Raw genomic sequence first — 72,089 nt, 5'->3', positions numbered from 1 at the left:
AGTTTGAGGAAGGGAAAGTAAGATCTCTGAAGTAGGAGGGTATCTGGGAAGCCCTAGATTGGAAAGCCTAACCCTGAGAGCAGATGTGGCAGAGGCGGAGCATGGGATTACATTTTTGCAGGAGGGTGGGTGAGAGGATGTATAGTCAAGGTAATCGTGGGAGTCAGTGTTTTTGAAATGGATGTCAGTGGTGATTTGGTTACTAGTGATGGAGACAGAGAGGTGCAGGAAGGGGGCAGAGGTGTCAGAAATTGTTCAGATGAATTTGAGGGTAGAAGGTGTTGGCAAAGTTGATGAACTGTTCACAGAGATTACAGCTCAGTGGCCTGAATATTGACTTCACCAGCTTCAAAATCTCTCCTCCCCTAACCTGTCCATCTTCTGACTCACCTGTCAGCTCACACTTCCCACTGACTAAAACCATAATAACCCCCTACCTGCATCCACATATCTCTTTCTCACCTACCCTCCTCCCAGACCCCATACCCCTTCCTCTATTTATTTCCCCTCCCCTGCCCAGTCCTGAAGAGTTTTGGCTCAAAATGTAGACTTTCCTGCTCCTTGGATGATGTCTAAATGGCTATGCTTTTCCAGATCCACATTTATTAACCCTCAACCACCACTCTCTGTCTCCTACTGTCAAGCCAACTTTGTATTCACTTGGCTATCTCTCACTGGATCCAATGTGATCTAACTCTAATAACCTTACTATCATTTGATACTTTGACAAAGGCCTTGCTAACATCCACAAGGACAACATCTGTCATACTACCCTCATTTACCTTCTTGGTCACGTCTACAAAAAAATCAATCAAATTTGTGAGATACAATTACCCATGCACAAATCCATGTTGACTATTCCTAAACAGTCTTTGCCTTTCCAAATGCATGTGGATCATATCTCTCAGAATCCCCTCTAACAACTTACCCAACACAGATGTTAGGCTCACTGGTCTGCAGTTCTGTGGCTGTTCCTTACAGCCTTTCTTAGATAATGGCACCACATTAACAGCCCTCCAGTTTTCTGGCCAGCCTCGCCCTTCACAGTAGCAGGAAAACTTGGGCCTGAACTCTTGATATCTCACTTTTGAAAGCTTCCCACTTACCAGGCATCTCTTTAACTGCAAACAGCTTCCACAAATCATCTTTTGAAAGTTCCTATCTAATGCCATCAAAATTGGCCCTGCAACATCTCCTTTTACCTAATTATTTGAAAACTAATTGAATGGTCACTTGTCCCAAAATGCTCCCCCATTGACACCTCCATCACTTGCCCTGCCTTATTTCCCAAGTGGAGACCATCTACATGTTCACTGAGAAATCTTTCCTGAACACATTTCACAAACGCTTTGCCATCCAAGCCCTTAAAACTATTGCAGTCACTGTCTATGTTTGGAAAGTTAAAATTCCATGCTCTTACAACCGTGTTAATCTTACAATTTATAAATTTATTAGGCAGTTTATAAATCTGAGATTTTGCCTAAATAACATCCAAAAACATCAACAATTGGCAATTATTCCAAGCTACATAAGGAGATATTTTAACACAGTCATACTGTACTGAGTTGTACACCAAGCAAACAAACCCTTCCGTCCAACTAGATCTCACCAGCACGTTCTCAAACTAAACTAGCCTCATCTGCTTACAGAGATAATGGGAACTGCAGATGCTGGAGAATCCAAGATAATAAAATGTGAGGCTGAATGAACACAGCAGGCCAAGCAGCATCTCAGGAGCACAAAAGCTGACGTTTCGGGCCTTCATCTGCTTACATTTGGTCCATCTTCCTCCACATCTTTTCTATTCACGTACTTATCCAAATTTCTTTTAATGTTTTAACTGTACCTGTATCCGTCACTTTCTCTAGCAGTTTATTCCACCCACGAATCACTCTCTGTTTAAAAAGGTTACCCCTCATGTCCTTTTTAAATCTTTCTTTTTTAACCTTAAAAATATGCTCTCTGGTTTTGAATTCGGGAAACGAGTCTTGTTATTCACCTTATCTATGCCCCTCATGATTTTATGAATCCTTATAAGGTCACTCCTCAATTTCAATTTCCTACACTCCAGCCTATGTTCATATCTCAAACAGTCCATTTCCCACAACATCGTTGTAAGTCCTTTCTGAACCCTCTCCAGTTTAATAATATCCTTCCTCTAATGTGGTGATCAGAACTGGACACAGTATTTCAGAAGAATCCTCACCAACATCCTGTACGACCTCAACGTGATATCCCAATTCCAATATTCAAAGGACTGAGTAATGAAGGCAAGCACACTAAATGCCTTCTTAACCATCCTGTCTACCTGCGATGCAAATTTCAAAGAATTATGTACCTGAACTGTCAGGTATCTCTGTTCTACAATACTACCCTGGACCTTATCATTAATTATACAAGCCCTGCCTTTTGTTTGTTTTATCAAAATGCAACACCTCGTGTTTATCCAAATGAAACTTTGTATCCAAGTGGCAAGCTTTCCTTGAGCCTCATGTGAGCTAATTACTAATTAATCTACCATGTGGAACTTTATCAGAGGCTTTACTAAAGTCCAAATAAACATCATCTACTGTTCTGCCTTCATCAGTTTTCTTGGTTACTTCCCCAAAATTTCAATTATGTTTGTGAGGCATGATTTCCCTCACACAAAACATTGTTGTCTACCTCTAATTAGCCCTTGCCTCTCCAAATGCATGTAAATCCTATCTTTCAGAATCATCTCCAACGACTTAGTCACCACCGATGTCAGACTCACAAGTCTATAGATCCCAGACTTCTCCTTTCACCCTTTCTTAACCGAAGGTACAGCATTAGCCAGCCTCCAATCCTCCAGGATCTCATCCATGGTTATAGGTGATATAAATATTTCTGCTAGGGGTCCCGAAACTTGCTCCCTAACATTTTACAATGACTTGGGTTACACTTGATCAGGTGCCGGACATTTATCCACCTTTATATTTTCTAAGATCTCCAGGTCTTCATCGTTTGTAATTTGACCTGTTTTGAAAACATCAGTACTTATTTCCCTGAATCCTCTAACCTCTATTTCTTTTACCACCGTAAAAACTAATGTGAAATATTCATTTAATATGCCTCCCACCTCCTGAGGGCCAATACAAAGATGACGTTGTTGATCTTTAAGGGACCCTACTCTCTCTCTACATGATCTTTTGCTCTTAAAGTCCTTGTAGAATTTCTCTTGATTATCCTTAACCTTATCTGCCAATGTTATCTCATATCCCCCTCTTTGCCTTCCTGATTTTTACTAGGATGTTGCCTGGTATGGAGGGAAGGTCTGATGAGGAATGCCTGAGGGACTTGAGGTTGTTTTCATTAGAGAGAAAAAGGTTGAGAGGTGACTTAATTGAAACATATAAGATAATCAGAGGGTTAGATAGGGTGGATAGGGAGAGCCTTTTTCCTAGGATGGTGACGGCGAGCACGAGGGGGCATAGCTTTAAATTGAGGGGTGAAAGATACAGGACAGATGTCAGAGGTATTTTCTTTACTTAGAGAGTAGTAAGGGAATGGAATGCTTTGCCTGCAACGGTAGTAGATTCGCCAACTTTAGGTACATTTAAGTCGTCATTGGATAAGCATAGGGACGTACATGGAATTGTGTAGGTTAGATGGACTTCAGATCGGTATGACAGGTCGGCACAACATTGAGGGCCGAAGGGCCTGTACTGTGCTGTAATTTTCTATGTTCTATTTCTCTCAAAGGAATGACTCAACACCTTTTATAGTTCACAAGAGATTCATTTGATCCCAGTTGTCAACATCTGATATATGATAATTTTTTATTCTTGACTAGAACCTCAATATCTTTATTCGTCCATTGATATCTAATCTTACTGGCCTTAGCCTTCACTCTAACAGGAACATAATGCCTCTGGATCTGAGTTATCAAACCTTTGAAACCTCAGTATTGTCAGTTGTCCCTTTACCTGTGAACAGTCTGCACCAATCAGCTTTTGAACGTTCTTGTCTCATGCCATTAAGTTTTGCCTTACTCCAATGAAGAAATTTAACCTTTATTGAAGGCTTATCCTTTTCCATAACTGTTTTAAAACTGATAGAATTATGATCATTAATCCCAAGGTGTTTACCACCTAACACTTCAGTCACTTGCCCTGCATTATTTCCCAATTGAAGATCAAGTTTTGCTCCTTCTCTAGTGGGAACGTTTACATATTGATAAAGAAAATTTTCTTGAGCACATTAAACAAATTCATCACCATCCAAACCTTTAACACTATGGAAGTCCCAGTCAATGGTTGGAAAATTAAAATCCCCTATTATTATGACTATTATTCTTACAGATATCTGAGATCTCTGTAGATATTTGCTCCTCAATTTCCCTCTGACAATATTTTTAAAATTTGATTTGATTTATTGCTGTCTCATGTACCTAAGTACAGTGAAAAAAAAATCGTTTGTTGTGCAGTACAGCCAGAGCATAACATACAAGGACAAATAGATCATGTGGTGATTAGCCAGAGCGAGGCATAAAAGGTTACAGCTGCATAGAAGGTGTACGAAAGCAAGATGAACATCAGATTTGAAAATAGAGCTGTCCATTCATCAGTCTAATAACAGAAGGGAAGAAACTGTTTTGAACCTGCTGGTATTTATGTTTAAGCTTCTACATCTTCTGCTTGACGGAAGAAGCCAGAAGAGAATATAACTGGGGTGGGAGAGGTCTTTGATTATGTTGGCTGTCTTTCTGCAGCAACGAGAAGTGTAGATAGTATCCATTGATGGGAGATCGGTCTGTGTGATGGCCTGGGCTGTGTTAACAACTTTCTGTCATTTCTCAGAGTCCTGGGCACTGCAGTTGCCTTGCCAAGCCATGATGCAGAAAGAACGTTTTCTGGATCTACAATACACTCCTATCAAGATGATCATCCCTTCCCTTATTTCTAATTTCAAGCCACATATTTTCACTGAATGATCCCTCAGAAATATCTTCTCTAATTAATGTTTTCCTTAATCAAAAACACCACTTCCCCTCCTCTCTTGCCTCCCTTTCTATCTATCCTATAGCATCTGCCACCTGGAACATTGAAATTCCAATCCTGTCCTTCCCACTCCCATGCTTCTGTAATAGCTATGATGTCCCAGACCCATGTTCCAATACATGCCCTGAGTTCATCAGCATTATTTGTAAGACCCCTTGCATTGAAGTAAATGCGCAGTTTAATTCTTCAGAGTCACCTCATTTTCTGACTTGCTGTTGACTTCTCAAGGCAAAACCCTTGTCAAAAAAAATTGTAAGTTGTTTTTTAAGAAGTGCCTGAAAGGAAGAGAGCCAGATGAGGGGAAGTGGTTTAGGGGAGAATTCCAGACTCGGGATCAAGGCAATTGAAGGCAGCTGAAGTATAAAACATAAACGTTGGAAAGCTTGAACAGAGAGGTTAGTTGTATAGTCATGAAATATTAGCCTCTGAGAGCAGTCAGTCCCTCAGCAGGAATGGAGTAAACTGTAGATATCTATATGTGATGACAGAATCCTCATCTGTACTTGAGGCACTCAGGCAACTTTACTGACAAACCTGATATGTTGCCTGCAGATGAGGGAATTTAAAAATTCTCATCAGCAGAGCGATTTCAAATTTCCTCCCCCATGGAGGCCCACAGATCGTGACCAAGCCTGCAGCTCAGTTTGCAAATTGCAAAATAATGAGTTGGGCAGGTCATTGCATGATTCATTCTGCTTTTCTAACAGAAATGAACTGCCTGCTAACCACTGCTAGCTTGTAATTCCTTCTGACTTATGCATGTTGTAAATTTGAACAAGAAATGTAAATGTGTATCCAAAAGAAACCAAATTTGGCTCATTTGCAATCAATTGAGGTGAGATGCAGATCCACTTCCTTTCTGAAGTGAAAGAGGTGAGAAAGTTATTTGGCTCAGTGCAAGACTGAATAAAAGCAGCCACCTTCAAAATGAGCAGGAATTTGCATTGAGTACAGCTTTGTGGATATTGTACTGTCAATTTTTTTATTTCTTTAACAGTTCAGAATTGAACAACACATTTAGCCTGTGGACTACTGAGTTCAGCTTGAGTGTGCAGTAAGAGATGGAGGGGAACTGGAGTGAATGTGTACAATCTGTGATAAGGACCAGTTATCATGGCGATAAACATCAGTCTTTTTTTTCATTCTTTCATGTGATGTAGGTCTCACTGCTAAAGCCAACCATTTGTTGCTCATCTCTAATTATCCTTCAACGAAGTGATGTATTAAACCATTTCAGAAGGCAGTTACAAGTCAAACACTTTGTTGGGTCTGCAGACACATGCAGGCCAGACCAGGTAAATGTGGCAGATTTCCTTCTCTAAGGAATATGAGTGAACCAGATGGGTTTTTAATGATAATCAATAGTAGTTTCATGGTCATCAATACTGATCATTTTGAATGTCAGAGGAGGGTCCACAAGCCATTGGGTCTCCAGTAGCTATCTCTTGTGTTCCTGTATAATGCTTCAGAATTATCTATTCTGTCACAAAGAGATTTATCGTCAGCAATTGAATGCTTCATTTTTTGTCGAAACAAATTTTTGATCGGACAGCACCATGACTGAAACTAGTTCTGTATTTCAGATCTTTATTGACTGAATTGAATTGAAATCCGAACCAGAGTTAATCTTTAGAGTCCAACTCGTAATACGGAGAGCCTTTTTCTACCTGAAGCATCACATTTCCTTCTCTCTCCACAAATGCTGCCAGGGCAGCTGAGTTGCTCCAGCACTTTATGGTTTTGGTTCAGATGTCCAGCATCCACTTTCATTTGAGCATTATCCTGAGTCTCTGCATTATAAGTTTGGTGACATTATCATGACACCATCACTCTTCCAGTCCAGTATTGAATCAATAACCTTCTCAATGGTACAAGCTGACCCTTGATCATTTTATCCATTAGTTTCATGCCACCTATTGTGAATTTGTGCAGATCCAGTACATGTTTATGTAGATAGTAATCAATATTATTACCTCAGCAGGAATGAGGGGGCTCAGAAGAGATTCTTTGCAAATGGCCCCATCAAGGCATGTGTTGAAAGGGGTTAGGGGGAATTGTATTGGTCATGCCAATGTTCAGCTGGAGAGAATTTCACTATCCATGACTTGATGCAGAAGAGATCAAAAGTATAGCAATTAGCATCGAAAGAAAGGAGTGTGCAGGAACCAATGTTTTCCACCTGACTAATTCACTGTATTCTTATTAGGTGATGCACAGCCTCAGGATAAAGGGTGAATGGGTAACACTGTGATAACAAGAAATTTCTTCACGCGGGGGTATTGAGAATATTTGGAATTCTCTGCAACTGAGGGTTGTGGGGCCTCCATAACTGATGACTTTTAAGTTTGGGACAAATAAATGGCTTGTTTCTCAGGGAATCCAAGAATATAGGGAAGCTGGCAGCGAAGAAAAGTTGAGCTCCATGATGAGCCATGATCTTGGCCAAATGTTGGAACATGCTCGACAAGCTTTGTGGTCTACCCCAGAAACTAGCTCCTGCATTCTTGTGTGATATTTTCTTTAAATAGATAGGCTAACACAAAGCTAGTTTTATGTTTTAACAAGTAAAAGCTGTGGCTTTTAGATGAACAAATTGTTGTTGAGTCAGCAAGATATTGCAGAAGGGAATACAATTTCCACGGACAAAGACAGAACACGTGAAAAAAAGGGGTAGATTCATATTTCCTTAGACTCTGCCACAATGACAGGATCATTTTCCAATTAGAAAACTGACACAGTGCAGCTCTTTCCGAGAGCAAACAAATGGTTTGCCATGTCTAGGCTCCCGAACTTAGAAACAGCCTATTAGAGAAAGCCATCTGTTAAAGAAGGGATCTCTCATTAAAGGGACCATGACATGTGTCAGAGAAGCTCACCAATACATGAAGTTTCAAAACAGAGAGAAGAACCGCAAAGTGTGCCCCCTATCTGTCCTCTAACACTTTAACTCTCTCCATTCTACAATAACATTCTCCCTCCAACCCAATCCTCTCTCTCTGTCTCTCTTACCGGAAGGTCCTGCTGAGGGGTTTGAGAGGACAGAAGGGAGAAGGCAACACTGCGGGGGGAAAGTTGCGGTCCTTGAAGAACTTGGACATCTGGGATGTGTGGGAGTGGAGTGCCTCATCCTGGGAGCAGATGTGGAGGAGGCGGAGGAATTGGGAATAGGGGATGGAATTTTTGCAGGAGGGTGGGTGGGAGGAGGTGTATTCTAGGTAGCTGTGGGAGTCGGTGGGCTTGAAGAACGCCCTTGATCGCGTCTCCCGCATTTCCCGCAACACATCCCTCACACCCCGCCCCCGCCACAACCGCCCAAAGAGGATCTCCTTCGTTCTCACACACCACCCCACCAACCTCCGGATACAACGCATCATCCTCCGACACTTCCGCCATCTACAATCCGACCCCACCACCCAAGACATTTTTCCATCCCCACCCTTGACTGCCTTCCGGAGAGACCACTCTCTCCGTGACTCCCTTGTTCGCTCCACACTGCCCTCCAACCCCACCACACCCGGCACCTTCCCCTGCAACCGCAGGAAGTGCTACACCGACCCTCACACCTCCTCCCTCACCCCTATCCCAGGCCCCAAGATGACTTTCCACATTAAGCAGAGGTACACCTGCACATCTGCCAATGTGGTATACTGTATCCATTGTACCCGGTGTGGCTTCCCCTACATTGGGGAAACCAAGCGGAGGCTTGGGGACCGCTTTGCAGAACACCTCGGCTCGGAATGCAATAAACAACTGCACCTCCCAGTCGCGAACCATTTTAACTCCCCCTCCCATTCTTCAGATGACATGTCCATCCTGGGCCTCCTGCAGTGCCACAATGATGCCATCCGAAGGTTGTAGGAACAGCAACTCATATTCCGCTTGGGAACCCTGCAGCCCAATGGTATCAATGTGGACTTCACCAGCTTCAAAATCTCCCCTTCCCCCACCGGATCCCAAAACCAGCCCAGCCTGTCTCTGCCTCCCCAACCTGTTCTTCCTCTCACCCATCCCTTCCTCCCATCTCAAGCCGCACCTCCATTTCCTACCTACTAACCTCATCCCACCTCCTTGACTTGTCCGTCTTATCTGGACTGACCTATCCCCTCCCTACCTCCCAACCTATACTCTCCTCTCCACCTATCTTCTTTTCTCTCCATCTTCGGTCCGCCTCCCCCTCTCTCCCTATTTATTCCAGAACCCTCTCCCCATCCCACTCTCTGATGAAGGGTCTAGGCCCGAAACATCAGCTTTTGTGCTCCTGAGATGCTGCTTGGCCTGCTGTGTTCATCCAGCTCCACACTTTGTTATCTCGGAACCTGAGGAGCAAGTTTTTTACACACTGGTTGATGTGCACATGGAATAAACTGCCAGCAGAAGTGGTTGAAGCAGGTACATTACCAATATTTAAAAGGCATTTGGGCAAATATGTGGATAGGAAAGGATTTGAATTATATAGTACAAGTGCAGGGAAATGGGGTTCGTGTAGAAGGACATTTTGATCAGCATAGATCAGTTTGGGCCGAAGGACCTGTCTCCATGCTGTAGAACTCAATGACACAATATCTCAATGGCTCTATACACAAACTGATAAACAGTAGTGGGGATTCTCCCATGGAAAAACTGATGAAATTTTCCATTCTGCTCCAGAAATAGAGTATGTTGAAATATGGTAGATCCCCTGATCATTGAAAGGTGTTTATTACACGGCATAATTTAGCCCTTAATGAAGGAAATACATCTGTTTCATTTCCAGAATTTTCTTTTGATCATGTTTCAAAGGTATGTTTTTGGCGATAAAATTATTTGTGATATTCTGAAGATGTGAAAAGATACCACATAAATGCTGGTATAACAAGGGGTAGAGCTGGACGTACACAGCAGGCCAAGCAGCATCACATGAACAGGAAAGCTGACGTTTCAGGTCTAGACCCTTCTTCAGAAATTCTGAAGAAGGGCCTAGACTTGAAATGTTAGCCTTCTCGCTCCTCTGATGCTGCTTGGCCTGCTGTGTTCATCCAGCTCTACAGCTTGTTATCTCAGATTCTCCAACATCAGCAGTTCATACTACTTGTGTAACATAAATGTTGGCGTTATTAACTGTTGATTTTCCTTTCCTTACAATGGCCAGTCAAGTTGCACAATCAATTGAATACCAGTAGCACTGTGTGAAGTTCGGATTGTGCAGCCTTGAGAATGAAGGAAAAAAACACAAGCAAAGGAGAAGACAAACTGATCACACTCATACATAGGCACAAAAAAGATGCTTACACTCTAAGCAGAAATCTATGGTAAACATGTTTTCTCTGCAATGAATGTGCTTTGAAGGAATGTGATCTCCTGATTGCGGGAAAGGCATTATTTCTTTAATAAAGTTCAAGAGAACATTGATCTCAAATTCAAAATGTAATAGTATTGTCGAACTATGTCTGTGTCACTTGCACGGTTATAGTGCTAGTAGTGAGAGTGGACGTCATAATCACTGAACCTTGGAATTTTTGACTGCGAGTGACTATGAGTGTTGAACAGACCACCATCCCAGTACAATATAGGCAAGCAGATGCAAATTGTTTGGTAATCATGAAGTGATATCATTATCTCCCTAACAATGGTAATCATAAGGAATGATCGTGTATAATAGCTGCATTGCTGTGGCAAGCAGGATAGCTCAGGAGTACGGAAGATCACAAAATAGCCAATCGCACACAGACCTCATGACACCCTTGTTACCGATTGGTTTGTGATCCCTCCACTTGACTGGCTTCAGTACTCAAGGCTCAATCTGTCGTCTATCAAACATCCTCTCACCTCCAATTCCGTCTTTCCTCCTTGCTGACCCATTTCCAATTTTGAACAAGACCCAGACTGGATTTGGAATGTCAATTCTCTTTCTCTCTCCACAGATGCTGCCAAAGATACTGAGTTTCTTCAGCAATTTCTATATTTGATCCAAATCCTTCCTGGCAGGATATCAACAAAAAACAATTTGAACCTTTAATTTGCGTATGTTAAGAGCAATTTGATTGCTCATGAGAAATGAAATGGAAGGTTCTGCTTTAACAATACATCTTTAGAAAACCTCCAGTTATGGTGCGCCTCATTTTAAAGACATAATTGAATTAACAGCATACAATCTTTCCCATTTAACCCACGACAATGACAGAGTAGTGAATATAGCGATCAGGACTGCTCCCACATTTATGATTGTTGCAAAATCACACCACTTTCAGGAAAGGTGAGATTGTGAACCCAGGAGCATTGAACTATACAATTGATCCATACAGTATGGAAGCAGGCCAGTCTACCCATCGAATCCGCACCAGCCGCCTGAAGAGCATCCCATCCAGACCCACCCTATCGCTAGCTAATCCACATCTCTGGAGACTATGGGCAATGTAGCATGACTGAGGTATTACTCAATCCTGCAGGCAGAATAGGAATGCAATAATGAGTTAGAAATTGCTGCAAGAGGAGACTGGTCAGAAGAGTGACTGATAACAAGTGGATGCTGATCTGGTATCAAATTCAGCCATATCTGTATTAATCTAAAAAATTGTCAGCACATACCCCTACACATGATTTAGGCAGCCATTAGGGCCACTGTAGAATCAAGCAAATGGGAAAAAGCATGATGCATGATCATCTTAGTTTTAATTAGCATCAGGGTCCCAAAACAGAGGTTCACCCCCTGGTTCTCAGACACTTAGCAAAAGTGCTTCCTTGGGGGATCAGATCTTTGCCTAAAGTTTGTTCCCCAGCACTGAATTTTGTGTCCAGAAATCGGGCATAGCGAATACTAATTTCTACCCCAATCTGTAAATTAACAATTGCTTCGCTGTATTCACTGCTCTGTCGTTGGTTGAACCAGACACCAGACAGACAGCTGTGGTAGAGGCTAGGGTGTGTGAGACTGTGGGAAGAGCACTGGAGTCAAGCCACAGCATGTGAAAAAACAGCAAAAAAAAGAGCCATTTGCAATTCATGTCACATTTAACAGAAGAATCAGTGGAGTCTGTACAATTCAACTCAGAGCAAATGTCATCCCTCCATAAGACAGGGTGCATTGTTCAGTGAGAAATTGACGGGGATTAGTTTAAACTAGTAACATATTCTGCAACTCTCCCATTTCAATAAGTTACTATTTTACTGATAGAGTCGTTAGTGTGATTAATAAGCAATTAGCATTGCTAGTTTCTCACGCCTTGATGTTCTGTCAACTGGTCTAAATTATGGAAATTGGCTGCTGCAGATCCCCAACAGGCACCCTTTATGCCCTATGTTGATTCTGCTGTGAAACACCTCTTGGTCATTTTTTAAATGTCTCCTTTACTTTGATTATTAGCTGCCCACACATAGAACATTGACCTTCAGACCTTCACAGATAATTTGAATCTGGTTGATAAAGCAGATAAATTCTTCATTCTATCCGGGTTATATGTAGGTGATGTTAAGTGATTGATTTAACATCTACAATTACCTTATGACATATTTGACTTATACTCGATTTTTGTTAAAATGTTGAACCCACTGCTTTGTATCCCATTATTGCTGACCTTCCTGTTCCGTATTCCTTCATGAAAATGTTACGTGTGTATTTGCCTACTTGCCTGTTTTATATCTTATCCATCTATCTTTTCTACATCCCATTCTGGACTCCTTAAGATTAGCAAGGGAATTGACAGAAGTTGCAAAAGTGCCTCGATATTTTGGCTATAAAAAGTTTTCACAGGAATTTTGCCAGCATCCCCACATTTCACCATTAAAACCTACAGAAGATGAGCAAGATATTGTGCTAGTCCAAGTCTCTACTGTTACTTAAGTAGGTGGGTACCTGAAAGTAGGTAGCGATGGTAGGGGGCTAACAAAGTGTGGAGCTGGATGAACACAGCAGGCCAAGCAGCATCTTAGGAGCACAAAAACTGACTTTTTGGGTTCTCTGGGCTGTTCTTCCTGCAGGGACCAGTGTCTTTGCCAAGTTGGTGCAGGCAGGGACAGATACAGTGGGCAAGAGGCAAAGAAACAAGAAGCAAAAGGGCAGGACTCGTGATCAGGAGGTTTCCAATTGTGGCTAGAGAACATGGAAAGGGAATTGGAGCTGGCGTGCAAGTGCTGGGAATCTAGCCAGACTGACTGGAAGCGCCTCTGAGCTGAAAAAGCCTTGTGGAAAGACAGAAAGTTAGACCAGTACAGCATCCAGGAGTTGGAACAAAGTTCCAGTCAGGTGGACCAGGATGGAAGTGTCAGGGCAATGAATACTGAAAACTGTAGAGACTAACAGTGAGGCTATAGACATGCTCGCCGAGCTGGTGGGTTTAGTTGCAAACGTTTCATCACCCTACTAGGTAACATCATCAGTGTACCTCTGGTTGGTATATTAGCCCTCCAGGAATTCCCTGACGTGTTCACTGTTTGGCTTGTGCAAGTATGGATGTGTTGTCCCAGTCGAATTCATGTCCCTTTTGTCTTCCTACCAAAACAAGCAAAACCAGTGTAATATACAAAATACCATGCAAGGACTGTGAGAAACACTACATAGACCAAACCGTAAGAAAACCGACAATATGGATACATGAACACCAACCAGCCACCAAGACATACGAACAATTCTCATTTGTCTCACTACACGCGGACAATGAGGGACATGAATTCAACTGGGACAACACATCCATAATTGCACAAGCCAAACAGAGGCACACGAGGGAATTCCTGGAGGCCTAAAACTCTAACCGGAACTCTATCATCAAACACATTGAATTAGACCCTGTTTATAAACCACTGAGAAACAAAACTGGAAGTAATACTAACTGCCTCAGCAAACTGAAGCATATAAATAAGAAGTGGGACAGAGCACCAATGCTTCACTGGAAGCGCACTGACAATGTTACCTAGCAGGGTGACAAAACATTTGCAACCAAACCCATCGGCTTGGCAAGCATGTCTACAACCTCATCCACAACCAGAGCAACAAGTCTTCTTGAAAACCTTTCAGACTAACAGTGATTAGAAGGTGATATTGGAGCATTCAAACACCTACAGAACAATCTGGAGAAATGAACCCTGAGTTCAGAGCACCACAAAGAGAGAAGGAGCCCCTTTGTGGCTGGTAGGAAAGGTAATCTGTATTAGGTCAAGGGACATTCGCAGTCAGAGTTTCTCCAACTGAGCTCATTAGATGAGACATCAGGAGTTAAAACCTACAATCTATTCTGACAGATCCGCAAAATTATTCATACATCCATTCTCTTTGATATACTTTCCATGAATGTTCATGAAGATTCACTGCCATTGTAATAAAGGGTCCTTGCTTTTGCTTAGACCTCCTGAAACACAGCGATTTTCCAACACATCTTCTGAGGGGCACAATCTTGGCCGTTTTCCCTCAGATCATTATGGAACAATTCAAGGATCAAGAAACCCTACACCAGCAGTTCCCACTTTTCCAATTCATTTGGACACCAGTCCAGCATTAAAGTTGGTCTTCCAGATGAAGCATGATGTACCAGCCTCCAATGAGCCATATAACAAAAAAACACACATAAGAACTGTGAATGCCGGAAATCAGAGAGAAAAAAAAAATCAGAAATTACTGGAAAAACTCAGCAGATCTGGCAACATCTGTGGAGAGAAATCACAGAAATCAAATTCTTCTTTCTGTCCATAAATGTTGCCAGACCTGTTTTTGTTTCAATTAAACCAAAGTTGGCCTCATCTGGGAGTCAGAGAACCTTGATATTTTTTACCACCCAAAATATTTCTAAAAGCAAATGAAGTTAAAATTATTCCCATTATATATGATGCTGACAACATTTGCATTGGGTAAACATAACCATTGAAAATATGCATCTCCTTCACTGAGTAAAAATAGGATGGTAAATAATCAGGTTTTCCAATTATTTAAAGAAAGAAAGGTTCCCAAGAATTTTATGCAAATTAGGCAGCCTACCACTGGCCACTTGAACACTGACACAATCAATGCTTAATAAATGTAGGCCTGGCCAACATCTGAGGTCAATGAACTTTATTTGGTAATGGACTGCAAGACGCTGTTGAGCAACAGCATGTTCAACTACTGGCCGCGGGATTTTACGAGGCTGCAATGCTAGATGAGATCCAGACATTCTGCAAAACCTATGGGGTAACAGCGTCTGCAGGTTGGCAATCAGGAGGGATGAAAATGACTCATTGCCTGCGCTTTGACTCAGTGACAGTGATCCAATTGTTGCATCCCGTCCATTTGGCCAGTTAACTCAACAAAGATCGAGCCTGAATTTGTCTGAATGCCTATATTAGGAATGGAAATCTCTGTGCATTTGGATCACAAATCCAGAAAATTGGTTTGACAGAACTAAAGGGAGAGAAAGCCCAGTTTCAGAGGCACAATGAAGACCGACTGTCAAGCACTGTAATATGATGCACCAGTTGAGAATGCAGCACATTGCTATTTCTAATTTTATTCCCCAAAATATTTGCGTTTTGCTCTATAACTTCTCCCAAGATTCAGGAACTTGATTTGCCAAATATTGCACAAGGCACAGCTGCACACAGACACATTAATACATCTACAATAGCCCTGAAATGGATACTACAACTTAATTGGGAAAACATTCCACCACTAAATGAATGCTGGACCAACTGGGAGACTTACAATGATTTAGAGATACACAAGCCCTCGTTTGCAGGGCTGAGGTATTTGGAGACAGTGCATTATACAGACCCCTGAGTGAATGCTCAAGGGCTCTTTACAAATAAACTAACTACCTTGGTTGTCATTCATAACCCAGGCAGGAGAATATTTAGTTGTTGCCAACAGACACATAAAATAATTTCTATCAGGTTGTTTTATGTTGTGGAAAAAGTGCTTTGGAAAGAGTCCTTGATTTTGTGCTCTTTGCAATCTAATGTTACTGCATAGCACCAAGAGCTGTACAACTTTGTACGTAAGCTCTTATTCAGAATCACTGTCCCACAGCAATGGTATATTTTGGATGATGAGAGAGTTATAGATGGTAATGAAATGGATTGGTGTTGGGTATAGGTCCATGGATATGCCTTAGGACAGTAGCCAAATTTTCCGCTTCTGACTGACTCGCCATGGAGTTGTACAAGTGAGAACAGGCTGTTTAGGTTTACAGTGAAAGGTCAAACATTGACGTCTGTACCAGTGGAATGCATTGTCAAGGTACTCACTGGTTGTATGAGGGAAAGGTTCTCGAACGGTTAATGTTGGTGTTTTAATTAACCTCCACTCAACCTGATTATATCATTTTGTTTTGGGGGTGGGGGTAAAGAAAGTCTAGCTCAAGATCTCAATGAAGGTCCCAAAGGAAACACATGTTTTATTGTTGCTTCCAAGTCTTTGCTAGTCTGAGCTATCATGACCAACTAGCGAATGTAACTTGTACAACTGGGTCATGCAATAACCTATACCTTGTTAAAACATGTTCCTCATTAACATTCATGAGCAGTTCAATCTTTCCCACTTTTAATCAAATACACCCTTAAACTCAGTACAGAAGAAAGATTTGAGGGGCCATGTATCACTGTGGTGGTGCCCCTACCTCTGTAACTGAAGACCTGGGTTCAGGTCCAACCTGCTCTAAAGGTAGATCACAACAAGACTGAACAGGTTGGTTAAAAATACCCAGAAAAAAAATCATTGTTTCCATTCACTGTTCATTTATTTGCTTTTGTTACAGTGTACCAAATCATCATCAAAGACCCATCGCACCCCAATAATGCTCTCCTACAGCCTCCTCTGTCAGGCAGAAGATACAGAAGCTTGAACACATGCACTAGCAGGTTCAGGAACAGCTTCTTTCCAACCATTATTAGCTGGATGAAAGGACCCTCTAACTTCACATAATGTTGATCTTGCTAATGTTGATCTCGCTTAGAGCACTTTCTGTGCGATGTAACCTGTTTGCCTCTGTCTAAGCTTTACTTTTCACCCAAATGATCCATATGTCCTTGCAAAGCTTTTCTCTTGACAATACATGGTATACATGACAATAAGAAAATCAATTTAAATGCTGTGTAACTTCTGTAATGTTTATTTTATAAGAGTAGAAAGGAAGATTGGCAGCAGTACTCTGTACTAAACATTACCATAGTGGCTAGCTGTACTGAACGTACAATACCATCCTTTTCTTCAAAGGCATGATGTGAAGGTGCCAGAGTTGGAGTGGAGTGGGCAAGGTCAGAAATCTCACAACACCAGGTTATAGTCCAACAGTTTCATTTAAAAACACAAGCTTTTGGAGCCTCACTCCTTCTTCAGGTGTTAGTGAGAGCGTTAGTATCAGACTGATGTTGGTGTTGTGAGATTCCTGACCTTTTCTTGAAAGTATCTTCTGAGGGGATGAAGTAATGAAAGGAATAAATGACTGTCAGCTTTGTATGACTTTATATTAAACCAGGAATAACTGTTGGTGATAGGAATGCCTGATGTAGTTATGTAAATTTCCCTTCTATCAACAGATGCATTAGGATTAAAACATCCATGAAAACAGCAAATAGAGCCGTGCTGTGATTTGCAGTGTGAGTTTATACACACTTATTTGTTCTCTAGAATACAATGGTGGCAGAAGGACTGAATTGAGAAGGGCTCAGGTGTTTTCCCTCATAGGCAACCATTTTGTAGTTGTTTAGGAATAGGTTTGTAATCTATTTGCTTCCCTATGCAGCCATTATGAAAGGAGAATAGTTAAACTCCCCTTAGGCTACATGACAAAGCATATGGGGCAATTCATTTTTTCCATTGATCCCTGCCCAGAATAAGACATTTGCTACTGATCAGAATACCAACTTTCCTGACAGCAGATCACAGTGCTCCATTGTTCATGTTTCAATTTCCAAGTTTAACATAGTTTTTGTATACTTGTATTATGTCCACAACAAAAAATGACTTTTACATTTGCAGACAGGTGAATTCATTTCTCCATTTTATAAGGACCAGTCCATTGGCTTTAATCTATTTCTTAACCTTCGACCTGTCTATCTCAGGCAGCAACACCAAATGTTCTACTCTGATTGGCATAACTTAATGAGCGTGCAATCCTGCCCTGCCACTTTCAAGATGTAGCCTCTGGACTCCACCAGTTCATCAACTCTGCTACTCTAAACAAAAAGAGAAGTTGCTGGAAAAGCTCAACAGGTCTGGCAGCATCTGTGAAGAAAAAAATCAGAGTGCAGTATTTCAGCGAGGATGGTAATGAGCATCTGATGAGGTTCAGCACTCATTCCTGTTCACTGTGTATACGAATAATTCAGGTCTGACCTGGATTATATGTTGACAAAATGTACAGCTGAGATCAAAGTATAAGGCATTTTTAATCTTTAAAAGACTAAAGGAAGCTGCAAGAGTACATTAGCACAATGGAAAAAGATATAAGCTGTGACAGATGAAATTCAATGTCAATAAATTTAGGTGATGCATTTTCATCTTTAAAATGTAACTGGAGTAATCAGACTCTGATTAGACTCAGTGACGAGAATGGTCTGAGTTCACAGGATGTTAGAGACAGCACCTCATGTCAATAAGATCAGAAAAAAATGAACAGAAATCTAGGTTTTCATCTTTTAAAAAGCATTCTACAAAAAAAGCTAAGAGGTAATGTTGTGCTGATATGAAAATTAATCAGACCTCAGTTTAATAGGAGTGTAGTATTAGACTCTACACTCCAGGAAAAGCATAGAGACTGCAGTCAGAGAGAGGTTTGTTTCTTTTCTTTTGTCTGGAACAATTTACAGCATCAGATTACAGTTTATACTTTGTCTCAAATGTACTTTGCCTCCAGATTTATACGCAATAACTAGGTGAGATTAACAGCATGTCTCAAATCAACTGACTCCATTCCCCAAAAACTAGCTAAATTACTGTTTCCTTGACAGCAGCATGAAAGACATTGCAGCCTGTTAAATTTCTACAGGAAATTGAAAACTAGCATACTTTCTCCTAAATTGAAGTTCTACGTTGAATTTATCAGTTTCTATTGGGCAGTAAACTGGTCTCAAGCATAATGCAAATCAGAAACCTATCTGGCCACCATCAAAACATTAACACCTATTATCTCACTCCAATATCTGCAAGTTAATTTTATATTGACCTTGCAGAGAATGGTATGAACCAAATAATATTGGCATTCATACCCAGTATATTGAGTTAAAGATTAACTAAATGCTAATCTCACTATGTCAGCAATTGTACCAGGCAATAAATAACTACTGCTTAGTACTAATGGAGAGGAGACTTGGTCCAGTTGCGATCAAGATTGTGCCTGATAATGTTGTGATATTTTTCACTTTTGCAATAGTGTTCACTCCCTTTTTTCCCCTTCACTGAAGCACTAATACGTAATTCACCTTAGAGACCTGCTATTACCTCAGCCAAGTGACTGTTTTTCATGTCAAAGCCTACACAATGTGTGACAATGAATGTCAATGGGTATTTCCAGAATACAAATTTTGGCTGATTTTGATCTGCCCTAATTCAGATTAATTAAAGAACCCGAAATGCTACTGTAGCTAAGATCAGTTGAGTCAGTATAGGCCTAGTAATGACTCTTATAAATTGGCAGTGACTGTGCCTTACATTTAATTACTTGGCTTTGAAGCACTTTGGAATGTCCCAAGACTGTAAAACACACTTGTTTCTTTTATTCTGCTATAGTTTACCGGGGAATCATTTCAGGAATTGAAAAGGTACCAATCTGCACTTCACGAATGGAAATTCCCAATCACAAGCTTTTGGGCTAAAGCACACAATGCAATTGTTAATACACAATGCACACACACAATAGCTTTCTCCAAATAAACGATCCATTCTGTGAGCTTCCACCCACAAAGGAGATATGCTCGCATGCTGACTGCAGCTGCCAGGAACTTAAAGGGCTACTGCACTCATTCAAAGTGTAACACCTATGAGACCAGGAATATGATTAGATCTCCCAAATTTGAACCAGAGGATCCCTACGGTGAGGAAGAAGGCCATTCAGCCCATTGGGGCCACACCAACCCTCCAAAGAGCATCTCACTCAGTCCCAACCCCCTCCACTCTATTCCTGTAACCTTGTGTTTCCCACGGCTAACTGATCTAGCTTGCACATACATGGACACTATGGCTAATTTAGCATGGCCAATTCACATAATTAACATATCTTTGGGCTGTGGGAGGGAGCCAAACCACTCAGACAAAACCCACAGAGACAGGAGGAAAATGTACAAGCTTCACCCAGACAGTCACCCAAGGCTGGAATCGAATCTGGGTCCCTGGCGCTGTGAGGCAGCAATGTTAACCTGTCAACAAAAGATCCTTACTGAGACATGGGCAGGTTCATCGACACTGCGTTTAACACGATGATAGAAAAACAAGATAAAAGATGCCGAGGGTCTCTAATAATCTCATTAGACCCATTAATGTTTGTACCTTGGTGCCCAGGCCATGGATCATATGCCTGAATGATCTATGGATACACTGAACTTTCAATTGAAAACTATGTTACTTGTTAGAAAGGAATACGTACAAGAAGATAACTATGAATGTATTTATATGCCAAGCCCCAGTTGAGTTTCTGATCAGTGGTAACCCCCAGGATGTTGCTTGCTGGAGAATTAGTATAGTAACACCATTGAATGTCAGGAGGCGGTGGTTAGATTGTGTCTTATTGGAGACGATCATTGCCTGCTATTTGTGTGGTGTGAATGTTACTTGCCACTTTCAGCCCAAGCTGGATGTTGTTGAGATCTTGTTGCTTTTGACTATGGATGGCTTCACCATCTGAAGAGTCATGTATGGTGCTAAACATTGTACATGCATTGGTGACCATCACCTTTCTAACCTTATGACAGAAGGAAGGTCATTGATGAAACGGCTGAAGATGATTAGTCCTGGAATACTACCTGAAGATCTCCTGCAGAGATGCCCTGGATCCAAAATGACCTATTACCAACAACTACAACCATCATAGGCATGACTCCAACTAGCAGAGAGATTTTCTCCAATTGCCATTGATTCTGGTTTTGGTTGGGCTCCTTGATGCTACTGTCAGTCAACTCTTGTTAAAAGGGGCCAGGACAAAAGAATCTTAGTCAACCTGCAAAGCCAAGGATGTCAAATTCAATTCTTCAACTACCAATGTCAATGTTGTGTTCCTTTGTGTGTTGCGTTATTGTTTTTATTTTGAGGTTAGTAACTAATAAATTCACCCTCTTATTTCTCTAGAATGCATGATTAATTGCCTCTTTTTAAAACCTTAGTTCCTCCAGTCTTGGAAAAAGGTAACCATGAGGAAAACGATCTTTTCTAAATAAACCTTGATGTAGCCAAGTAAAGTAGGATAAAGTAGTAGAGCCAGTTTATCCTCTTCATCAGAGAGCAAATTGGTTTGGTGCATTCTGTCTGAAACCACAACAACATGTGGAATCTCACCAAGGGCCTGGAAAAACAGCTGGAAGATGAATTAACAAAGTGTTGGGCTGGATGAACACAGCAGGCCAAGCAGCATCTTACGAGTACAAAAGCTGACGTTTCAGGCCTAGACCCTTCATCAGCTTTTTCTGATGAAGGGTATAGGCCTGAAACGTCAGCTTTTGTGCTCCTAAGATGCTGCTTGGCCTGCTGTGTTCATCCAGACCCACACTTTATTATCTTGGATTCTCCAGCATCTGCAGTTCCCATTATCTCTGGAAAATTAATTACTTAGCTGAGCAGAGGGAATGGAGATGACTGGAGAAGGTGTTGGCATAACAGAACAATGCATCCAACATCTCACCTGTGCATCTTTGGACTGTAAATAGGCTGGTTCCACTGATTTCCGGCATTGACTAAAAAAATTAGACATAAAAATTCAGAGCTCTGAACACCTTGCCAGCCCAGACACATTGGGTGAAACTATCTCCTTCTATGCTGCGCCATTCTGTGAATGTTGATACTGTTTCTGTGCTCAGTGATGCCCACAGGTTTCCTTAAAGCAGATAATATTGCCCTAAAGGTAAAGTAGTCAGAGTCCTACCAGACCATAGGGCAGTTCTCCCATTCGAGAGCGATGACAAAGAGTGAGGTTGAGAAGGTAACCTCAATCTCCGCAGTAACCTCAACCTGTGTGGGAATCGAACGCATGCTTTGGCATCAGTATGTGTTCTAGACTAGCCTTCCAAACTGACCAATCCCCAGTTGCAACAAGCAGGGAGCCAATGACCACCCAAACACAGCATTGCCACTGAAATGCTGGGGACAGCCCTGGTGAAATGAGAACCTTTCCACTTCAGATGGCAGAAGAAATCATTCTTGCTGAAAAAAGTGAGAATTTTTGTCCCTTGGCACCTTTAGTTTATGTCTGTCAGTTGCAATAATGACCTATTAAAACAGTCTCTAGCCTTAACTAAACAGACAATGAACAAGGAAACATGGCTAGTCAAAAAAATATCCAAGGTCAATCTTGTTGAGCAGAGCCTTATTTACTTTCAAAATCTGATTTTAAAAGGATATCAAATTGGAACAATGGAATAGGCCTGCCTTTATTTGAATCTTTCAGTCTGTCTCTCCTCTACATTATGAATTGTTAAAATTATAATTTTTAAATTATAGTAATATTAAGATAAAATTATAATGATTAGGGACAAACAAAAACTCCTGCTGTAGAAATCATGTGGGCAGGGGTTTATTTTAAGAATTCACCATTTGAACACTTGGCTTTTTGCTGATTTCATTCATGTGAAGCACTTTAGAGCAATGCTGCATGTTAAAACCAACATTAACATTTTTGCTAGATAATAAAATGAGAGGCTGGATGAACACAGCAGGCCCAGCAGCATCTCAGGAGCACAAAAGCTGACGTTTCGGGCCTAGACCCTTCATCAGAGAGGGGGATGGGGTGAGGGTTCTGGAATAAATAGGGAGAGAGGGCGAGGCGGCCCGAAGATGGAGAGAAAAGAAGATAGGTGGCGAGCAGTTTCAAGGCTGAAGAGATTACAAGAGAGTTGCAGTGGGAGAGAGATTCCCTGAGGTTGGTCCGGAGGGAGGAGGGTTCTTCTTCAGGTTAGGCATCCCTGGAAGAGGCTTCGCAGTGAGGTTAAACATTTTTGCCATTGCTGAATGCAAGGTGCTAATTTCCAAAACGGTTCACCTGCGTAAATTTTAAATTTAAGACAATGCAACTGAAAACCGGTAAAGATTCAGTTTTCTTCCTTCATACAGACTTATCTCATTCATGTAAAATAGGCTTCAAAAAGCAGACAGGCTTTCTCCTGTGGGAAAGACATTTCTTGAAGCTGAACCCTTTATTCATTTTTACTGCTGCTCGATCACAAGCTTTTCAGATTTTCCAGACATGGATGTTGTCCAGCAAGCAGCTGCAACTGAGAATGGGAATTTCTTTTACCCCAGTTTGTTACGGAGCCAGGAATGTTTCTTCCCTGCCTCAGAGGACTCCCAAGAGTCCATTCTGGCTTCCAATGTCCCTATTCTCCAACTCCACCCCTCCACTCACATACTCCTTTACCACCCCAAAGATTTATGGCAGGTGGTCATTGATCTTCATAAAGCAGGCATGATGGGTAATGGTATTTTATCGGAAAAATTTACAAGTGTGAGGTGATGCACTTTGGTAGGAGTAACCGGAAGGCAAAGTACAGGGCTGATGGTAAGATTCTTAGCAGTGTAGATGAGCAGAGAGATCTCGGTGTCCATGTACACAGATCCTTGAAAGTTGCCACCCAGGTTGACAGGGCTGTTAAGAAGGCATACAGTGTTTTAGCTTTTATTAATAGAGGGATCGAGTTACGGAACCAAGAGGTTACGGTGAAGCTGTACAAAACTCTGGTGCGGCCGCACTTGGAGTATTGTGTACAGTTCTGGTCACTGCATTATAAGAAGGATGTGGAAGCTTTGGAAAGGGTGCAGAGGAGATTTACTAGGATGTTGCCTGGTATGGAGGGAAGGTCTTACAAGGAAAGGCTGAGGGACTTGAGGCTGTTTTCATGAGAGAGAAGAAGATTGAGAGGTGACTTAATTGAAACATATAAAATAATCAGAGGGTTAGATAGGGTGGATAGGGAGAGACTTTTTCCTAGGATGGTGACGGCGAGCATGAGGGGGCACAGCTTTAAATTGAGGTGTGAAAGATATAGGACAGATGTCAGAGGTAGTTTCTTTACTCAGAGAGTAGTAAGGGAATGGAACGCTTTGCCTGCAACGGTAGTAGATTCGCCAACTTTAGGTACATTTAAGTCGTCATTGGACAAGCATATGGACGTACATGGAATAGTGTAGGTTAGATGGGCTTGAGATCGGTATGACAGTTCGGCACAACATTGAGGGCCGAAGGGCCTGTACTGTGCTGTAATGTTCTATGTTCTATATTCTATGAATGTAGGAACAGGTATAGTCCATTCAACCCACTGTTTGACCTTCAGTGCGATCGTTGCTGATCGACTATATTAATGCCTTGTCTTCACTCCATTCCTCTCCCCAGATAATCTCCCCGACATTGGCAAGGGAGGTAATGGCCGAGTGCTGTTATTGCTAGACTGTTAATCCAGAAACTTAGCTAATGCTTTGGGGGCCCAAGTTCAAATACCACAATGGCAGATAGTCGAATTTGAATTCAATAAAGAATCTGGAATTAAATGTCTAATGATGACCATGAAATCATTGTTGATTGTCAGGAAATGCCCATCCAGTTCATTAATACCTGTTAGGAAAGGGACTCTGCCATCCTTACTTGATCAGACCTATGTGTGAATCCAGACTCACTGCAATGTGGTTGATTCTTAACTGCTGTCTGAGCAATTGGGGATGGGCAATAAATGCTGGCCTAGCCAGAGATGCTCACATCGCGAGAATAAATATGAAAAAAATTTAAGAAACATGAAACTTAATGTCATGGCAACCTTGAGGATATTCATAGAACATAGAACATAGAACATTACAGCACAGTACAGGCCCTTTGGCCGCCAATGTTGTGCCGAACTGTCATACCGATCTCAAGCCCATCTAACCTACACTATTCCATGTACGTCCATATGCTTGTCCAATGACGACTTAAATGTACCTAAAGTTGGCGAATCTACTACCGTTGCAGGCAAAGCATTCCATTCCCTTACTACTCTCTGAGTAAAGAAACTACCTCTGACATCTGTCCTATACATTTCACCCCTCAATTTAAAGCTATGCCCCCGCGTGCTCGCCGTCACCATCCTAGGAAAAGGGCTCTCCCTATCCACCCTATCTAACCCTCTGATTATTTTATATATTTCAATTAAGTCACCTCTCAACATTCTTCTCTCTAATGAAAACAGCCTCAAGTCCCTCAGGCGTTCCTCATAAGACCTACTCTCCATACCAGACAACATCCTAGTAAATCTCCTCTGCACCCTTTCCAAAGCTTCCACATCCTTCTTATAATGCAGTGACCAGAACTGTACACAATACTCCAAATGCGGCCGCACCAGAGTTTTGTACAGCTTCACCATAACCTCTTGGTTCCATAACTCGATCCCTCTATTAATAAAAGCTAAAACATTGTATGCCTTCTTAACAGCCCTGTCAACCTGGGCGACAACTTTCAAGGATCTGTGTACATGGACACCGAGATCTCTCTGCTCATCTACACTGCTAAGAATCTTACCATTAGCCCTGCACTTTGCCTTCTTGTTCCTCCTACCAAAGTGCATCACCTCACACTTGTCTGCATTAAACTCCATTTGCCACCTCTCAGCCCAGCTCTGCAGCTTATCTATGTCTCTCTGCAACCTACAGCATCCTTCGTCACTATCCACAACTCCACCGACCTTAGTGTCATCTGCAAATTTTCTAACCCATCCTTCTGCACCCTCTTCCAGGTCATTTATAAAAATGACAAACAGCAGTGGACCCAACACCGATGCTTGCGGTACACCACCAGTAACTGGTCTCCAGGATGAACATTTCCCATCAACTACCACCCTCTGTCTTCTTTCAGCAAGCCAATTTCCGATCCAAACTGCTATATCTCCCACAATCCCATTCCTCCGCATTTTGTACAATAGCCTACTATGGGGAACCTTATCGAACACCTTGCTGAAATCCATATACACCACATCAACCGGTTTACTCTCATCTACCTGTTTGGTCACCTTCTCAAAGAACTCAATAAGGTTTGTGAGGCACGACCTTCCCTTCACGAAACCGTGCTGACTATCCCTAGTCAATTTATTCTTTTCTAGATGATTATAAATCCTATCCCTTATAACCTTTTCCAATGCTTTACCAACAACTGAGGTAAGGCTCACTGGTCTATAATTATTGGGTTGTCTCTACTCCCCTCCTTGAACAGGGGAACCACATTTGCTATCCTCCAGTCATCTGGCACTATTCCTCTTGACAATGGCGAGTTAAAGATCAATGCCAAAGGCTCGGCAATCTCCTCCCTGGCTTCCCAGAGGATCCGAGGATAAATCCCATCCGGCCCAGGCGACTTATCTATCTTCATCCTCTGAAGGATTTCTAATACCTCTTCCTTGTGAACCTCAATCCCACCTAGTCTAGTAGCCTGTATCTCAGTATTCTCCTCGACAACATTGTCGTTTTCAAAGCTTGAAAAGGAAGCATACTGTAAAATGATTTACAAAAGAAAACATTGGAAGTTTTAGTGATGACTGCTCCAGTGTGAGAATAAAACCTGTTCCTACATTCCTATAAACTACCATTACCCATCATGCCTGCTTTATGAAGATCAATGACCACCTGCCATAAATCTTTGGGGTGGTAAAGGAGTATGTGAGTGGAGGGGTGGAGTTGGGGAATAGGGACATTGGAAGATTTCTTCCCTTTTTGAGGAGTGCACCTACACATACAATGAAATAATATGCAAGATTAAACTGTGGTAGATTTACATCATATTTTATTACAAGTATCAGATCCAACTGATAAACCAGAACACTTTCCTCCCTGAGTTAACTACTGAAATATTGTGGTTCATAAACTAGCTGATAAGGAAAACTATAATTACTGTCACAAAGCTGTAAGTATTCCATTATATTCATAACAATCTTCAGAAGGATTCACAACTGAAGCAGACTGCTGACTCCACAGTGTGACCACATCTGAGGAAGTGAAAATATATTCGATTAGCAAGGATTTTGGTTAATCAAATCAAACCTCACACTATAATCAGAAAAGTGGAAATATTATTTCTATTACTCCAGATCCTGTATTATCAAAAGTTGGATTGTGACCAAATATTGAAATAAACTGAAAAGCATTTGTGAAAGATTAATTAAAAGTAGGAAGTGGAATAGTAATGCAATTATTCTGTAGGAGAGCTATTTTGATCACTTAGAATTCTATTAAACTATGTAATTAATTCTGTGAAATTTGTACTGTGCATTGTATGATAATTTTTTTAATTGTTCGGAGACAGGAAAATTAAAGCAAAACAGAAGTTTCTGCCAGGTTGCATCAATATTTCCATTACAGTGTTATTTATTTGCCTGTAGGATGTAAACAATGCTGGTGAAGCCAGCATTTACTGCTCATCCTGTATTGCCCTTGAGAAGGCAGCGGTGAGCTGCCCTCCTTGAATCCATGCAGTCAATGTAGTGCATGCTAAAATTTTACCCAAAATCAGACAAGCCACTCGTAACCTCATAAATAGGGCCTGAGCTATGTATTCACAACGCAAGCTCGGTGCATTAAAGCCATCCTGTGGGATAGTGGCTACCCTGATCAATCATTTCTCACTAAACATAGTGCAAACTAAGGTCACCACGTTAGACCCTGAAACATGCCCAGCCCACCTCAGATTACCCTGGAAGGGTGACGAATTTCAAAGCATGAGTAACAGGTGGAACTAACTGTTTCACGCTGCTACTATGCAGTAGCACCGCAAGTGATGGTCATTACTAACAGGCACTGCTGTCAAGCCAAAGTGGCATCTTGCCAATTACACAAATGAACATTGTGGACTATGAATTTCAATTCTGGCATAGTGCCAGTCCATGGAGTGTACACCCAAAAGACTGGTGGATCAGCACTTGCCTTCTTTTGCTCAAATAAGATTAGCAAACTACTGACTGCCCCAAATTAATCTGCATTCGCAAAACTCACATATCAGATAAAACCATAAGCCCCAGGAGCAGATGTACTGATTTACAAGCTCAGGCCATTATTACATGTAAGGTCTCAACAAAATGATAAAACATATATTTTGCACACATTTACTGCATTGCTGTGTTTCCGTGTGGGATTTTTCTTTTGACAGAGATTAGACTTCTGGTAAATTGAGGGCAATCAGACTATTTTAAAGCTCCATTTAGCATGAATGGATGGAAGGATTCACTGCGATTCAAACCATCATAATTTTAGTCGATCAAAAAATACAATACTATTCATCAACATGGAAAATTGCACTCTAAAATATGGCCCACTTGCACTGACTCAATGCAGACGTTACATTCAATAATACGTTGGTAAGTTCACTTGGAAATTTGCACAGAAAATGTGTTTTGGAAAGCTATCATAAAAATATCCACAATGAGAGATTGGCAAAATGAAAGCCTGCCTTATTTATTTGCCGGCACGGCTATATAACAGATAATGGTAACTGGGATACTGTATTGATACCAAAATCAAAAGATCTATGGATGCTGTAAATCAGGAACAAAAACAAAATTGCTGGAAAAGCTCAGCAGGTCTGGCAGCATCAGTGAAGGGAATAAAAACAGAGTTAACGTTTCAGGTCCGGTGACCCTTCCTCAGAGCTGCATCAATATGCCTGACCTGGAGAAATGGTAAAGTAATCTGAGCACAAAGTATACAGGATTGTCCATCACATTTTGTCTGGTGCTTCTAGGACTACAGAGCTGCCGGTTACTCATTTGGAGGTCCAGACAGTTATACTTAGTTCCATTCCTGGTGTTACACTTGTGTGAGCGAACACCAGGATTGCAGTAAACGCCCTCTGACATTCTAGTCAATGGCTAAGGGTGAAGAGGGCTATCCATGAAGATATGACAGAACTTAATAAAGTCTAGCCCAACGTTCCTCCACTGGAGGTTGTCTCCTAGCCTGTAGTTCACAATTGATATATTTCTCAATCAATGGAGCAGCATGATGGCCTAGTGGCTAGCACTGCTGCCTCACAGCACAAGGAACCTGGGTTTGATTCCAACTTCAGGCAACTGTATGTGTGGAATTTGCACGTTCTCTCTGTGTCTGCATGGTTTTCTGCCAGGTTCTCCAATCTCCTCCCATAGACTAAAGATGTGCAAGTTAGATGAATTGGCCATGCTAAATTGCAAACAATGTTCAGGGATGTGTAAGTTAGGTGGGTTAGCCACAGGAAATGGGTAGGGGGATGGATCTGGATGGGAAGATCTTTGGAGGGTCAGTGTGGACTTGTTGGGCTGAATAGCCTGTCTCCACGCTTGTGGGATTCTATGAACCTCCAGAGAAGACTGTCTTCTTTCTTCTAACTTACGGCCTGAACTCCCGGTCTCAGCGCAGGTTTGGACTCCTGACCTCAGAACAGACCCAGCATGGAAGGCTCCCAGCCCAGCGTGGTGGTCTTTCAGTGGTCCATGGCAGTCTTTTGGCCCAACATGACCTCAACATGAACTTCTGGCCTCAAGCTGATTTCCAAAGTGGTCCCCCAGCCTCAAGAGTCTCAAGGTGAAGCCTGGTACGATCTGGAGTTAAGGCCCAGTACAGGAAAAGACTTATCCTGAACTTTTTATTTCTCTATTTGCTCATTTATTCCTACAATTGGAAATGCTAGACATTTTATTTCTCCATTTTTCTCATTTTTTTTTCTGAGAACTGGTTCTGAAGAATCTGTGTCTAAGTACCCTGTACTTAAAATGGTGCCAAAAGTGGTGACTTGTAAACTTTTCACTGTAGCCATTTGAGTACATGTGAGAATAAAGTTAATTCAATTCCATTCATTCACACAGTGATGGTTATGGCCTGATATAAAAGTTGGAGCAGTGGCTCATCCCTCATTTACAGTTCCATGTGTGAATCAGGATCCTAGTCTCTTTAAGGAAAATCAATCAAGCTTCAGGAAGTCAGGTCAGATGCAGTACTTTAGTGGTGGAATTGGTGTTAAAATCTTTGGGAACCGATTTTACACCAATTTTTATCCGAAGTCAAGGCCTGAAATGGGCTAGAATTTAAGGGGATATCTAGCCATCTGTGTCAAATGAACACCCAAAATTGAGAAACTTCAACTGGGCACCCAGCTTCACAAGGCACAACAGAAGCATGATAAACATGTTCTCAGCAGTATCAGTTTGACAAGCTAAGCAACTATAAAGTTTGCCTTACGCTGAAGGCAGATGCATGGTAACTGCAGACGACAGCAGTATTTAACACAAATGACATGACCTCTGCAGAGACAGGTTTTATTGGGTCTCAAGGGCTACTGTCGTGTTTCCACTTATAACCAAACACATCAAATCAGATTCTCACTCTGCCTAGCTATGAGAATGCTGAGTCTTCTGTTTCTGACAGGCTTTACTTGGAGAGTTAGCTGGAAGTAAATGGGAAAAAAATGACTTACAGAAGCATGAATCTCAATGAATGATACTGCTCCTTGTGGCAAAATAAATGCACCATAGGAGGGAAGCTGGTCTTTGGTAATAAATTAAAATTACCATAAACTAATTGCAACTTAGTTTGCATCCACCAAACTTTCTTTCTTATTGACACAATTATGCCAGAACGTTATACAGTTTGTCAAACAGTTTGCAAGTTCACTCTCATTTCTATTATGCAAGTTCCTAAAATCAATTTCAGCACAATAAATGTGCACTTTCGTGTGAAATCCAACAAGTTTCACTGTAACACATCAGGTCAGATCTTCATCCTCAGTGTAAGTAACAGATATCAGGAAATTTCCCAGCTCAACCTACTTACAACATGAGAAAATGCTGATAAGGATAAGGATCTTACTTGCTGGGGGCAACAGGTTCTGAGTACTATCTAGCCCACAGACACAAATTGAAGCTCAGATGCACTCAGGCTTTGCTCCGGTTAATATGAAACAAAATCTCCCCAACCCTCACTATCAGGGTCCAACAGAGGGGTTGTACATAGTGCCAAATACATGGACCCTGTGCTGGGGCCCAATGCCCATGGACATGTCAGAGCAAGAGCATTGTATATCTGGGCTCTCAGTGAAGGTAATCGAACAAAACTTGAGAAGGACCATTTGAAAGCTTGTCTCATGTTGTCCACACACATCTGAGATGCTATGAGCCACAGCATTTTAAAATGTTGGCCTAACTCTCTGAAAATCATGGAAGAATTTACCAACAATCACTGAACACCAAGTGCTAACTTTGATTTCTCTCCACAGAGGCCGTCAGACCTGCTGAGATTCTCCACGAATTCCTGTTTTTGTTTCATATCTCTAAAAGACTCTGTCAAGATTTGGAAAGCTCAGGAATGGGGTTCAGAATCATGGAATTGACACCTGTCTGTATTTTTTAAAGGTCTCCTAGTCATTCTAGCTCAGTGAAAAATGTCTTTCTTGCTCAGATAAATGATATCTAAGTTTGATGTGACAGGACTTGTATCGCTTATATTTCTAGCTCTTCCCTCAGCTATGGCAGCACTTCCTGACATTCCGGAATTTCATTCCTGTGGTTCATACAGCCTTTGGTTATGCTCATTGGCATGTGTTATTACAAAGAGGGTATCACAACCATGAATTTGTACTGGATTACATTTTCACTTATGCCTCCATATTTTAATAAGTCCACAATACCTAGAGAGTAGAAAGCACTTTGGACAAAAATGAAAAGCTTGATGCTCATTCTACACTCTGCAATAATCACTTCAACAGGATCGAAATATTAGATAAGTTTATGATTGTGTCTAATATGACTTTGTCCAGTATATACCTTTTCTCAAGTCAAATATAACTGCCCAATCTTCACCAACTCACCAGGAACTAACAAAATCTACATGATAGCCTATTTTTTCATTGTTCACATTTCAAATCTTGAAGCTAGTTATGGTGTCAACATAGACGTTATTTGCTTCCATAATGAATAAATCACCTGGACTAAATGGACTACACTCAAGTTCTGAAGGAAATAGCTGAGAAAATTGTAGAGGCACTGATGGAGATACTTCAGAAATCACTGGAGTCAGGAGGGGTCCCAAAGGCCTGAAAAATTGTACATGTAAAACACCTGTTTAAGAAGGGAGGGAGGCAGAAAACAGTCATCTGTAGACCGGTTAGCCTGACTTTAGTTGTTGGTAAAATTTTAGAGTCCATTATTAACGATGAGATTGTGGGGAAATTGGAAGCGCATTGTAAAATAGGATAGTCAGCAAGGGGAGGTCACGTCCGACAGAACTGTTAGTATTCTTTGAAGAAGTAACAAACAAGTTACACAAAAGAGAGCCAGTGGACATGGTCTCTTTGTGTTTCGAGAAGGCCTTTGACAAGGCCCGCACAGGGTTGGCTGACTGGCAGAAGGTAGAGAGATAAAAGGGTCATTTTCAGGATAGCAGCTGGTGACTAGTTCTACAGGGATCCATTTTGGGACCACAAGTGTAAAGTGGAGATGCCAGTGTTGGACTGGGGTGGATGAAATCAGAAGTCACATGACACCAGGTTATAGTCACAACTATTCACGGTATCCATTAATATTCCAGACAAAGAAACTGAGGGCATTGTTCCTTCATTTGCAGATTACACAAAGATAGGTGAGGAAGTGAGGAGGCTGCAGAAGGTTTGAACATGCTAGGAGAGTGGGCAAAGAAGTGGCAGATAATACACAATGTGGGAAAGCGTGAGGTTATGCATTTTGATGGGAAGCATCAAGGCATTGATTATTTTCTAAACTGGAAGAGTCTTCAGAAATCTGAAAAGGAACTTAGAAGCCTGAATTCAGGTTTCTCTTAAGGTGAACATGCAGGTTCAATTAGCAGTTAGGAAGGCAAATGAAATGTTAGCATTTATTTAAAGGAGGTTAGAATACCAGGGCAGAGGTGTACTGCTGAGGCTGTGTAAGGCTCCAGTCAGACAGCTTTTAGAATATTGCAAGCAGTTTTGGGCCCAGTATCTAAGGAAGGATGTAGGGGCCTTGGAGGGGATCCAGCGGAGGTTCACAAGAATGATCCCGGGGATGAAGTGCGTTTCATAGGAGGAGCAGTTAAGGATTCTAGGTCTGTACTCAATGGAGTTTAAAACGATGGGGTGGGGGGGTGGAATCTGATAGAAACTTATCGACTAGCAAGCGGCCTGGATAGATTGAACATGGTGAAGATACTTTCACTGGTAGGAGTGACTAGGATCTGAAGGCACAGAGTCAGAGTGAAGTGGCGATCTTTAGAACTGAGATAATTTCTTCAGCCAGGAGGTGGTTAATTTGTGGAGCTCACTGCCACAAAATGTAGGGGAGGCCAAGTCATTGAGGACATTTAAGACAGAAATAGATAGGTTTTGATTGGTAAGGGGGACCAGGGTTACAAGGAGAAACGAGATGAATGAGGTTGAAAAACAAATCAGTCATAATCAAATGGCAGAGCGGGCCCGATGAACCAAATGGCCTAATTTTTTTCCTATTTCTTATAGCCTTACAGTCCAATAGTGATACATAAATCAATGTATAGAACCAGCTTAACAATGAGAGCTATCAGGCTTTAATTCAAAAATAGGCATAACAATAAGTTCATTTGCTTTCTGTCCTGATTAAGAGAAAGTTGGACATTTAGAATGTAGTATAGTTTCATCAATTGCCGGAATTGATAGAAACAACATTACAAATCAGAAAGTGAAATAACTGGAAGTACACCATCGATCCAACAACTAATGTCATTTTTATCATCAAATATTTTCTTTCACACTGAAAGGAAGCAGAAACTAGCCGATCTGCTGTGCTTTTTCACGTTCTCTTTTGATGACTATGTACATGTGATATTTTGGGGATAGTTTTAACACACTCAAAACCCGACACTTGAACAGACATGCTCAAGCCCTCTGCTCTGATAACAGCCAGAATATATGTGCAGCTTGCCCAATTTGTTCTATATGTGTTTTAGTGACAGAACTTTTCACAGATGTGTGCACATCAAAAAAATAGTCAAAGAAAGGCTTCAGCCACGCTCAGAGAAGTCGATATGCATGATTCCCTAAATTGCATCAGCTGGTAAGTATTTAGCAGAGTTATGAGTTATTTTGCTTTAGTTTGATATATTGGGACTGTAATAATGGTTGGGTTTGATTTCAGAATGGATAACTGTAATTTGGATGCAGAAAATCCCTTAAGTGATAGATGGGCTGATGTCAGATGGTTAGTTCTTATTAAAACAATGAAAATTCTTCAAGTTTGCAGGAGGAAAATGGTTGAAGATTTTATGATTAGAGATAGGACATAATTGTGTTTTCTTTTTTGAATCAAGATTAGTTGGATGTACAATAGAAATTTATGAAGTAGAAACAAATACGTGAGATAAACCATTCCAGTGCAGTTAACATTTAATTAAAGGAGAAATTATTAACATGCTTGGGCCTGAAACAGATTTTCAGCTGAAGTAGTTAAGTGTGCCTGAAGGAGCCTCTGCCAGTACATCTGTGAAATAGCTGTTTTTCTGCAAGGTGAAAGCAGAATTTCATTACCGCAGACTGTGTGCTTCTTCACACAGTCTGGCTTGCATACTGAACAAACATACGTGTGCATGCTCTTCTCGAGAAACGCTCAGCTTTTTTGCTGACAGGCAGTTCTGTCAGCATTCTCTAATTCCCAGGGAGTAATGATGCGCCATCAGAGATCTCCTACTGTACCTGACATCTCAAAATCAGTCACATGGAAGCCTCCTTCTCTAACAGGTTTCAGAAGTACTTGTGTTTTCCATGATCCTTTGAGCTTCCCAGGTACTGGGTTGTGAATATGTTATTACCCTGTAATATAACACAGTCATGACATAATTGATTTAAAAATAACTCAACAAACCATACTGAATTAATTGAAATTGAGACTCTTTATTTGACGTGGAGAATCAGTAACATTGCGCTGTATACATAATAAACAACTAAAGTAGCTATAGATGGAGCTAAACAATTGTACTAACAATGGATCAGATGAAAGCTCTACAGTCCTGCCTAATAAAGTTGTGACTGGTGGTGAACACTTAAACAAATAATGGTAAAAGGAATATCCCCATCCTCAATGATATGGAAGCCTAGCAACTGAGTGAAAATAAAATGTTGACACATGTGAGACCATCTTTACCCAGAAGTGGCGTTCTCCTGAGATGCTCACCACCTCCACAGAAGCCTGACTTTAACTAATGTGATTCATTCCACATCATACATGTAAATGCTGAGCTCACTGAATAGAGAAAGGGCTATGAGCCTGGACAAAGTCCCAGCTGCAGGAGCAAAGATATGTGCTTCAGAACTGACCATGATTCTGGCCAAGTTGTTCCATAAAGCTACAATAGTGGTACGTGCCCTATCATTGCCCCGTCCAAAGTAAGCAGGACAAATCTAGGACAACTGCCCCTAAGCAATTTGAATCCAATCATTAACAATGTAATGACAGTTGCTGCTAGCAGTATAACCAAGCAGTTTAAACAGCTCACATTAGGTTCCATTGTGCCCAAGCCTCATGGCTTTAATTCAAACATAGAGAAAGGAGTTTAATTTCAGAGGTGCAGTCAGACTTGATGTACTTGACTTTAAAATTGTACTTGACCGTCAACAAATTGAACAAAGTTGGCATCAGTTGGAAATTTAAAACTCTCCGCAGCTTGGAATCATACCAGTACTAAGGAAGATGGTTATGGCAGTTGTCAATCATTCATCTCAGGCCCAGCATGTTGTGCACAAGTCCCTCAGTGTGGTGTCCCAGGCCAAACAATCAATGATATTGCATCCAAAATGCAAGTGGTGTTGAATGCTATTGCCTGAAGAGTTTTAAGTGGAATTGATAAATGAAGTAGGGCATGCCTATATGTAACAATTAAGACCTGGATGATAAAGATGAGAGATAATGGGAACTGCAGATGCTGGAGAATCCAAGATAAATATCCAGGTTTGTGTTGTTAAATGACAAGTGACATTTAGGCAAACAAGCACAGACAATGACCTTTTCCACCCGTGAAACGTTGAGCCACTATCAAAAGTGTATCCGAGATAATAGGAACTGCAGATGCTGGAGAATCTGAGATAACAAAGTGTGGAGCTGGATGAACACTGCAGGCCAAGCAGCATCTTAGGAGCAGGGAAGCTGACATTTCGGGCCTAGACTCTTCCCAAAATGCCAGCTCTTCTGCTCCTAAGATGCTGCTTGGCCTGCTGTGTTCATCCAGCTCTACACCTTGTTATCTCGGATTCTCCAGCATCTGCAGTTCTTATTATCTCTCATAACAATGTGTAGAGCTGGATGAACACAGCAGGCCAGGCAGCATCAGAGGAGCAGGAAAGCTGACGTTTTGGGCCTGGACCCTATCTCAGACTCCAGCATTGTCTGTTCCTACTATCTCTTCGTGAACTAGATTGGCTTTTCGGACAATCAACAATGCTTTTTGTGATCTTCATTAGACTCTTAATTCCAGACATTTTATTGAATTCAAATTCCACCATCTGCCGTGGTGGGATTCAAACCCAAGTTCCCAGAAAATTATCCTAGGTCTACAGATTAAAAGTCAAGCGATAATACCATTAGGCCATTACCTCCTCTCATTTTACTAGCACCCCCTCCACCATCTTCAACATTCGTTCCTTTCATCACTGAAGTAGAGTGGTAGCAAAATGTAGTATCTACAAGGTGACAGAAGCAACATCTCAAGACTGTTTCAACAACTTTGCCAAAACTTCCAACTTCCAGCACCCATTGATCAAGGACACCAAGCATATGGCAACAACAGCACCTACGTTGTTCCTCTCCAGGCCCACACATTACCCTGACAGAGAAAGGTGAATTCTTGAAAAATCTTTCTCATGTAAATGACCAGAACAGAAGGGAAAAGAACTTTACAAGCATACCAGCATCAACTAAATATTATATAGCATTCCAGCACTGATAGTAAGCATTCTTTGCATTCATGAATATACATTTTACAGCTTTTCCCTCACCAGAATCAAAGGTTGATCAGTTTAATCTTGCTGGCCTCCTGGACTGAAACCTGTTCTTGCGTTGTAACAGAGATAATGGGAACTGCAGATGCTGGAGAATCCAAGATAATAAAGTGTGAAGCTGGATGAACACAGCAGGCCAAACAGCATCTCAGGATCACTCCTGAGATGCTGCTTGGCCTGCTGTGCTCATCCAGCTTCACACTTTATTATCTTGCGTTGTAACACTACAAGTTGAAGCCGTGTATGCTTTGTGTAAGGCACATTTTCAGAAATGAGTCAGTTGCACTGAACGTTTGCATACTTGGAAAACTATTTGTTACCACTCATATGCATTAATTCTCTGAATGCGGGCATTTCTAGTAAGGCTGCCCTCATTGCCCATGTTGTCTTGGCCTAGTGTGATTGTACAGGATTAGCCATTTCTGAGCACATGACGAGTCAATTACAGAGCCTACGTATGAAGGCACATGTAAGGCAGTCCTGCAGTTCCCTTCCATGTTTCATGTCCATTTTTAACGCAGGCAAGACTTTCTAAAATTAATTTCTGCAATCTATTGTCCCCAACATTTGCACAAAGATGTGCCATTGGTCAGAAACAGTGTTCATGCTGTTGATACAGAGCTCAGATCAAGTGCAAAAAAAACCCTTGTGTTTCTGTCAGATTTAATACGTAATTAATCCCACAAGACACACACTTAGAGTTTCCCACACACGTAGAATTCTGGTAAAATACCTGTACATTTTCACTGCTCCTCTGATGCCACAGCGAATCAAGGCGTCACTAGCATAACATTACAGACCCCACCCAAGGCTGATTGCTGATATTTACTGAGTGATCTGATTCCACCCAGAGTAGCAGATGAAGCATTACAGTTCACCTCAACGTGCTTGGGCAAGAGAGAGGAAATGTTAAACAGGGTCCTCGCTATTCAATCACTCCAGCAGGAAAATGAATTGTGTAGACATTTAAGAGAGTGAGATCAAATGTGATCCTTCCTGTCAAGCAGCCTGCAACTATTTACTGTCTAGGCCCACTTGGGTGAGGTGCCAGATCACTAGAGGCACCTTGGAAGCTTTCCACAGTAACATTCAACACCTTCAGGAGAGAAAGGGAAAAGGTTGACAAAACAGTAATTTTTAAAAAGTGAATATTTCTAAAAGGATGCTTTGCTGCAGGAAATTCTGTCTGTGAAACCTCAAGTTTGTTAAAAGAGTAAATCCAAAACAATTGTTCCTTGTGACAACTACACAAGGTTATAAGATATATTTAGGTGGGAGAAGTTGCTCCACATTTGATCACCAACGCACTTCTTAACACAAACACCAGCCTGTCAAACAGAGCCCATGAGCATTTCAGTGTCACCTTGATGAACAAGCCAGCTCAGCAGCAAATGTAAATAGGACTTTTGATATGATTTATATTAGATCATTTCTAAGAAAGTGGAGAAGTACAGACAAATAATCTTTTTCAAAGAGCTGGTAGCTTTTCAATTCAAAGTATAATGATCTAGGAATGTTATAAAGTTCCTCAGAGAGTTACAAAATGACAGCAGATGGAACATCCTGTGAATGTACTCTGACATGCATCTGCTACATTCTGTCAACACCAGTCATTAATGGATCATTTCTGGTAGTAAATTCAACTGCTCATTTAATATTGGAGTACTCTGTTAATTGGATGAATTATGGTTAAGTGTATACAGATGGGGAGCACTTATTAGATAATTACTTAAGGGACACTTATTGCTACTAGTGGTGATTATAAAATTAGGAGCTCCATATTTTTTAATGTTTCACTTTGTGACTAAATTGAAAGCTGAGTAAAGATTGACTCCTAGTCTCATCCTTTACCAACAGGCTTTTGGATATTTAACATAAAGATCACAGTCCTCTTCATCTGGTTACTCCCAAATGCATCAATAGATAAATGGAAAATCTTAATGGCTAATAAGACAGTTGCTCAATTAGAGAGAAGAGAAGGACAATGAGGAAGATGAATCTAGCAAATCAATTATCCAGAGCAATAGAGATATACAGCATGAAAATAGGCCCTTTGATCCAACTCGCCCATACCAATCAGATATCCTATATAAATCTAATCCCATTTGGCCCATATACCACTAAACCGTTCCTACTCATGTACCCATCCAGATGTCTTTTAAATGTTGTAACTGTACCAGCCTCCACCACTTCCTCTGGCAGGTCAATCCATACATACACTACCCTCTGCGTGAAAAAACTGCCCCTTAGATCCTTTTTAAATCGTTCCCCCCTCACCTTCAACCTATTCCCTCAAGTTTTGGGCTCACCTACTCTGGGTAAAACACCTTGTCCATTTACCCTATCCACACATTCCATGATTTTATAATCCTCTATAAGGTCACCCCTCAGCCTACGAATTTACAGAGAAAGTAGCTCCAGCCTATTCACCCTCTCCCTATGGCTCAAATCCTCCAACACCGTCAACATCCTGGTAAATCTTTTCTGAAGTCTTTTCAGTTTAATGACATCTTTCCTATTGCAGGAGGACTGGAATTGAATGCAGTCTTCCCAAAGTGATCTAACCAATGTTCTATACACCCACGGCCAGTCAGCCAATCTACATTGCTGTTTTATAAATTGCACTATTAAAATCTGGTATTTTTGACAAATAACCTAATTTTTTGGCTTGTTCATTTCTAGTGACAATAGGTACTATCAATGATCAAAATGTAGGGTCTTACCTACATATTCCATTCATTTACAAATCACAGATGTAGCCAAACAGGCAAGACATTGCTCCCTGGGCCTAGAATACCTTACAGCAAAATGCTGCCCCTATGATCTGCTGCTGAGAGTTCACCTTGACCATGCTGACAGCAGTCTGCATACCAGCCCACATGAATGCGAGGAATGCCCTAGGCAATGTTTACACCACCAAAATCACTCTGGAGGTGAAACTCCCCAGTGACTTATTCAGCCAAGCCAAGCTCAAGAAGGCACTGCCGAAGTGCCACATCTCCTGTTCCACTAGAGGACTGAACATCTCGGACCAATGCGACACATCCATCAAAAACACCTACTGCTCCATCCTCCACCCACTCTTCAGAAAATCAGATCACAGCGCTGTGTTTCTCCTCTCAGCTTACAAACAGAAGCTGAAACAGGAGGATCCTTCTCAAAAATAAATACAATGTTGATCCAAGACAGCAGAAGAGTGTCTCTGGGACTGCTTGGATTTGGTGGACTGGACTGTATTGAAATACTCAGCAGAAAACCTAGACAAGTACACAGCCGGCATCACAGACTTCGTCAGCAAATGAGTGGAAACACCAAAGAAGACAATCCCAGTGTTCACCAACCAGAAACCTTGGATGTACCATGAAATCCACTCCCTACTGAAGACCATGTGTGCAGCATTCAAATCGGGCGACCCAGGCTGGCACAGGAAAACCAGACCTCCATGAAACAGCAGGGATGCCAAGAGGTAGTACCAGTCCAAGTTAGAGGCCTAGACCTACCAAACAGACTCCCGCTGCCTTTGGCAAGGCCTAAACAACATTATGGAATATAAAACGAAGCACAGCAAAATAGCGAACAAAAACACATCCCTCCCTAATGCGCTCAGTGCTTCCTATGCTCAGTTTGAGCAGAATGTGAGTGGTGCATTGACACATGCCCCGACAGCACTGTGCCCACGCTCACAGCTGCAGACATAAGATCAGTTTTCCTAAGAGTGAGCCCAAGGAAAGCAGGGCATGGACGGTGTCCCTGGTCAAGGACCTAGATCCTGTGCGGACCAACTGATGGAGGTATTCACTGACATCTTCAATGTCTCCCTACCACAAGTGGAAGCCCCCACCTGCTTAAAGAAGACCACCATCATTCTGGTACCTAAGATAGCATATGCAATGTACCTTAATATCTACCGCCCAGTGGCTCTGATCTCAATAATCATGAAGCGCTCGAGAGGCTGGTCATGGCCCACATCAACTCCGGTCTCTCAGCCCGCCTCGATCTCCTACAATTAGCCTACTGATATAACACATCCATAGAGAATGCCATTTCCCTAGCCCTGCATTCATCCCTGGATTATCTGGGCAACAAGAACACCTACGTCAGACTCCTGCTCATTGCCTACAGCTCCGCCTTCAAAGCCATTATACCCTCCAGAGTGATCTCAAACTCCAAGGCCTAGGCCTTGGCTCCACCCTCTACAACTGCATCCACAGTTTTCTGACCCATAGTCCGCAATCAGCAAAGATAGGCAACTGCACCTCCTGCATGATAACATTCAACACCAGGCACCCGCAAGGATGCATTCTCAGCCCCGACTGTACGCACTTTACTCGCATAACTGTGTTGTCAAATTCTGAACAAACACCATCTACAAGTTTGCTGACAATACCATCGTAGCAGAGCAAATATTAAACAACAATGAGTTAGAATACAGAAAGGAGATAGAGGGCTTGGTGACCTGATTCCTTAGTACTTCTGTCAAATATTTGATTTGATTGATTCATCGTCACATGTACCTGAATAATGTGAAAAGTTTTGTCTATGAGCAGTACAGGCAGATTATGGTAAGCAAGAAAATATAGACCAACTGTATAGATGCAAGTATGTAGACTTAGGAAGTCCTTGCAGGAACTTGTTCAATCAATCAGTTGAGTTATAATTTTAGTGCGGGAGGCTCCTAGAGTTTCAAATGAAATTTATTATAGACAAGGTAAAGCAAAAATAAGATGAAGTCTTCTCTGAATGTGGTTGTCTCTCCACCCCATCTGACTTTCATAGGGATATCTCACTCCACGTCTCCCTTGTCTGCTCCACCTTTCTCTGCAACCACAGGAGATGCTACACCTGCCCGTACACCTTCTCCCTCACCTCCACCCAAGCCTCCAGGTAATCTTTCCAAATGTGCCAAGGATTCACCTGTAGATCCTCCAACTTGGTCTCCTGCATCCATTGCTCCTGATGTGGTCTCCTCTACAGCTGTGAGACCAAGCACAGACTCAGTGACCGATTTAGAGAGCATGTGTGCTCAGTAAGTTATAATCAACACCACCTTCTGGTTGCCAGCCATTTTAACTCCCCCTCCCCCTTCCCGTCCCTGGGCGACATGTCCATCCTGAGCCTCCTCCAGAGTCACAGTGACACCAAAGGCAAACTGGAAGAACAATACCTCATATTCCACCTCAAGAGCTTACAGCCCACTGGCCTCAACATAGAGTTCACCAGTTTCAAAATCTCCCCATCTCCATCTTCTTCCAACATCCAACCGTCCCTCTCATCCCTACCTCCTTGATCTGACTCAACCTGTCCATCTTTTCTCCCACCTATCCGCCTCACCCTACCCACTGACCAAACTCCACTACCCCCAATCTGCATCCACCTATCACCATTCTACCTATCTCCCCCCAGCCCAAACCCCCTCACTCGATTTATTTCCAAGCTCCCTTTCCCGTCTTCAGTCCTGATGAGAGGTGTAAACTAGAAACATTGGCTTTCCTGCTTCTCTGATGTTGCTTGACCTGCTGTGTTCCTCCAGCCTCTCTACTATATCAACATTAATAAGATCAGCATTATTTGAAGTTAGAGAGTCCATTCATTGGCCTAATAACGGCCAGGAAGAAGCTGTTCCTGAACCTGCTGGTGCATGTATTCAGGCTTCTATATCATCTGCATGATGGCAGAGGCTGTAGGAAAGTATTGTTGGGGGGCCATGGGTCTTTGATGATGTTCACAGCCTTTCTGTGACAAGCCATAGTGGCCTGGGCTGCGCACACAACCTGCTATAATTTCTTACGGTTCCGGGCACAGCAGTTGCCATACCAGACCGCCATGCACCCAGACAGTCTGCTTTCAATGGTGCATCCATAAAGTTGGTAAAGGTCCTTCTGGGCAAGCCAAGTTTCCTGACGTACCTGAGGAAGAAGACACATTCTAGACCGTCGCATCTACATGGGAAGTCCGGGACAGGTTGTTGATTATCATCATGCCTAGGAACTTGATGCTCCCAACAGTCTCAACCTCAGTTCTGTTCATATAAATGGGGGTGTGTTCTCCTGCCTTCTTTCTGAAGTCAATGACCAGTTCTTAGTTTTGCAGAGAGAGGTCATTTTCATTGCATCAGGTCACCAAGCCCTCTGTATCCTTTCTATATTCTGACTTATTGCTAATATATACGTCCTTCCATGGTGCCGTTGGCAAACTTGTAGATGGCGTTCATTTCAAATTTGACAACACAGTTGTGGATGTACAGTGATTACAGGACAGGGCTGAGAATGCATCCCTGGGTGGGGGTTCAATGTTGAGCATTATTGTGGAGGAGGTGCAGTTGTCTATCTTCACAGATTACAGACTGTGGGTCAGGAGGCTATGGGTCAGTTGCAGAGGGCAGAGCTGAGACTTAGTTCTCGGAGTTTTGAGATCAGCCCAGTGGGGATAATGGTATTGAAGGCGGAGCTGCATTCAATGAGCAGGAGTCTGATGTAGGTGTCCATGTTGTCCAGGTGTTCCAGGGATGGGTGCAGGGCTAGCAATATGGCATCCCCTGTGGATCTGTTACATCAGTAGGCTAATTGTAGAGGATTGAGGAGTTTTGGGAGACTGGAGTTGATGTGGGCCATGATCAGCCTCTCGAGTGCTTCATGATTGTTGAGGTCAGAGCCACTGGACTGTAATCATTAAGGCATACTTCGTGTGCTTCCTTAGGTACGGGGATAATGATGGTCTTCATAAAGCAGGTAAGGGCTTCAGCTTGTAGGAAGAAGAGAAGTCAGTGATTACCTCCATGAGTTGGTTCGCACAGTAGGCATGCGTGAATCAGGGCTGGTGGGGCAGGTGACGCCACACTGTCAGTAGAGTGGTTAACAGTGACGAAGTTGATCATAGGTTACAGGAAGATATAGATGGGATAGTCAAATTGGCAGACAAATAGCAGATGGTATTTAACCCTGTTAAGTGTGAGATAATGCACTTTGGAAGGAGAAACAAGATGAGAAAGTATTTAATGAATGGTAGGACAACTGGGTAACTTAGAAGAACAGAGCAATCTTGGGATAATTATTCACAGGTCCCTGAAGTCAGCAGAACATGTGAATAGGATGTTAAGAAGGCATTTGGGACACTTGTTTTCATCAGTTGTGGCGTAGAGTATACAAGCAAGGAGGTAATGTTGGAATTATACAGAGCTTTAGTCAGGCCACAGCTGGAGTACTGTGTGCAGTTCTGATCACCTCACTACAAGCAGGATATGATAGCACGAGAGGGGATAGAGAGGAAGTTCTGCAGGATGTTGCCTGGGATGCAGAAATTAAACTATAAAGAGAGACTGGATAGGCTTGGATTGTTTTCTTTTTTGAGCAGAGAAGAGTGACAGGAGACATGAATGAAGTGTAGACAATTGTGAAGGGATGGACAGGATTGATAGAGAGCAGTTGTTCCTCTTGTTTGAGGGGTCAATTACGGGAGGGTATAGTTTCAGGGTAAAGGGCAGGAGATTAAGCGGGGATTTGAGAAAAAAACTTTTTCTCTCACTGGTTGGTCAGAATGTGGAATATACTGCCTGGGAAAGTAGCAGAGGGTGGAAACACTACAACCTTTAAAAAATATTTGGATGAATACTTCAAATGTCATAACACTCAAGGATATGGGACTAGTGCAGGAAAATGGGATAAACACACGTTTAGTGGTAGTTATGTAGCTGCAGACACCATGAGCCAAAGAGACTTTTCTGTGTTGGATGAATCTAGGGCTTTTGCATCAAAAAAGCTCAACATTGGAACAACACCAGATCAGGTCAAAATATAACTAAGAGATCGGATTCAAACACCCAGCACTTATTCTTGAAAGCAGTCCTTAGCAAAGTTCAAAATTTTTTACACAAAAGCGGAAATTGCTTGCAAAATCCTGCAGGTCTGGGAGCATCTCTGGCAAGAAAACAGAGAAGAGATAAAATATAACATTAAGGGGAGGTGCCACAGGTGAACACATGATGTAATCTCTTCCTTCCTGCCTTTTTACTAACTTTGCTGAAAATAAATGGCCCTTCCCACTTTCCACTGCCCTGTATATTATTGGCATTGGAGGTGAGTTAAGATCCCTAAATGCTTATTAATTGGCTACCAAAGGGTCTCAATAGGCTTAAGGATTCGCAGCTCAGTGAGTGCGTAGCCAACATACCAGCCACCCTTACCATGTTATGGGATCAGGTCTTGTGCGGGTGGGATGGCAGTGTGTTACCCATACATCGGAATTTATGTTCTTAGCCCCCACCATTACCAAAAACATGCCTAACAGAGAACTATAAAGTCCATTTATAGAAACAAATGATCTGCGGATGCAAGCAATTTTGGAAGCAGAGCTTCAAATAATAGTAAATAATGATAATAGAAGGGTCCTGTCCCGAAGCATCAGCTTTCCTGTTCCTCTGATACTGCCTGGCCTACTGTGTTCCTTCAGCTCCACACATTGTTATCTTCAAATAATTGTGTTGGCTTGTTTCACAAAGCATCAGCATTTGACACAGAGATAGTAGGAACTGCCGATGCTGGAGAATCTGAAATAACAAGGTGTAGAGCTGGATGAACACAGCAGGCCTAGCAGCATCAGAGGAGCAGGAAAGCTGACATTTCAGGTCTGAACCCTTCTTTCTGAAGAAGGGTCCAGAACCAAAACGTCAGCTTTCCTGCTCCGCTGATGCTGCTAGGCCTGCTGTGTTCATTCATCTCTACACCTTGGTATCTCAGCATATGACACATGTCTCCCTTCCCCCACCAGCGCTGATCTTCTCCTCCTCCAATGAAACTCTGTCTCACTGATTGGATATGCTGCAGGTTATCCTGTCACATGAGAAAGGAGAAAGTGACGACAACATAGAAATGAAGCATACGTAAACCGCATGGATTGAAAAAAATACAAAATGCATTGGATATGGAATTAGTTAACTCTTTGCCTGACTCAAAAATAGCATAAGCAGATGCAACTCTTTAGTGGTGATGTCAAGGAGGTCTGGCCACTGATGGGAAAGATTGGCCTCCCTGTAATAGCATATATAGCAGAATGTTTTACTGAAATAGGAAGCACTGCAATGAGTGAGGACTGCCTCATATTGATCCTGCAAAAAGACTTCCAGTCTCTCATACTGATGTTTCTGATCTTAGTGAAGGCAAAAAGTTGTCCAAACATTCTTTCGTTGTGCACCAAAAAAGGAAGGCAATAAGTTTTCACCAGAAAACAAGAGGATTCATATTCCAAATATTGATCAGATTGTTTCAGAGGGGTTAAAAGAAATGTTCAGTTTCAAGAAAACTTTTCACTTAAGCTTCCTTGGCAGTAACTCCTGCAGCAATGTACACTTCTACTCAATTTTCTGATGAGGCGCGTACGGAGAGAGCTTGTGAATGTCAAATGTAACTGAAATGCAAGCTGCTATTTTAGAGCTGATACATTGGATTATTAGTGAATTTTTTTGAATAATTGCTGTTACACTCTGTGACCTGGCTCACTGTAAGCTTCTAATCTGTGGATTATTAATGACTGCTGGGATGCATACTTTGCATATTTGTCTTCTTTGTGTTTTTCTTGCTTCTAATTCTTCACCTGAGGCACTTTGTTCATGCAACGTTAGCAATCATTTTTATTTTTGCCCAGGGCACCCTAGACCTCAGCAGTACAGGAATGAGTATTTACTTGAAGTCTACAGGTGGCACTGCAACTAGAGAATAATAAGGGAGCATAGAAACACAATGGAGGAGAATCACCTTCCTTTCAGTAGTTTAAGGTAAGTATACCCATGAATTTGATCATGTGTAAGGTGTCACTGGTATTCCTATATGATAATGTTTTTCCAGTGTTGAGTATGGGCCATGTAATGATAAACCAGATGATCTTATGTGGATCCAACAACTTGACAACTGGAAATGACTCACTGACAAAAGTAACCAGCCAATTGCAGATGCTGGAAATCAGAAACGTAAACAGAAATTGCAGGAAAAGCTCAGCTCGCTAGCACTCTTCATACTCAACAAAATCCCAGAGACAGAACTATTTATATTTCTGCAATGATTTACCAAAACTGCTCTCCACAAATGTAGTAGCAGCTCTACTGGACCTCAAAGTTGTAATAAAAATAATTAGCTCACGATATTACATTCAACCTTCTCCAGCTCAATGGCCCTCCACACATGATTGTTAACAAGATCTAATTCTGAAATAGGAATCACAATAACTAAAATCAGTTAGAGGGTGCAGGTGAAAGAATCCAAATGTCTTGCCCAGACATAAATAATAACAGGATAAGAAAAAGAGGGTAGGGGCCAATTTGGAACCAAAAATAGGGTTTACCCTCAAAGCAAAGGACATGGAGAAGGTACTAGGTTAGTGCTTTATATCCTTTATTTTTACCAAAGAAAAGTATGCTATCAGGTTTCTGGGGGGAGAAAAAGATGCAGTTGAGGTATCTGAGATAACAGGAACTGCAGATGCTGGAGAATCTGCGATAACAAGGTAAAGAGGTGGATGAACACAGCAGGCCCAGCAGCATCAGAGGAGCAGGAAAGCTGATGTTTCGGGTGGAAACCCTTTTCTGAAGAAAGGTCTAGGCCTGAAATGTCAACCTTCCTGCTCCTCTGATTCTGCTTGGCCTGCTGTGTGCATCCAGCTCTACACCTTGTTACCTCAGTTGAGATATGAGATGGCCAAAGAGCAGATAATAAGGAAATAATAGAAAATCTGACTGTACTTAAAGTTGATATATCACTGGAGTGTATTGCTTGTAATGAGGCCAGCCAGCTGGACCTCAGTAAATGAGTCTCCTAATTGGGGCTGTTCATCTGGTCCAACCAGGAAGGCCAGGCTGACTGATAACAAAAGGAGTGTGTGAGATCTGATACTGTCAGTGCCGATTCTGATGAGATGGTGCCAGAGTCAGGGACTTTCCACATGGAAATAAGGGGTGACTTGGTGCTGGGAGACACGCCTCAGTAAAGTAATTTCAGTGGCAATGGCAGTGAAGTTCATTCCGAAGAAACTCATTACAACAGTTATCTTTGTGTTGGGATAAAAATCTCTTACACCCTGTCATTGTTTGGGAAGTTTGATGCTGATGTCAAAGACTGTGCCCAGTAAGTGGAAAAAAGTTGCATCTTTTTCTGGACAAATGATTTTGGGGCAGATGAAAAGCAACGAGCAATTATTGTTTTTGTTATTAAGAGCCTAACTTTCCATGAGACACCAGATGCTAAAACCTTTCAAACGTTGACGGATTTAGTTAAGGAATGTTAGGACCCAAGCATCCTCTAATTCTGAGATGCTATAGCTTTAACTCAATAATTTGAGAACGAGGAAAGCTGTGTCAGGATTTTTGACTAGGTTAGGACAACTGGCAGAGACATGTACCTTTGATTTAACCTCTAATGAAATGGTTAGAGACTGGTTGGTATGTGGGATTAATGATGTAACCATGCAAAAGCTACTACCTGAAGCCCAACTGAACTTTAAGAAGACACTACAACTGGCTTTATCATCACAAAATGTGGCAGGTGGAGTATATGAATAGTAGGGTTTTCGGATGGAAATGGACACCCTCACCAATCCAACCGAGCTTTGAGAACACCATTTCAGTGTAAACAACTGAATAGCCTCACTCAGGGCATATCCTGAACAAAGGGACTCTAGGTCAGCTCACAGCAAAACCCCAAAACAAAGCCAAGGTTAGGTCAAATGGTGTAGATTTCCTTCAGGATCACAGCCTGAAAGCCATTGAACTTGCTGCCAGTATGTGGCCTCAAGACAGCATAGGAATCCCACTAGATCTAAACTGAGCAAGAGAACTCATAGGCAGGTATCCAGGAGAGTGCACACCTTGGAATGCACATCTAAGGTTTTTTGGAATGGTTAAATTACGTAGCAGTATCCAAATCAGAACCAATCAAAATAAAGGTCTGGTTTAATGGTCATCCAGTTCTACTGGAGGTCAATGCTGACACGGCTGCATCAGTAATCGCAGAACCAGCTTTCAACAAAATTTGCCCTGGATTTCAACTGTTAAGTTTGGTTCTTATTCTAGACCTTGGCTAGAATAAGAACCTATACCAGGGAATCTTTTTAGATGAAGGTTACAACTTCAGTTCCAAACTTTTATGAAAACTGGCCAAGTCACTTACAATTGATTATAGTCAAAAGCTTGTGCCCAAACTTGATGGGGTAGCTGGCTTCCTTACTGTAAGGATTCTATGATTTTGAATAGATGATTAGATTTTTTAATAGATGAAACAATTATTCTTGACAAAAGGGTAAACAATAAAATGACACAAATTTCATTTGGTGGTAGTAACATCAAATGTAGCATGAAGGAAATATTTTTGTTTGGATTTGGAATACACTGCCATAGGTCTGGTGGATGCAAAGTCAATCATAGCTTTCAAAAGAATTTTGCACAATTTTCTGATTTAGAAAATAAATTCCAGGGCTACAGAGCAAAGGCAGGGGAGTGGGACTAGTTGAGTTGCTTTTGCAGAGAGCAATCATGGTCAAGGCGTGCCAAAGACTTCCTTCTGTACCGTACCCATTCTTTGGTTCTCTTGTCCTGTGGAAACGCTAAAGTTTATGGCATTATTCTGCTCACAAATTAGAAAGTTAATGGGAGATTTTCTACAGAATTTCAACATCAAATAGTGCTTTGATGGAGAAAAAAACTAAGGAGACGCTGTTTCCGCTGTCAGGAAGGTCAAAGCCAAAAGATGTAGCTTCAACAGAATTGTGAAAATTGGATTTGGTTCAGACATTAAATCATTATGACCTACTGCAAGCAAACTGAATGGGTGGTGAAAGTGAGGACATTACAATTTCCAGAGATTGTTGCACAATAATGTGAAGGGGTGAAAATGATTGATTTTAGAGGAAGAAAGGGGGATTATTTAGAAAGCTTGGTCAAAGAACCAATACCAGCACCAGGTTGGGCTAAATCAAGGGTGAAGGATGGGATGGAGGAAGTGTAACAAGCGACAAGGACAGAATGCCACATGGGCGAGGGGAAGTGCATGTGCCTTACTGGTGAGGAGTAAATGGCAAGCAAGGGCGAAGGCTTGAGATAGACCGAAAGGGTGGTTACAGGGAGGCATTTGAGTTGGGACAGATCTGGTTGGGACATTAGATAATAAAATGTGAGGCTGGATGAACACAGCAGGCCAAGCAGCATCTCAGGAGCACAAAAGCTGACGTTTCGGGCCTACTCTCTCCACCTATCTTCTTTTCTCTCCATCTTCGGTCCGCCTCCCCCTCTCTCCTTATTTATTCCAGTTCCCTCTCCCCATACCCCTCTCTGATGAAGGGTCTAGGCCCGAAACGTCAGCTTTTGTGCTCCTGAGATGCTGCTTGGCCTGCTGTGTTCATCCAGCCTCACATTTTATTATCTTGGAATTCTCCAGCATCTGCAGTTCCCATTATCTCTGGTTGGGACATTAGATTGATGGGTTTGCCTGAGGGGTCATCAGGCGTCCATGGTGTGTGGGGGCCATGAATCTGATCACAAGATGATATCAGGTCAAGGGAGAGTGGTTTGGGTCCAACATAGTCAAGATTTGGGTGGACTCAGGGTTGGGTCAGGATCAAAGGAAGTTTGGACTTCCTTGGGGACTCTGAAGTAATTGGGTTAGTCTTGAATCAGGGGGTGTCAGTTTAATACGTAGCCTGGTGCTGGGGCAGGCTTATAAATCCTCTAACTTTTTCTGGCTAAATATTAAAGTGTAATGGTTGAAACCATTTGAGTTCTCTCTGAATCTGAACACAGCGTTCAGAGCTGTTTCAGAGAATTCCAGACTCTGAGTAATTGCTCTCCGAAGTTTCAACTTCCTGGGAAATCCGTTTGGAGTCAACTGCATGAGACCTTCTTCACAGTTCCAGAGATCTGAGCCATTATTTTTGGATTTTGTTGCTGCTTTTTTGAGATTCAACTCTTTTCATTTGATAAGCTTGTTAACGTAGTTGTTTGAGGTTCGGGTAATCTGTTTAGACAATAGGAAGTGTTGAGGATGGAGAAGAAATGGTCCTGCTCGATTGGATGGAGCTCTGCATTAGTTATAAAACTTTACACTTTAAACTCTGATGTGTTCCTCAACTCTTGCCTGAACCACAAGGTTCCACGAGTTACGCACCACCTCACTCCTGATGACTGTCCACCATCTCCAAGGCACACATTAAGATTGTGATCGAATATTCCCCAATTGTTTTAGTGCAGTTCCAACAACATGAGAAGCTCAGCAACATTCAGCACAAAGCAATTCACTTGTACAACACAGAATCCATCACATCAAGCAATCATTTCCTCCAACACCATTCAGTGGTAACAGTACCATATGCAAGTTACAGTACAATAACTCACCAACCGTCCTTCAACAGGATCTGTTTCCTTTCCTACCCACCGTGGCTGTACCATTAGTCAATGGCTGAATCTATTCAGGAAAGTGATTCATCACCACCTTCTCAACACCAGCTAGGGATAAGCAACAAACAATGATTTTTGTCAGCAATGCCAATATCCCAGAAAAAGATATTTTTTTCTCTGTTCTCCCTGGATGGGAAGACATAAAAACATCTGATGATGTTGCTTAAAAGAAAAGCAGGATAGTTAGCCTTGATTTCCTGTGCAATATTTATCCTTCTAATAACATCACAAAGCCAGGTTATCTGGTAATTAGCATATTCCTGTTTTTGGAGTTTCTGTGATGTTCGTGATTATGTCTAACAATCAATGGTTCCTCAAGAATTGGTTAACTCAATGGGATTATTTGAAACACATGACAGGTTATGAAGCAGACATCACAGTGTATCAACTGATTTCTGTGTGTGAAGTTTGCAAATCCGTAGAAGACTAGCTGCCAAGCAAATTTGCAATGTTGTTTATAGACAGACAGCACAACAGAGACCTGAAAGGTAACAATCTGTTGTTTGCAGAAGATTTTGTAACTATTTACAATATTGTGTAAAAATATGAGTTTGTCTCATGTTTGGCAAATTGTTGAAATGTCCAGATATTGTGATGAAAACTTTGTCTGGAGGTACAGTTGCAGACCACAGTAATCAGTGGCATTCTCTGTTATTTTTGTTTATGTTGTCACTTTTTTTCTTTAATATATACAATTGCTGTTCCAGCATTGGCTTATTCTGACACACCACAGCCATATTTTATTCCAAAACAGCCACAGACTGACCTCATTTACAAAGCTTTTTGAGTGGTTCAAATATATTCTTTAATTCCTGGAGAACTTCTAGATCCTCTTGAAACTTCTGATTTTACACAACGGTTCCTTTTAAATTCTATCAATGTTTCAACTTTCTGTAGGTCCAGTGTATGTTCTCCAACAAAACCTTTGTCAGTAACTGTGCAGCTTCTCCTGTTTTAGATTAGATTATCTACAGTGCAGAAACAGGCCCTTTGACCCAACAAGTCCACACTGCCCCTTGAAGCTTCTCACCCAGACCCATCTCCCTATAACCCACACAGCCCTGAACACTACTGGCAATTTAGCATGGCCAATCCACCTGACCTGCACATCTTTGGACTGTGAGAGGAAACCAGAGCACCCGGAGGAAACCCACGCAGACACGGGGAGAATGTGCAAACTCCACACAGACAGTCACACGAGGCACGAATTGAACATGGGTCACTGGCGCTGTGTGGCTGCAGTGCTAACCACTGAGCCACCGTGCCACCCCTTTTATTGGAAGTTCAGATCTCTTTCATTTATAGGTTCAGTGAGTGTTTGGTTTCCTCTAAATCCAGGTCGAATTCTTTGTTTGAAGCATCATTACTGACATTTATTTCTAATAGAACTGCCTCATGAGTGAAACAATTTGCAACTCCTCATTGTGTATGCTATCTTTCTCAATCTATTTCTTCAGATCTGATTGTTTCTCCAGCATTACTTTAAGCTCAAGCCAATGTTTTTGTAGCTGTTCCTGCTGAGTCTGATCAGTTTTACATACAAGTTCTTCCTGACCCTCCTGTAAACCAGCAACCTTTTAAAATGTATTTGAGACACAGACTGTGTAGTATGTCCTGCATCCTTTATTTCTTCCCTAGCTCTGCATTCATCTGTGTTAGCTGGGCAGTGACATCCTCTAAAGTTTTCAGTATTTCAGGTGTGGTGTTCTCAAGTTTGGCTTTATTCTGATCTTGTAGCTTAGCCTTTTCCTCATGAATGTTCATTTTTTTCTCTTCAAAATAGAAAGCTGAGGTTTTAACTAAACTAATTTAGAAGAAAACCAAGTGTTTAATTCCGCTTTCTATTCAGTTCTATAATTCTCGCTTGAATTGATTGCTGAAGGTTCTGTTCTGTCTGTGATGTGTGAATGATTTTATGGATTGCCATGCCAGAGCTTGCTGACATACCATAATTGCAGGTTCAGCTGTACCGAACAATGTGCTGCTTGCTACCAACATAGAAAAATGTTGAAGATTTTGTGTGTAAAAGCGCTTTAGAATATGCTGGGTAGTATATTGCCACTTGCTCAAGTTTCAATCTTCGGGCATAATGAACTGTAACTTCGATTTCTGAGGACAGATAAAATAGAACAAAGAATTGTGGATGCTGGAGATCTGAACCAAAAGCTGGAATTGTTGGAGAAACTCAGCAGGTCTGGTAGCATTTGTGGAGAGAAAACAGAGTCAACATATTGGATCCAGTGACCCTTAACCAAATCAAAACATTGGCCTTACGTTTTCTCCATATTTGCTGGCTGACATGCTGAGAATCTCCACTAATTTTTGTTTTTGTTTCTGAGGCCGGATCATTTGAATGTTTGCAAACACGACTGATCATTTAATGAGATTGATGTTTTCCATAGGGTTGAGTGTGCCACTTGTGTCAATCACTATTTGTCTTGTCAGGTACATCGTCAGATTCTGCTTTGTCAGTCACTTTGGGCATGTCTGGCAGGAGGCAAGATGGCCTATATTTTAAATGACAGATCGTTCTTGTGTGCAGTCTGTTTGGATCAATGTACAGCTCTTTATGCTTTTATCAATCTTTGCTTTGGAATATTGTCTCCAACAATGATTGCTTTTTGCTGTATGCACAGCAAAATTGCTTAAAAGCTGAGCATTTCATTATTGGATGCAGAAGGCCAATTCTTAAACATGTCTTGCTATGCAGTCTTGTCATTGTCTCAATCATCATATTTGTACTCAGGGCCTGGAAGCTTCATCAGCTTGCAAGGATTCCTTTGTACTTGTATTTGCTTTCAGTAGCTTTTTGAAACTGTACCTCTGTGGTTCATTAGCAAACTTTCCAGAAAGCTTCCATGGTAGTGAATGGCGTTGCCAACTCAAGAATTCTGTTTAGTATCTCTTTATCTTAAAAATCACACAATGAATCCTTTTGTCTGTATCTCTCATGAAGTGATGTATGAATTCTATAGGTATCTCAAATTGGCACATCATGAATTCCAATTGATGGCATGATGAAAGTTCATGGCATATCGTTATAAGTTGGAAATGTTTGGTTCTAAAGTAGAGCAAGAATGGACTTTAGTTTTCAGCCCTGTGAAGATATGACATTTATTTTTAAAGAGACAGAATGTCATTTTGAAAGAAATGATGTGCCTTTAGATAATTGAACAGCAAAGCACTTTGGGAGTTAACTGCCAGTGTCTGACATGTTACTGACCTGATATACAACAGAGAGAGAGAGATCATAACATGTAAGGACAGAAGTAGGCCATTTAGCTCATCATGTCAGCTTTATCATTCAATGAGACCATACCTGATGTGATACTCCTCAATTACAATTTCCTGCCTTATCAACATGATTCTTGTTTTCCTTATTGATTAAAAATCTATCTTGACCCTTAACACACTTAAGAACCCATTTGTGACAGCCCTGTGAAGAAAAATATTCCACACATTCACAACCCTGAAAGAAAAATGCCCTCCTCATCCAGTTCTTAATTGGGTGACCCTTTACTCTGAGGTAATACTCTCTGGCCCTCAACTTTCATACAAGAAGAAACATTTTTGCACATCTACCTATCAAGCCCTTTAAGAGTAGTAAATGTTCAATAAGTCTCTTCTCATTCTTTTAAACTCCAACGAGTACATGCCTGACCTCCTCAACATCTCCTCATAAGAAAATCGCTCCATACACCTTTCATCTTTCTGGAGAAACTCAACAGTTCAAGCAGTATCTGTGGACAGAAATCAGTTCATCTTTCGAAGCCAGGGCCCTCTTTTTTTCTCAATCTCCCTATTTTTATATTTCATTCCCTTTTGAAATAAAGGCTTCCCCTATTACCCACTGAACTTAGATGCTAGCTGCTTCTGGTTTGTGCAGTAGGTTCCCACCCCCAACCCCCCACCACCACATCACTCTGTGCTACAGCTATCTGCAATGTTTTCCCCATTTAAATAGTATTTAGCTCATCTACTCTTCCTGCCAAAGTACATGACCTTGCATATTCCCACATTACAATACATATGCCAAATTTTTGCCCACTCAGTTAACCAACAGATATTCCATCTGTAAACTTCTGCGTCATCCTCTCTGCTTGTTGTCCCAGCTATTTCCATGTCATCTGCAAACTTGGTAACAGTATATTTACTTTCATCACCCAAGTCATCAATCGTAAGTAATTGTGGCCCCAGCACTAATTCCTGCAGCACTCCACTACTTTCAGGTTGCCATCCTGAAACACCCATTCATACATTGGCCATTCCCCTATCCATGCTAATATTCTACCCCAAACATCATTAGCAGTTATTAAGTAACTTTATATATATTTTTTAGATTCCCTACAGTGTGGAAACAGGCCCTTTGGCCCAACAAGTCCACACCAACCCTTGAAGCATCCCACCCAGACCCATCCCCCTATAACCCACACACCCCTGAACCACATATGGTAGCTTATCAAATACCTTTTAGAAATTCAAAATAATCCATCTTTCAGTTCTCTTTTACATATTCTGCTTATTACTTCCTCAAGAATTCAACAGATATAGCTTCCCCTTCATTTAATAATGCTTCCACTGCTTGATTACATTACGTATTTCTAAATGCTATACTTCCATATCCTTTATAATTGAAGCTAACATTTTCCCAGTGACCACTGTTAAGCAAAACAGCCTATAGTTTTGTGTTTCTTGCCTCCTTCTCTTTGGTAGAAAAATGTTGTGTTATGAATTTACCTATAATCTGGGACTTTTCAAGAATGCCTGAATTCCTGGAAGTTTACTATTGGTGCATCCACTCTCTTAAAGTCCTAGGATATGACCCATCAGGATTTATCAGCCTTCAGCCTATTAACTTCCCCAATACTTTTTCTCCGGTAATGGTTATTATGTTTCCTCTCCTCTTTAGTCCCATGATTACTTTGTATTTTTGGAATGCTATGTATGTCCTTTAACATGAAAACTAATGCAAAATACTTGTTCAGCTCTTCTGCCATCTCCTGGTTCCCTTTCTTATTTCCTGTGTCTTTTACTAAGATCTAGAAAAGGGGCCCAGAAGCAAGTTCAATCAGACAGAAGCATTCAATTCTGAGAAAAGATGTCTATAACAGAAGAGTTGCTATTCGTAACAGGTCAAGCAGGCAAGTGCTGGGAAAACTGCTGCATTGCTGTGAAATAGGCCTGACACAATGGCTGTGGAGTTGTCAGAGAGGAAGACAGCTTATAAAACAGTTGAAGACATGAGTTTAGGGGACCCATGTGAAGGAATTAGTGAGTTGAGTGTGTAGTTTGTTTTTGAGTCACAGAGACAGGCATTAACTGAGAAAAGTAACATTGAGCTAATGCTGAAATGTTGGAAAAATAGAAATCAATTACAACCATGCCAACTGAATAAGGAATTTTAGCATCAAGACAGAGGTGACTATTCACTGAAGTTTGGACATCTGTGTGGCTATTGTTGGGGTAAAAAGTTTGGACCTTTCCTTCTGGCATTTGTTATAAGAGAACTTGTAATAAAAGGAAAAAAAGAACAAAAGAGAAGTACAACGCAGGAACAGGCTCTTCGGCCCTCCAAGCCTGTGCCAACCATCATGCCCTGACTAAATTAAAAAACAAATCTTCTGCCCTTATTTGGTCTGTATCCCTCTATTCCCTCTCTATTCATGTAACCACCCAGATGCCTCTTAAAACTCGCCACACACATTTTCCTCCAGATCACTTATATAAACTACAAAAAACAGAGGACCTATGACTGATTCCTATGGAAAACCATTAGTTACCAGTCTCTATTCTGAAAAATATCCTTCCACCCCTACCCTCTGTGTTCTATGACCGAGCCAGTTTTGTATCCATCTAACCAGCTCACCCCGAATCCCATGGGATTTTAGCTTTTGTACCAATCTGCCATGTGAGACTTTATCAAATACCTTTGTAAAGTCCACATAAACTACATCCACAGCCTTTTCCTCATCAATTATCTTTGCACTTCTTCAAAAAAACTCGATCAGGTTGGTGAGACATGACCTTCCCTGTATGAAACCACACTGCCCGTCACTAACTCATCCATTTTCTTCCAAATGTGCATATATCCTGTCCCTCAATATCTTCTTCACAAGCTTTCACCAAGAGCAAACAATGAGCTTGTTTCAAAACATTCTTGTGTATTATAATATCAATTGTTTTTGTGTAATAAATGTTTGTTATTTAGTTAAAAACACACTGATGATGTTCTTTGTGATGGCCTATCGAGCCTGGGCTCACTCTGGGAGCTGACTTGTCCAACATTGCCGTCAACTGGGAACATAACAATGAATTAAGAAGTTTTAACCTGAGACTGAGATAGTCTTCTAATATAATGCCTATTTTCTGGGGATCTTTCAGCTGTTCATTTGTTAATCCTGATGTTAAGTCTTTGTAGACTTTTGTTTCTAATTTGTGAACGAACTTTTACTTCCATTGGGCATACTGAAACCTAGAATCCACAACTCTGGATGCTGTTTAAACACTTCGAATTCTGTGTCCCAGTTTAAACTAAAGAAATGTGTGGACATTCTAATGATAGCCCTGTTACCTTCCATTGCTAGGTAACACCGCAGCACACATCCTATTCACTTGCCAAACTCAGTTCATTAAATTGGTCTCTCGATTGTCTGTTCACCAGCAAGCTCTGTTTCCAACGTTCTCTGGCACTGTAACAAAGATATTGAGGATTGTCTTGTGCATTTTGGCATGATGTAAGAATGCTGACCATATGTTTCACCTGTAGGTTGACTTGCTCACATTCAGACATGATAGATATCACCAGCACAATGTTTTCCACCACTTTTCAACTTGTCACATAGGATGTTAACTTTCAAATGATCAATCACTTCTCAGCAATTGATTTTTAAAAGTTCATTCATGGGGTGTGTGCGTTGCTTTCATTGTCCATCCTGAATCGCCCTTGAACTGAGTGGCTTCTGAGGTGATTTCAGGGAGACCCACATTGATATGGGTCATACGTAGGACAGACAGGCCAAGTAAAAATGATAGATTTCCTTCCCTAAGGAACATTAGCAAAACAGATTTTTTTTTGCAACCATTGATGGTAGTTACAAGATCTACATTTGGCTAGCTTTTAGCTTTACATTTTATTGAATTCAAATTTCACTATCAGCCATGGTAGAGTTTGAAACGTTGCCTCCCTAACAGTATACTAGGGCTCAGGATTACTAACCCAGTGACATTACCACTATTCCATTGCTCCACATTAATTCCATGCTTTATTTTATTTCAAACAGTAAATCATATTACAAATTATGGAGCAGTCGTTAGAGAAAGCCAATTTATTTTTCAGATTAGTTTGTGGGTTTGGCCAGCACTTAATGCACACGCCTAACTTTTCAGGGTCAACCACCTTGCTGTGGATCTGAAGTTATGTGTCGGCCAGGCCAGATAAGGATAACAGATTTCCTTTCACAACACATCTGAGTGAACCAGATAGTTTACGATAATTGACAGTGGTTATCATAGTTGCTATTTGATCAGCTTTTGATTAAATTTTAATTTTGCCATGTGTTGTGGTGGGACTTGAGCTTATATTGACATCATCAAGAAGTGAAGGCACAGCTTAACATGTGATATTTCCATCTCATTGAAGATGAAGGATTCCAGCTCTCCAACATTAGTGTCTGATCTAGCATTCTTGGCTGACCAAGAGGGCCAGCATTACTATCCCATGCTCCTCAAGCAAGCTTCTCATTTTTCTCCCTACTTTCATCTTAAACCTCAGGAGGCACAGTCAGGAAAAGGCCTTGTAGTAATTTGGTGATGAATCCTGTGACCCAGGTGATCTTCTGAGGCCAAGTTCAAATCCTACCATGGCAAATGGAATTTAAATTCAATTTTGAAGAAAAAACTGGAATTAAGAGTCTAATGAAGACCATATAACCGTTGTTATTGCCATCAAAAAATCCATCTGTTCATTAATGTCCTTTAAGAAGAGAAATCTGTCATCCCACATGTGACTCCAGACCCACAGCAATGTAGCAGACTCTTAACTGCTCGATGGGCAATAAAACTGAGCTAGCTGATGATGCCCCTATCTCATGAATGAAAAGAAAAAACTCTTCAATCATAGCCTAAAGCTGATGCTCCCTTCCAAATGTCAGCAACTGTGCCCCAGTCTCACTATGTTGTCAGCAATGTCCTCTGGCTGATTGTATCCTCTGCATACTTCTCCTGCAAGACAGGCTATTCATTTGGCTATGTCCCAGGGAGAAGGCAGCCCTATGAATTTCTATTGAAGCTTTGCAACCAGCATGTGAGGAACCTCTTTGTATCACTTCCCCAAGCTATTGGGCTCCTCCGTATCCTGTCTGCTTCCCCTAAATACCAGTAGCATCATTTCAATAGACTTGCTATAAAATCCTGCTTCTTACAAAATGTTAGGGGCGGTGGCTGCTGTTGTTGAAGTTATTGCAGACTGGACACTCTACAGACTCTCCCATTTTGTCAAGTAAAATTTCTGTGATTAAGCACTCGAGAGAAAAAATGTGTAATTTTGATACCACACAGTTTGTATATATTGTCTTAATAAACAGGAATGGTCCCAATAAATGAATAATTGAATGGGTGAAAAGGTAATGGTTATTTGTTTCTATTATAATCCAAATGTAATTGTGTCATACTAACATTTTCTTCCAAACTTACACTAGCCATGAGTGCACTGCATCATTAATTGAATGGTAAAACAATCATTCTGCCCTGTGGGAATCATTGTTCTGTTGTGAACTGCCTCAGTGGAGCCAGCACTGACAGCTAGTTAAGATGGACAGTTACGCAGCATATTAATAATCAGCCATCTCCCCTGGATATATTCCAAAAATCTTGCATTTACATTTAAGCTTAATTAGGAAATCCTGGCCCCTGAAGAGTTAGTTCCATTTAAATGAACCTTTTATATAGTTTAATCATGAGTATTGCATAGTTAATTTGCCAAGATCTGTTTTTATACTTGGATGAGAAATTTGATACAAAGGAAGCTCACTACAATTTCATGGTTGAATCAGAACTTCAACAGGTGCCGCATTTATCAAGATATCCTGAATAATACATTGAAAATCAATTCATGCATAACACTGTTGTATTTATTCCTGTTAATTTAAACTATGACTGATTTGGTGGACAGTATTCATTGCAGTTTACAATAAACCACAGCTAATGTAACGCCTTAATGGTGACAACAGAGTCTTTGGAATTCCTTCCCTGTACATCTGTGAATCCAATAATGAGGCACAGTGCACACTGCAGAGTCCTGATGGCTTGCAGTGGAGGCAGCAAAAATAACACACCACTTATTCTTCATTCAAGGCATGCAACACAGTTAGTTCCAGAATATTGTTCGACTGAATCAGTCATTTTTTGATCTAGCAGATTTATAATTTAGATCTGGAATAATAAAACCTAAGTTTGAAAAGTCCCTTCCTTGTGCAGTTAAGCTTAGCTTGCTGTGCTCTTTCATTCAATGGCTGGTTTCACCCAAATCTAATTATATGTTCTGAATCAATGTTATGGGAATAATTTTAATTTAACTTGTCAGGCATGAATCGGGCAACTTCAATGAAGATTAAGACCTGGTGCTGGGTCAGAACACTGTTTCACCTGATTGCATTGGTTTCCCAAAGGATGGGTTAGGTTAAAACCGACCTCTAAATTCTTTATAAAACGGTTTGTCAAAGGTTTTTCTTGACATTCTGCCTAGAAGTACTCAGTTGCCAGCTGCAATGGAGGTCTAGAAGGGTCAGACATCCTTAAACCTAGGACTCTGCTCCTTTGCATTATGCAGGGATTTCCTGGGGCATGCTTGCTCAGAACAGGGACCAGGTATGTAACTGAAGAGCTAAGTTCCTGCCTAGTTACCTGCAAGAGTCCATTACTAAAGTACCAACAAGGCTTAGACTTTGTCCCTGCAGTTTCATGCAGGAAAATGGGCAGTAAGTCTCCAATGCTGACCATGATTCATTGAACTCTCTCTCACTCCAAAACAGATGGCATGCTGATCTTGAAGATCTTCCTCAAATATACTTTATCTAGTTTTTTTTTGGTCAGTTCTGCTATTTTTCCAATCTGATTGTGTCAATTATGTTCAGAGCTGTCTTTTTGGTGCGGTGTATATCCAGGATGGAAATAAGTGTACAAATGAAAATCAGACAGCAAGTCTTGTACTCTTCAAATTAGAAACTCTAAAATAGGTAAGCACGTGAAGGCTGACAGGCATCTTTCTTCCCCATATTTCCCTAAGATGTACACCCCTAGAGGTAGTCTGACTGTTCTTTTAATGCTGTAGCAACTGGAAGATCTCGAAGCAAGCAGGCTGTTGTGGTTACCTCAGTCTAAAAGATATTTCTGCCCCAGTTTCACATCACAGTTTGCATGGTAAAGGAATCAGGTCTTAACTGGGGACTTAGGTGGGGAATGTGAAATAGATACAACATGACCATAATGCGGTTTTGCCAAGCACTACAAGCACTGTCAGACCACAGCTGGAATACTAGATAACAAAGTGTGTGGCTGGATGAACACAGCAGGCCAAGCAGCATCTTAGAAGCACAAAAGCTGATGTTTCAGACCTAGACACTTCATCAGAAAAGGGTCTAGGCCCGAAACGTCAGCTTTTGTGCTCCTAAGGTTCTGCTTCGCCTGCTGTGTTCATCCAGCTCCACACTTTGTCATCTCAGATTCTCCAGCATCTGCAGTTGCCATTATCTCTGATCACAGCTGGAATACTGTGCAGTTTGGGTCTCTTTATCTAAGGAAAGATACAATGGTGTTGAAGATAGTCCATAGAAGGTTCAGTAGGCTGAGATAAAAAAAAGGAGTTGTCTTCTGAGGACAGGTTAAGTAGATTAGGCCTACAATCATTGGAATATGGAACAGTGAGAGGTGACATTATTGAAACATACAAGGTTCATGTAGGACTCGACGGTGTGGATGCCAAAAGGCTGCTTCCCTTTGTGGGAGAATCTAGGACCAAAGGACATAATCTCAGAATAGAGGGTTGCACATTTAAGGCATAGATGAGAGGAATTTCTTCTCTCAGAAAGTAATGAAGCTACAGAATTCTTAAACACATAAGGCTGTTGACGCTATATCACTCAGTATATTCAATGTTGTTGCAGACAGGGATTTAACTCTCCAGTTGTTGGAGTCATACCCGGCACATAAAAAGATGGTTGTGACTGTTGGATGTCAGTCATCTCAGCTCCAGGACATCTCTGTAAGAGTTCCTCAGGGTAATGTCCTCGGCCAAACCACCTTCAGCTGCTTCACCAATGACCTTCCCTCCATCATCATGTCAGAAGTGGGAATGTTTGCCAATGATTGTAAAATGTTCAGCACTACTCACATCTCCTCAGATACTAAAGCAGTCCATGTTCACATGCAACATTATCTGGAAAGTATCCAGGCTTGGGCTGAGAAGTGACAAGTGGCAAGTAACAATCAGGTGACGCAAATTCTAGGCTATGACCAACACCAATAAGAAATAATCTAGCCAATATCCCTTGACATTCAAAGTTGTTACCATCACTGACGCCCCCAGTATCAACACACTAACAGCTATCATTGACCATAAACTCAAATGGACTCAGCACATAATCACAGTGGCTTCAAGAGCAGGCCAGAAGCTAGGAATACTGTGGCGAGTAACTCGTCTCCTGATTCTTCAAAGTGTGTCTTCCATCTTCAAGGCACAAGTCAGGAGCGTGATGTAATACTCCCAATTGCCTGGACGGGTGCAGCTCCAACAACACTCAAGAAACTTGGCACCATCCAAAACAAAGCAGCCGGCTTGATTGGCACTACATCCATAAGCATAAATTCCCTCCATCACCGACGCTCAGTAGCAGCAGTGTGTACTGTCTACAAGATGCACTGCAGAAATTTACCAAAGATCCTCAGACAGCATGTTCCAAACCCACGACCACTAGAAGGACAAGGGCTGCAGATACGTGGCAATACCACCACCTTCAAGTTCCCATCCAAGTCACTCACCATCCTGACATGAAATTATATTGCCATTCTTCCACAGTTGGGGGGTCAAAATCCTGGAATTTCCTTATTAATGGCATTGTGGGTTAACCCACAGCAGGTGGACTGTAGAAGTTTAAGGAAGCAGCTCACCACCACCTTCTCAAAGACAATTAGGGATGGGCAATAAATACTGACCAGCCAGCAACACCCACATCCCACAAATGAAGCACAAAAATTATGAAGAGTATCAAGGGTATAGGGAAAGGCAGGAAAATAGCATCACGGATTATCAGTTCAACTATGATCCCATTGAATGACATAGTGAATGCAATAGGCCAAGTGGCCTATTTCTGTTTGTACGTCTCATGGCTTTATAGTCTAATGCCTTGAACTTGAAACCACCTGTGAGTGTAAACTGTTTTTGGAGGATCATATATAAGCTGTGCTCGATTGGATCAGTGCATTGCGACAAGGGGAAGAGGAAAATCAGAGCCTTCTGATCCAAAGTGAAGAGAGCTGTGTTCGGAATCCTGAAATTACAATCATGCAGAAGTAAAGCAATAATGTGTTTGTTGTCTCATTATGAGCATGGAAAACAAGCTGAAAGGTCTGTTTAAAACCGCTTTCACCTCAGAAGACAATGACTTTTTAGTATTTCTCCTTTTTTTTTCAATGCACAGTAGTGTTTAAGGAGCTATTAATCCAGTTGCTGTCTAAATTTCTGCAAACTGCAACTTTTAGTTTGCCTTTGGTCAATACTCTTATCCAAGTATAATATTTCTTTCTAAACTGGTTACGCACTGTTTGGCATTCAATGTCATATATGCTAAGAAGTGAACTGGAATATTTCAGGCAGATCCAACCAGACCAGCAAGATAGTCAATGTTCTGTACCGAAATGTTGATTTTCCTGCACCTTGGATGCTGTCTGACCTGCGCCTTCTTTATTGACTTGAGATCTAAGCAGAGGATTCATGTTATTTTTATAAACCAAAATGTCTGAAGCCCTATAGAGAGTAACATAACCCACATAGTGCTATCAAATGAACATTTACTAAAATGAATGACTTCTATTTTTATGTAGCAATGTTCTCCAACCACAATTACGTTGAAATACTGTAATGTGTGAGAGCATACATCCAATTTGTGCACAGCAATTAGCTTTAACATAATGATCGCATAGATGGTCTATTTTGTGATTTTGTTAACAGATAAATATTGATCAGGATACTAGGAAGACCTTCCCTTCTTTTCTTCAAAATACCACCATGACATTCTTTAAAATCAACCAAGAGATCAGATAGGCTCTCGGTTTGAAATCTCACCTGAAATTTAGATCCTTTTACAATGTATCACCAACATACCACAGAATATGGAGTTGCCCATACAAGATAGATGAGAGGAAATTTCTAGCCTCAGAATAATGAATTTTTGGAATTATTTACTATAGATGATTGTTTAAATTGGGTTATAAGTATATTCAAAGCTGATCTGGACAGATTTTTAATCAGTAATGGAGAAATGGTGCTGAGGGTTATCAAATCGGGCACAAATTCATTGAATGGCAGAGCAAACTCAATGGGCTGAATGGTCTGTAATTGTTGCCATGTCCTATTGTCTTATGGTCGAGTTTAAAAATTCACCAAAGTGTCAACCTTTTACAGATGTTGGTTTATTCACCTGTTCCAGCATCTACATGATGAGTTCCATGATCTGTGTTTCTGTGGAGCCAACACATTCACAATAAGTTAGTACAGTGTTTAAAATCAAGAACAAAGTAAGTTCATGCAAGGGATATGTGTGACCGTCAGCACTGATATGTATTTTATCTCTAGCACCTTTTCTCAGTCTGATGCAGTAATGCTGGTTATCTCCTGTAACGTAAGAGCTAGGGGTCAGTAACACATTATTGAAAGATCCAAGAGACAGTTATTACAACTCACCAATTTACGCTGATATGACATTTGCAGACATATACGTATCTAGGCTAATGCTGTTGTATTACCAAGTGTAGCATGTTTCCATCAGCATGTAATGCTTCAACCGGCCGAAGTTGAGAAGCCTGAGATGTGTTTATCCTTGAGTTGTCATATGCTCTGACGTTTGCTGATATCATGAGCATGAGCATAAAGGTATAATATTGTCGTAACTGAGACATAGCACAACACAGCATCATGCAAGTAAATACTAGCTACATTAAAAGCTTTCACACCTCATTTATGTAATGGCATTTAACTGTGCTTTGTTGTCAAGACTAGACAGATGGGTGTGGGAAATGCAGAAATAGCCTTTGACACATCTAACACTATTCTGGAATTCATTAAACAAGAGTGAAAGAGGCTTACGTGACATACTGTGCATGTCTCCATTAAAGTACTGGCTAGGTTGACTTAAAAGAACATGGGTAACTTGCATTAATAAAGCACTTTTTACAACCTCAGAATATCAGAAACAACTTTACAGCCAATGAATTTACTGTTAGAAATTTGATCACAATTGTATCATGGAATATAAGGTAGTTAATGTTCAAACAGCAAGTTCACAGAGACAGAAATGAGGTAGATAAGCAGATTCTTTTTTTAGAAATGCTGGTTGAGGAACAAATATTGATCAGAACCCTGGAGACATTGCCATCAGCGCTCTATTTGCTTTTTGCTCCTTTTGCCCTATAGTCAATGGTGTAAAAATCATTTTCCAATTCCCTTCAATTCTCTGAGTCCTGTCGAACTTAAAGCATTAACTGTATTCCTTTAGCCATAGGTGCTGCCAGATATGATTAGATTCTCCAGCACTTTCAGTTTTTCTTTCAGTACTTTTGTTCCATTCGTCTGGAAAAGAATCTGGCTTACACAGATAGAACTGACAGAACAGATAACCGTGACCCAAACGTGGGAGGGGAGAAATATTTCTTTGCCTAGTTGAGGTTGCCAAAGTAAATAGGAGCAAAGTGGCGGTGGTTTTAAATGCTGTTTTGGGAAACTTAATGAATTTTCATCAATGTCAGGTTAAAAGAAACTATTGAAGAGAGAAGATGCTGGAATTGTGGCAAGTGTTCTTTATATGCACATGCCTGCTTCTTTGGTACAATTGTGTATTGTTGCCATTATCAACTTTTTCTTCACTTCACCTACGAAATACTGTGTGTAGGCGAAATGAAGGAACATGCATTGGTTTATGATCAATTTTTCAACCCTTGGAGGAAAATGCTTTACCTGACAGAAAAAGAATTGAGCATTACATTTTTGGACATTGTTCTCGTACATTGATAGTTTTACTCATTAATTGATTAAGCCTTGCCCAATGACTCTAACTGACATAGCAACTCTTTGCACAAGTGGCCAGCCCCATCCTCCGTATCTGGCTGCTTTTCGTCTAATTCTTTCCTCATTGTTAGAATCCGCTGCAAATCGTGGTTTCCAGGAACACGGCAGGCAGCAAAATGTTTGGAGCACATGGTTAAGCTGCGCTGCTGAATTTTTTCTAACATACTCAAGCAATGAAATTGTTTACTCAGGTCAACAGTGATGTGTTCATCTACACCTCAATGGAGATGTATAGCCACACAATAACCCTTCGCAGCTCTTGGCTGTGGTTCATACTTTTAAAAATTGTTTTTCTTGACCTGAGCATGTCACAAAATACTTTGTTGCCAAAGAGTACTTTCTAAGTGTAGTAACTGTTATATTGCAGAAAGTGTGGAAACCAGTTTCCACACAACAAACACCCAAAAACATCACTGACTTAAATATGGGTAGGTGTTGGCCTGGCAGTGTTGTTACTAGACTATTAATCCAGGAAACCCAGTTAATGCTCTGGGGAACTGGGTTCAAATCCCACCATGGCAGATGGTGGAATTTGAATTTAATTTTTATTTAAAGCCTGGAATTAAAAATCTACTGATCACCATGAAATCATTGCCAATTGTCGGGAAAAACCCATCTGGTTTACTAATACCCTTCTGGGCAAAAAATCTACCACCCTCACCTAATCTGGCCTACAAGTGACTCCAGTACCACAGTAATGTGCTTGACTCTCAATTGTTGGCTGAAATGACCGAGCATGCCACTCTGTTGTACAAATCGTTAAAAAGTCTCAAAGAAATGAAACCAGATGGATCAGCTGGCATCGAGCTAGGCATGGAAAAGACAATGGCAGAAACAGCTCTGTCGACCATGTAAAGTGCTCTTCACTAACATCTGGCAGTTAGTGCCAAAGTTCAAAGAGCTGTCTCGCAGACTACTGAAACAATAGCCTGACATAGTCACATTCACAGAATCATACGTTACAGACAATGACCCAGACACCACCATCACCATCTCTGGATATGTCCTGTCCCACCAGCAGGACAGACCGAGCACAGGAGGTGGCACAGTGGTATACAGTCAAGAGGTTGTTGCTGTGGGAGCCCCCAACATTGACTCTGGGCCCCATGAAGTCTCAAGGCTTCAGGTTAAACATAGGCAAGGAAACCTCCTATTGATTACCACATACCACTCTCCCTCAGCTGATGAATCTGCACTCCTCCATGTTGAGACACACTTGGAGGAAGCACCGAGGATGGCAAGGGCACAAAATGTACTCTGGGTGGGGGATTTCAATGTCCACCATCAAGAATATTTCAGCAGCAGTACTACTGATCGAGCTGGTCAGGTCCTAAAGGACACAGCTGTAAGACTGGGTCTGTTCCAGATAGTGAGGGAACCAACAAGAGGGAAAAACATTCTTAACCCCATCCTTACTAATCTGCCAGCTGCAGTTATATCTGTCCATGACAGTATTGGGAAGAGTGACCATTGTGTGGAGATTAAACCCCGCCTTCACGTTGACAATAACTTCCATCATGTTGTGTGGCACTATCACTGTGCTAAATGGGATAGACTTCGCACAGATCTAGCAACTTAAGACTGGGCATCCATAAGGTGCTGTGGGCCATCAGCAGCAACAGATTTATACTCCAGCACAATCTGTAACCTCATGGCCCAGTATGTCCTCTGCTCAACCATAATTGTCAAGTCAGGAGATCAACCCTGGTTCAATGGAGAGTGCAGGAGAGCATGCCAGGAGCAGCACCAGGCATACTTGAAGATGAGGTAGCAACCTGACTAGCTGCACGCCAAACAGTGAAAGCAGCAAGTGAAAGACAGAGCTAAGTGATCCCACAACCAACAGATCAGATCTAAGCTCTGCAGTCCTGCCACATCCAGTTGTGAATGGTGGTGGACAATTAAACAACTCACCAGAGGAGGAAGCGCCACAAATATCCCCATCCTCAATGATGGATGAGCTCAGCCCATCAGTGGAAAAAGATAAGGTTGAAGCATTCGCAGCAATCTTCAGCCAGAAATGCCGAGTGGATGATGCATCTCAGCCTCCTCCAATGGTCCCCACCGTTACAGATACCAGTCTTCAGCCAATTCAATTCTTGCCACGTGATATCAGGAAACAGTCAGACACTGGATACTGCAAAGGTTACAGGCCCTGACAACAATCCAGCAATAGTACTGAAGACTTGTGCTCCAAAACCTGCCGCTCCCCTAGCCAAGCTGTTCCAGTGCAGTTACAACACTGGCTACTACCCGGCAATGTGGAAAATTGCCCAAGTATGTTCTGTACATAAAAAGCAGGACAAATCCGACCCGGCCAATTGCTGTCCCATCAGTCTACTCTCGATCATCAGTAAAGTGATGGAAGGTGTCAGTAACAGTGCTATCAAGCAGCACCTGCTCAGCAATAACCAGCTCAGTGACACCCAGTGGTTCTGCCAAGGCCACTCAGCTCCTGATCTCATTACAGCCTTGGTTCAAACATGGGCAAAACAGCTGAATTCCAGAGGTGAGCTGAGAGTGACAGGCCTTATTATCAAGACTGCATTCAACCAAGTGTGGCATCAAGGAACCCAGCAAAACGGGAATCAATGGGTATCGGGGGCAAACTCTCTGGTGGCTAGAACATAGAACATAGAGCATAGAACATAGAACAATACAGCACAGAACAGCCCCTTCGGCCCTCGATGTTGCACCGACCTGTGAACTAATCCAAGCCCCTCCCCCTACACTATCCCATCATCATCCATATGCTTATCCAAGGACTGTTTAAATGCCCCTAATGTGGCTGAGTTAACTACATTGGCAGGCAGGGCCTTCCATACCCTTACCACTCTCTGAGTAAAGAACCTGTCGCTGACATCTGTCTTAAATCTATCACCCCTCAATTTGTAGCTATGCCCCCTTGTACAAGCTGAAGTCATCATCCTCGGAAAAAGACTCTCACTGTCCACCCTATCTAATCCTCTGATCATTGGAGTCATACCTGACGCATAGGAAGATGGCCGTGGATGTGGGAGGTCAACCATCTCAGCTCCAGGGCATCTCTGTAGGAGTTCCTCAAGGTAGTGGCCTTGGCCCAACCATCTTCAGTTACTTCATCAATGGCCTTCTCTCAATCAAAGGTCAGTAGTGGGGATACTCGCTAATGATCAGACAATGTTCAGCACCATTTGTGACTCCTCAGACACTGACGCAGTCCATGTTCATGTGCAACAAGTTCTGGACAATATCCAGGCTGGGGCTGACAAGTGGCAAGTGACATTCACGCCACAGAAATGCCAAGCTATGACTATCAGGAGTAAGTGTCAAACTAACGACCATCCCTTGATGTTCAATGGTGTTACCATCACTGAATCCCCCGTTATCAACATCCTGGGTGTTATCATTGACCAGAAACTCAACTGGACTCACCACATTAACACAGTGGCTACAAGAACAGGCCAGAAGCTAGAAATACTGTGGTGAGTAACTCACCTTCTGACTCCTCAAAACCTGTCCACCATCTACAAGGCACAAGTCAGGACTGTGATGGAATACTCTCCACTTGCGTGGATGAGTGCAGCCCCAACAACACTCATGAAGCTTGACATCAGCCAGGACAAAGCAGCCCATTTGCTTGGTACTATATCCACAAGCATTCACTCCCTCCAACATCAACACTCAGTAGCTGCAGTCTGTACTATCAACAAGACGCGCTACAGAAACTCGCCAAAGATCCTCAGACAGCACCTTCCAAACCCATGACCCCTTCCATCTAGAAGCACACAGGTAGCAAGATCTATGGGAAGAGATAATAGGAACTGCAGATGCTGGACAATCTGAGATAACAAAGTGTAGAACACAGCAAGCCAAGCAGCATCGTAGGAACAGGAAAGCTGATGTTTCGGGCTTGGACCCTTCTTCAGATATATGGGAATGACCATCTTCCAGTTCCACTCCAAGCCACTCACCATCCTGAGTTGGAAATATATTGCCGTTCCTTCACTGTTGCTGGATCAGAATCCAGGAATTCCCTCCCTCAGGGCATTGTGGGTCAATCCACAGCAGGTGGACTGCAGTGGTTGAAGAAGGCAGCTCACCACCACCTTTTCATTGGAGAAAAGGAGGAGGAGAAGGGACCTAATTGAGGTATCCAAGATAATGAGAGGCATAGATAGAGTCGATAGCCAGAGGCTATTTCCCAGGGCAGAAAAGGCTAACACGAGGGGTCATAGTTTTAAGCTGGTTGGAGGAAAGTATAGAGGCGATGTCAAAGGTGGGTCCTTTACACAGAGAGTTGTGAGAGCATGGAATGCGTTGCCAGCAGCAGTTGTGGAAGCAAGGTCATTGGGGACATTTAAGAGACTGCTGGACATGCATATGGTCACAGAAATTTGAGGGTGCATACATGAGGATCAATGGTCTGCACAACATCGTGGGCTGAAGGGCCTGTTCTGTGCTGTACTGTTCTATGTTCTATGTTCTATGTTTGTCATGGGCAACTAGGGACAGGCAAGAAACACTGACCCAGCCAGCAGCACCCACATCCCACAAAATGAATTTTAAAAGTCCCCTAGATTCATATATTTTAGATAAAGTAAGCAAATATGCTCATATCCAAACTGCTTCATTTCACTGGCTTCATTTCAATCTGTCATCCATAAAAATCAGGAGCATATGCAGGATGGCATATCATCGGATTCCTCAGCATTGAAGCAGGCCATTCGGCCCAGAGGGTGTACACTGACACTCTGAAGAGGATCCCACACCAGCGCACCCTGCCTGCCCTATCCCTCTAACACTGCACTTTCCTAGGATGGCAGCAGAGTAAGCAACACCAGGCATAGATCCACTGCTCGTCAGTTTCTTTTCGTTTCCTTTCTCTTTCCTGTTTTTGCCTCTTGCTGCAGTTTTTCTCCCCCCCCCCCCATCCACCCCTCAACTTTTAAATTCTTAAAGTACCTCACCTGGAGGGGTTGGAGAATGGAGTCCGAGACCAGACAAACATGGAATGCTAGTCACAGCCAGAGCCCAGAGTGGGGAACACGTCGATCGCAGACCGAGCTGGGAGCTGTGCTGTACCTGGAGCAGGGAGCAGGACGAGCACAGGCAGGCCGGGATAAAAGTCTTAGATGGAGACAAGAGTGCAGAGACATTGTGGCCTCATGTTCTGAACCCCGGTGGGCATGAACTCAGTGAAAAAGGGTAAAAATTTGAGTACTTTAAAGAGACATTTTATTCTCATTCTAGACTTT

This window comes from Stegostoma tigrinum, chromosome 2 (assembly GCF_030684315.1).
Source record: "Stegostoma tigrinum isolate sSteTig4 chromosome 2, sSteTig4.hap1, whole genome shotgun sequence".
NCBI lineage: Eukaryota > Metazoa > Chordata > Chondrichthyes > Orectolobiformes > Stegostomatidae > Stegostoma > Stegostoma tigrinum.
Note: the sequence above shows the minus strand (reverse complement) of the source record.